General features: G+C 42.3%; 1 protein-coding gene across 1 annotated transcript; it reads left to right on the forward strand.

Annotated features, from left to right (window-relative positions):
• The first annotated feature begins 16,963 nt into the window (after nucleotides 1–16,963).
• Nucleotides 16,964–44,235, forward strand: PTP4A2 (protein tyrosine phosphatase 4A2). Its single transcript, XM_082652009.1, has 6 exons — nucleotides 16,964–17,220; nucleotides 32,638–33,332; nucleotides 35,414–35,506; nucleotides 38,960–39,090; nucleotides 40,376–40,450; nucleotides 41,690–44,235. The coding sequence occupies exons 2-6, from the start codon at nucleotides 33,237–33,239 to the stop codon at nucleotides 41,796–41,798; spliced, it is 504 nt and encodes a 167-aa protein (XP_082508135.1). The 5' UTR covers nucleotides 16,964–17,220; nucleotides 32,638–33,236; the 3' UTR covers nucleotides 41,799–44,235.
• The last annotated feature ends 27,854 nt before the right edge of the window (nucleotides 44,236–72,089 follow it).

The raw sequence follows: 72,089 nt of genomic DNA on the forward strand, positions 1-72,089 counted from the left end.
AAGGATGTCCACTCTCACCACTATTATTCAACATAGTTTTGGAAGTCCTAGCCATGGAAATCAAAGAAGAAATAGAAATAAAAGGAATACAAATTGGAAAAGAAGAAGTAAAATTGTCACTGTTTGCAGATGACATGATACTGTACATAGAGAATCCTAAAGATGCTACCAGAAAACTACTAGAGCTAGTCAATGAATCTGGTAAAGTTACAGGATACAAAATTAATGCACAGAAATCTCTTGCATTCCTATACACTAACAACAAAAGAACAGAAAGAGAAATTAAGGAAACAATCCCATTTACCATTGCAACAAAAAGAATAAAATGCCTAAGAATAAACCTACCTAAGGAGGTAGAAACCTGTACTCAGAAAACTGTAAGACACTGATGAAAGAAATTAAAGATGATACAAACAGATGGAGAGATATACCATGTCCTTGGATTGGAAGAAGCAACATTGTGAAAATGACTATACTACCCAAAGCAATCTACAGATTCAATGCAATCCCTATCAAATTACCAGTGGCATTTTGTACAGAACTAGAACAAAAAATCTTAAAATTTGTATGGAGACACAAAAGACCCCAAATAGCCAAAGCAGTCTTGAGGGAAAAAAACGGAGCTGGAGGAATCAGACTCCCTGACTTCAGACTATACTGCAAAGCTACAGTAATCAAGACAATATGGTACTGGTACAAGAACAGAAATATAGATCAATGGAACAGGATAGAAAGCCCAGAGATAAAGCCACGCACCTATGGTCAACTAATCTATGACAAAGGAGACAAGGATATACAATGGAGAAAAGACAGTCTCTGCAATAAGTGGTGCTGGGAAAACTGGACAGCTACATGTAAAAGAATGAAATTAGAACACTCCCTAACACCGTATACAAAAATAAACTCAAAATGGATTAGAGACCTAAATGTAAGACTGGACATTATAAAACTCTTAGAGGAAAACATAGGAAGAACACTCTTTGCCATAAATCACAGCAAGATCTTTTTTTTTTTTTTTTTGGCTGTGTTGGGTCTTCGTTTCTGTGCGAGGGCTTTCTCTAGTTGCTGCGAGCAGGTGCCACTCTTCATCGCGATGCGCGGGCCTCTCACTGTCGCGGCCTCTCTTGTTGCGGAGCACAGGCTCCAGACGCGCGGGCTCAGTAGTTGTGGCTCACGGGCCTAGTAGCTCTGCGGCATGTGGGATCTTCCCAGACTAGGGCTCGAACCCGTGTCCCCTGCATTAGCAGGCAGATTCTCAACCACTGCGCCACCAGGGAAGCCCAGCAAGATCTTTTTTGATCCACCTCCTAGAGTAATGGAATTAAAAACAAAAATAAATAAATGGGACCAATGAAACTTAAAAGCTTTTGCATAGCAAAGGAAACTACAAACGAAACGAAAAGACAACCCTCAGAATGGGAGAAAATATTTGCAAATGAATCAATGGACAAAGGATTAATCTCCAAAATATATAAACAGCTCATGCAGCTCAATATTAAAAAAACAAACAACCCAATGAAAAAATGGGCAGAAGACCTAAATAGACATTTCTCCAAGGAAGACATACAGATGGTTAAGAAGCACGTGAAATGCTGCTCAACACCACTAATTATTAGAGAAATGCAAATCAAAACTACAATGAGGAATCACCTCACACCAGTTGGAATGGGTATCATCAGAAAATCTATAAACAACAAATGTTGGAGAGGGTGTGGAGAAAAGGGAACCCTCTTGCACTGTTGGTGGGAATGTAAACTGATACAGCCACTATGGAGAACAGTATGGAGGTTCCTTGAAAAACTCAAAATAGAATTACCATATGACCCAGCAATCCCACTACTGGGCATTTACCCAGAGAAAACCATAATTCATAAAGACACATGCACCCCAATGTTCATTACAGCATTATTTACAATAGCGAGGTCATGGAAGCAACCTAAATGCCCATTTACAGACGAATGGATAAAGAAGTTGTGGTACATATATACAATGGAGTATTACTCAACCATAAAAAGGAATGAAATTGGGTCATTTGTAGAGGTGTGGATGGATCTAGAGACTGTCGTACAGAGTGAAGTAAGTCAGAAAGAGAAAACCAAATATCGTATATTAATGCATATATGTGGAACCTAGAAAAATGGTACAGATGAACCGGTTTGCAGGGTAGAAATAGAGACACCTGTAGAGAACAAATGTATGGACCACAAGGGGGGAAAGTGGGCGGGAGTGGCGGTGGGATGAACTGGAAGATTGGGATTGACATGTATACACTAATATGTATAAAATAGATAACTAATAAGAACCTGCTGTATAAAAAAATAAAATAAAATTTAAATGATTAAAAAAAAAGAAAAAAAAGAACCTATCTCTTTCAATTTCTCAGACCTTTTTCTGTGTTTGCTTCCTTCCTAGGTAAGCTTTCTCCTCTTGGTAGCAATATGGCCACTAGCAGCTCTATACTGCAAATACCCCGCCTGTATTCTCATGACTTAGCTTCCTCTGAGGAAAGCAGATTTCTCCTTTCCAATCCTTTCAACTCTTATTGGCTTTGATTGAGTTATAAGCCCATCTTGACCAATCACTGTGGCCAGGGGTTAGTTTCCTCTAATTGGCTAGCCCTGGGTCACATGACCATTCCTAGCGCTCAGGTGGGGCAGCCACATTGAGTGGGGGAAGGACAGTTTCCCAAAGGAAAAATGGGGAGCTCTTAACAGAGATTCCAGAACCTACTCTTTTAAAACAGTGAATTGGATTTGCACCAATAACCTCCGACATATGTTAAAGAATCCTGGTGGAGGGACATCCTGGTGGTTAAGAATCTGCCTGCCAGTGCAGGGGACATGGGTTTGAGCCCTGGTCTGGGAAGATCCTACATGCCGCGGAGTAACTAAGCGCATAAGCCACAGCTACTGAGCCTGTGCTCTAGAGCCTGCGAACCACAACTACTGAGCCCGTGTGCCACTACTGAAGCCCGCGTGCCTACAGCCCGTGCTCTGTAACAAGAGAAGCCACCGCAGTGAGATGCCCGCACAGCACAACGAAAACTAGTCCCTGCTCGCTGCAACTAGGGAAAGCCTGCGTACAGGAACGAAGACCCAATACAGCCAAAATAAATAAATAAAATAAATTTATATATTAAAACAAGAATCCTGGTGGAGGATGAGGAGATGCCATTCATTTTTTTATTCAGTATATGTTTATTGAGGGTTCTATATGTGTGCAACAGTGTACTAGGCTCAGGGGATAAAATAGTGAATGAGATGGACAAGTCCTTGCTGTCATGGAGCTTAAATTCCAGTAGTGTACCAACAAATAAATGTTACTTGAGCACTTACTATGTACAAAACACTGTGTTCCAACTCTACTTCCTTTCCCCTCTCTTCCATATAAAGAGAGAGAAAATGTGGCCTTTCCCTCTAGCAGTCTACAATATACCAAGTCAGATAAAATAGTGATAAATAATAAGAACAAATGGTAAGTGCCCAGAGTTATACAAACAAGAAAATGCTCTGAGACGGGGCTGTGCTGAGGAGGAATACTACTGCTACTAATGGCAATAATAATAATAATGGCTAACACTCATTCAGTGCTTACTGGGTACCAGGCACTGTGCTAAGAGCTTTCTGACCAATATCTCCTTTAACGCCAATAACAACCCTATGAAGAAAGTACCCCATTTTACAGAGGAACGAACCAGGGCTCAGAAAAGTGAAGTCAACTGCCCGAGAGCACACAGCCAGGCGTCAGAGTCAGCGCTTGAACCCAGGTCTCTTTGACTTCAGAGTCCATAACTTTAACTCTCACATAGTTCTGGGCCTGGAGAGACGGGCAGGAGGTTTGGGGCCAGGACAGGTGGGCCTATAGTGTACCTGGCGTGGGGATGGGGGCGCAGAGGGCAAGGAGCCGGGAGGAACAGGCTTTGTTCTTCTGTCTACACAGAGGGCTTTCTCTGCTTCTCCATACACATGGCAGAAAGTGGCCGTCCCCAGCTTTGGGTCCAGTTCCTAACCCTCACTCCCTGGTGCCAGTTACAAACTGGCAGCCCTGTAGGTCAAATATGATGCACAAGATATTCTTAGCGTGTGGCATTAAAAAAAAGAATTAGAGCCCAATATTTGAAAATTGGGAAATTTCACATAAAAATATGGAAAATCAGAATATCTGACAAGCTTGGGCCTATATCCCCATGGCAACCATCTGCCAGAGCAGAGTAGCAGCTGCTGTCATGAGACAAGGGCCGAACTCTCCATTTGCCACCATCGCCTGCTCCCCATTGTCTCTCCTTGGGCTTTTCCGCTAATTGTCATTACTGATGTGACCCTGGGGGGCATTTGGACTACAGTCACTACGTCCCAATTTCAAAGTCCCAGAATACAGAGTTCAGCTCAGCTTGGGTCAAATGTACACCTCTGGTTCAAACACTGTGATGATCACAAGGCAGGCTTTGGTGAGGTCGACATGAGTCTAAGGGCACCTCTTCAGTGAGGTCTGTAGGCAACAGTGGGTCTCAGGAAAAGGGCTGCAGTTGGATAGACACTCCCAGACAAGTCTAGCACAAAGGGGGAAGAAATTAAGGCTGAGAGCCTACTTACAAGACATGTAATAATCTAGGCTTCAGGTCATGATGAAGGTCTGAACTGAACCAGAAACAGTGGGAATGGAGGAGAAAGGAGGAGATTTATAAGATGCCAAGAGCATGGTGATTTGTGGACAGGGCCGAGAGATGGCAAAGAAGACATCTGAGCCTCTGGGTAACAGGGTAAAATGTGGTGTCATTCATCAAGATGGGGAACCCAGGAGGAGGGGCAGGTTTGGGAGGAAGTAAAGAGTTGGGTTTGGGGCATGTTGAGCTGGCTGTGCCTGGGGGTCATGCAAATAGAGCTGCTTAGTGGCATTTGGGGGAAGATCTGTGCTGGAGATATGGTCTGGAAAGTGACCAGCAAAGAGGTGGAAGTTAAAGACCTGGGCACAGATTAAACCTGGGAAGGGGCAAGAAGATAGGAAGGGGAGAGAGCTAAGAGCAGAACCACGAGGAACAACGCTGAGCAGGGAGAGCAGCCAGCAACCAGTGCTGGTCACAGAGGGAGGAGGAGAACCAGGGGGCTGTGGCCTCACAGAAGGCCGGGAGGGAGAGTTTCAAGAAGGGAGTGGTCAGAGTGTTTAGAGAGGGCAAGAAGCAAAGGTCCAGAGACAGTATTTTGGATTTGGCAACTAAGAGGCCATTGATGAGTGTGATGGGAGTGGAGTGGCTGGGCGGAAGGCAAGGCACAGGGGCTGAGAAATGATTGGGCAGGGAGGATGGGAGGCAGGGTGTCAACTCTGCCTAGGACCGGGGTGCAGCGGGAAGGAGTTTGTCCACGGGCAAAGAGTTTGTGTCAGACAAGATTCCATGGGAAGGCCTGGCTACAGGCTAGAGACCCAGGTGTAGCTGATGTCTTATTCTGGGTACAGGAGGGCCTGGGAAGGACTCAGGTGCCGGGTGCTGTCGTGTTTGTGGAGCCTGAATGAAAGCGCACCCTAGGAGCCAGGAGAGAGAAATTGCCCTGAGAGTAGGCCCGGGCTTTGTGGCTGGGTTTTGCTGGGTTTTCCCCTCTGCATCTAGTTTCCTTGATCCACTGATTATCTCAGGCTGGCTTTGCTGAATGACTCAGGAGCTGAAGCAAGCTCTGCTTACTTGGTTTCACAGTTCTGGGGGAGGGGCAGTCGGATGCTTTCCTGATAACTGAGAAACAGTCATTAGATACTGAAAGAAGGACAATTAGGCCTCAGCTTCAGGAAAATAAGAGAGAGACAGGGGAGGGAGGGAGAGAGGGAGAGGGAGAGGGAAAAGAAGAAAGGAAAAAAAAAAAAAAAGAAGGCTCTCTAAGCAGGAAAGAATTTTAGTGCCTGGATCTGGAAGCAAACAGCTGATGCTGGGATCCTTTGCCTCTCTGCCTCCTGCTGTATCTTAATAAAAATAACAATATGTAGCAGTTACTGAGTGCTTTCACCCTAGCCAGGCACTGTTCTAAGGGCCTACAGGCTTTATCTCTGAAGTCTACTACTTTGACTATCCGGTTTGACATGAGGAAGTTGAGAGTTAAGAGAGGTGAAGTCACTTGCCTGGGGCATCCAGCCAGTAACGGGAAGTTCTGAGAAGTGATTGCCAGAAGCCTGTGTTCTTTGCCCTGTGCAGCTCTGCACTTCTGAGGATGTCTCTAGGTGACACAGCAAGGCTGTGGGATTGGCGAGGGGCCTCCCAAATGAAGATCCTCAGCAAATACCTGGAAAACAAGCTTCTCTCCAGCTTGGATTTCTACTGAGAAGGAAGGGACAGGATCCTCTCAGCTTGTTCTGAGGCTCCTTGTCACCTGAGACCCTCTTCCAGGGCTCCCTCCCCCGAGCTTCTAAGCTCAGGGATAAAGGGCCTATTCATCAGGCCTCCCAGAGCTGGTCTGGAAGTGGTCTGGCAGCAGCCAGTGGTTAGTCTCCCCTCCTCGAGCCTGTCTTCCCTGCCCCTCCCTCTGGACTTGACACCTGGTATCTCTTTCTCGTGTCCATGAGCCCAGGGCGCGTGAGGCCCAGGCGGGCATGGTATCTCTTTCTCCCTAAACTGTCCCCAAAGCAGGCACAATTTTGTGTGCTGCCCGCCCCCACTGTCAGTGCACTTTTCCAAGGGTTCCTGTGGAATCCAGGCTCCAGTAAACACCCAAAGAGGAGGAAGTGGGCCAAGCAATGAGCCTGCGATTGCATCAGGGCTGACGCACTCCCTGCCTTTTCCCCCACCTCAGTCTCCAGAGGAGCTCCTTGGGGCCAGGCCCAGCCCAGGAGAGAGGCTCAGGCCAAGGTGAAGAAGGGGATGCTGGGGAGGGATGCAGATTAAATTGCACTCTCCTTGGCTTGAGAAAGAAACAGCCAACAGATTTGAAAGCTGGAGATGATGCAAAGGTGAGTCATTGGAGGAGAGGGTCCGAAGAGGCTGGGAAAGTAACATTTACAGAGTGCCTACCAGGTGCCATGTGACAATAATAACAATACCATCTGACTTAGGGACACATCAGGCACTAGATCAGGAGATTCTGTAATAAGAAGTAACTAGCACTTTATTGTGTGCTGGTGCTATGTGGTTCACCTGTGTTAGCCCATCTAATTCTAGCAACACTTATGAGTTGCATGATTATGATGATTCTTTTACAGGTGAGGAAAGTGAGACTCAGAGGGGTTAAAGGCCAGAATTATCTCTCAGTTGATCATTGAAGAGTCAGGGTTTGGATCCAAGTCTATCTGTTCTTTGATTCATCATTCTATATTAATGAATGTAATTTTTCTCAACAGGAGTAGGGTCGTTATTATTAGCTTTGGTTTATAGATGAGGAAACTGAGGCTCAGGAAAGTGAGTTGACATGCCTGAGGTCACAGTGCAAATCTCAACTCTTGTCACCCTTAATTTGAGGCTCTCATGCTGAATTCTTTGGGCTCAAGAGGAAGGAACTCTTGCTAGAGTGCTGCTAAGAGTCCTTTTCAATGCAGTGTGAGTCACATATTGTTTCTCCCCTCCCTGCAAGGTCACCTCTCTGGGCAGTGATAGAATCGACACCCGCCTCTGTGAAGTCACTTGTCACACTGGCTTGTGGCTGCTGACCCAGCTTTCCCTCTGGACTGCCAGCTCTCTGACGGCCAACCCTGGCTATTCAGTCATCTCTCTGTACTGCTAGTGCCTGGCCCAGAGGAGGGCTTGTTGGAATGAATAAATGGATTGAGTTGAGGAGCTGGGATTTGAACCTAGGCCTTTTGGGCTCCCTCACCCTGATGCAGGCCCCTCTCACCAGTGAGGCCTAGTTACACAAGCTGCAAAGCAAATAGCCAAGGCAGGAGGTCAGCTGATTTGAATCCTTTCCCTCTCCTCCCCTTTCCTTTTCTAGAAGCCAAGGAGAAACATGAAAACTCAAATATGCCCTGAACCAGTCTCAACCCCCAAGTCAAGGAATGTAAAGGTGAGGAGTTGCCATGGTAACAGCAGAGCCAGGTGTGCTGGCGAATACTCAGTTTCTGCAGGGAGGTACTGCCTGGTGCCTGTCTGAGGGTTTACTGCTTCTGGCTACAGGGGAGCTGCATTTCATTTGTTCCTCTTGACGTAACCTTACAGGAGACTTTTGCTTTTCATTGCTTCCATTTTCTTCTAAGTGAAAGGGGAGGAAAAAAAATCCCTTCCCCACCTGCTCAGAGAAACGCTAGAAAAACACCAGCAGTCCCATCAGAGGCTCTGCTGCTGCTGGTCATGAAACCCCATCATCACTTAAATTGCTCTATTTTAAAGGTTTGTGAAAACTGCACCAAATTGATTTTTCCCATATCACTTCTATCTGTTGCTTCTGTGGTTTCTCTTCTTCAGTGCTGCATTTTCTGGGAGCAAGAGAGCAAGTCTATATGGAAACTTGAGGTACTCTGATGTGGTTTGGGAACCAAAAAATAAAAGTGTTTAAGAGAGTACCAATTTTTTTTCTTTCTTTTACTTACTCACATACTTATGTTTTTTTTTTTTTTTTTTTACCCTGGGTCTGTTGAAAAAGATTTGGCTCACAGAGTAAAAACTTAATTTAGCTTCAGGTCATGATCACTGTTGAGCAGAGAATCTTATAATCACAAGGATGGAAAGAGCCTTAGAAGTCACCTGGCTCAGAGGTCCCAGAAGTTTAAAAAGTAAGGAGGAAAATCCAGACATGGTTGCTAGCTTTTAGTTTGGCCAAACAAAAACATTAAAGAAAAACAACTATCATTTACTACAACCACTGCTTCATGAAAGGAAGGACATTTTAATACCAAAAAAGATAGGAAGGGTATACTTTCAGAATGAAAACCTGTCCCTTAAACTGAATAGATTTAGCATAGGAAATTTACCTTTTTATCCTTAATTTTCTGCTATCCCCATCCACTAGCACCAGTCTGAGTGTGGACATTTGAGAAACCACTGATTTAGTTTACTGTTCCTACCAGTAGTTCTTGGAGATGGTGTCTTGGCCTCTGCTCAGATACCTCTGACGGCTGGGGCGCTCATTACCTTCCCTCTTTGGATAATTCAAGCTGTCACTTCTTTTTGATCTCCCCTCTCTTGCCTGCCCTTCTTCAGGTTGGTTATTGTCCCTCATGTATGCTCCCTTATCTCCCCTACAGTTACCACTTTTGCAGCATTTATCTCACAGTGTTGTAATCACTGGTTGATACATCCATCAACAACTAGACTGTCACCTTCCTGAGGGCAGGGTCTACATCTGTTTACTGCTGGACCCTCTGGCCCATCACCCGGCAGAAGCTCATCAATAATTGTTAACTGAAGGAATGAACTTCTACCCACCAGACTAATGATATCATGAAATAATAGTAATAATAATCATGAAAATAACACATTATTTAATGTGTACTATAGCCTGAGCACTTTGTGTGATTTTGATCAGGGTCAGGCTTTTATGTCAGGGCATTTGGAATAAGATGAAAATGATAATCTATGAGGCATGTTGCTTTAAAAGGAACAGTTTCTCTGGGAATTTATCCTACAGAATTCCTCTAAAAGGGCTAAAAAATGTATGTGCAGAAATGTCGATTGTAGTACTGCTTGTATTAGCAAAAAAAGGAAACAATCCAAGTATCTATCATTAGGGAATCTGTTAAATAAATTACAGATCAGCCATACTATGTACACAGCCTTTAAAAGAATGAGGTAGATCTAAATGTATTGACATGGAAAACCGTCCAAGACATATTGTTAAGAGAAACAATCCCAACCCTATTATAAACACGCACACATGTATATGCATATATGAATACACAGAAAAAATATGAATGTACAGAGAAAAATTGGGAGGAACAATATAATACAAATTGTTAATAGTGGTTCTTTCTTTGGGTATGATTATGGGGGACTTTTACTTTATTAAGCATTCATCTCTGTAATTAAAAATTTTTTTTATAGGAAGCATGTCTTAGTTTTTAACAGCGTTATTATTATTATTATTTTTGGCCACACCACGTGGCCTGTGGGATCTTAGTTCCCTGACTAGGGATCGAACCCGGGCCCCGGCAGTGAAAGCACTGACTCCTAAACGCTGGACCGCCAGGGAATTCCCTTAACAGTCTTATTAAAGTATAATTTATATACTATAAAATGCACATATAATTTTTAAGGCTGGGACTGAGGGTTAGAACACAACTAGAAGGAAAAGCTGCTGACATTGAGGCTAACCTAATCTTTTGTCCTTTTGCCTGCCCTTCTGTTCCCTTCCCCACAATGGGTCCGCCCACCCTCCTCAGGCCCTCAATATCTCTGAGTGGCCTGGGAAACTCCTTTTCTTTATCTGGGCCTATGAAAGGAGAGGCTACACTAGGATGACTTCCGAAGTTCTTTCACACATTAATTCCGGTGAATTTGTAGTCCTTCTGCTCTCTCCTACTGAAATTCATTTTTAGAGAGGAGTTGATAAATCTCATTCTCATTACATGAAAATGGCTGGAAAGGCCCAGCTTTTCACTCTTGTGATGTTTGCATTTTAACAAATGAAGAACTGTCATTTTGGCTTTAAGCCAAGAAAGAAACCTTCAATTGTGCAGTTTATGTGTACACAAGTTGAGGATAGGGTAGGGGATATGTTGAGGGTAGCAGGGCAGGGAGCCACTGTGCGGGGGGGGGAAAGTCAGGATTCTGGCCATAGCACCTGACAGAATTAAGACAACTGTGCACCATCAGCGAAGGAATCCTCTCAATTTCACAATGTGACCTTGATTGCCCCATTTAACCTGGTGCTTTGAAGTCTCAGTGTGTAGAAACATTATCACGGTCAGAGAGCATATATTAAACATTTATACACAAGCAGATAATCTATGTCACTCCAAAAGAAGTTGCCATAATGAAAAGAGCTTACACGGTTAAACCAACACCTGTAAGGTAGGTAGATCGTAACCACATTCTCATTCGGGAAGCAGACTGCATAGAGGTTGAGGGTGTGAGGCTCAGAACAAATACTCTCTGGGTTCAAATCCTGCCTCTATCACATACTAGCTGGGTGACCTTGGTCAAGTGGCTTCTCTGTTATTCACCTCAGTTTCCCCGTATGTAAAATGGGTATAATAATTTCCGCCTCCTAGGATTGTTGTGAAATTAAACTCGTTAATAGCTATAAAGGGCTTACAACAACAGTGCCTAGCACATAGTAAGTGCTCAATAAGTGTTAGCTCTGAGCATCATTACCTCCTAATCACTTTGTTCATTGTGTAGGGAAGTTCGCTGCTTCACTTCCAACAGCGCTTGTTTCACTTATTAATAAATTCTTTGGTATTTTCCAACTGTCAAACGGGGAAACTAAGTCTCGAGGTGTCAGGGAAAGCTGTGAACTGAAAGGAGTAGTCAGGGCAGCGCCAGAGGTTAAAGTACTGGCCTGGAGTCCGCTGCTGTTTCTCAGCACCGCCTTGAGCTGATCCCCGCCCTCTGGGGGCCTCAGTTGCCCCATCTTTAGTAAGATAAAATAAGGAGTTGCACCATGTTTCTAAACTTTCGCTCCCTCGCTCGCTCGCTCGCTCTTTGTCAGTTCCTTAAGTCGTTTTCCTTTTGCCTCTCTGGCTGAAATCCAGTAACACCTGACAGCGGTGGAGAGGGGTATCCTAATAGCTGATTGGCCGAGGGAAGGATCCAGAAGGAGGCCGCGGCCTTCCAGTGCACCCAGGCCCAGGCTTGATTCAGCAGCAGTTTTCCAGCTCCTACCGGCACCAGAGGAGGGAACTCCTGACCCGCGGACCCACCCGCGAAGCAAGCCTTGACGTCTCCCGGAATTTACAGCTCCTCTCCCTCCCCGCTGGGCTTCCCCAGGCAGCACGCACCCAGGCTCTTCTTTTGGAGGCTGCCGCCTAGGGCAAACTGCAGGGGTCTGCACAACTCCCCGGGGCTTCCCGCAGAAGCTGATTGACAAGCACGGGGGCGGGGGTGGGGGGTGGGGGGTGGAAGGTTCCTGCAGCCCTTAATGACCGGCGCCCTGCCCCCTCGGCCTCCGCCCCTGTAAAGAGGGCTGTAAAATTCCGGAAGAGAGATTAGAGGCAGGGGATGGGTGGGGCGGTGAATCAGTACATTCCTTCCTCCCCCTGCCTCCCCCTCCCCGGTTATCACTTTGGGGGGGTTGAGTCCTCTCTTGGCCTTCTCCTGACCGGTCCACTGCCAGGGTCCAGACAAGCTAAGCAGTGCTGGGCGGGAACCTCCCAGGGTCAGCTGAACTTTCTGGAGCCCAGATCGCTCATTTTGCAGCTCATGACCCCGTTTGGTTTCGGGTTGGGGAATTTTGGTCGTTGCTGCCAACTGGGTCCTTTGCATATAGAGTAGTTCACAGGCCTGCCTGTGCATTTGTCAGTAGCTCCCATTTATTGGGCAAGCCCTGGCTCTGTCTTTTCTTCCTAAAACTTTGCAGCGTAGGCATACCTTATCTCGCGTTAGCTAGGAAATCGGCAAGCTCAGAGAGGTTAGGTAACTTGCCCAAGGTCAAACAGTGGCAGAGCCAGGAATAATCCCAGCTCTATCAGTTCCATAGATTTCCCATCACACCCTGCAGCTTCCTTTACTTTAGGACTCTGAAAGGCAACACTTATTAGGGGGTACGGAAGTAACATGTATGGACTACCTCCTACCGTGCTGCGTAGTTTAAATATATTGTCTTTTATGATTTATTTTTTCACAACAACCCCCTGAGATAGATGTGATCATCACCGCCATATTACACACTAGGCAACTTTAATAAATTTATTTATTTGGCTGCGTTGGGTCTTTGTTGATGCGCGCGGGCTTTTCTCTAGTTGCGGCAAGTGTCGTTAAGGTACAGGGTCTTCTTATTTGCAGTGGCTTCTCTTGTTGTGGAGCATGGGCTGTAGGCATGTGGGCTTCAGTAGTCGTGGCATGCGGTCTCAGTAGTTGTGGCTCGTGGGCTCTAGAGCGCAGGCTCAGTAGTTGTGGTGCACGGGCTTAGTGGCTCCACGGCATGTGGGATCTTCCCGGCCCAGGGCTCGAACCCGTGTCCCCTGCATTGGCAGGCAGACTCTTAACCACTGTGCCACCAGGGAAGTCCCACCAGGCAACTTTAGAAGTTGGGAATTTGAGGGGCAGAGCTGGGGTTCCTGTAGAGTCATAGTACAAAACCACAGTTAATGTCCGTGTAGTGCTTGACAGTTTACAAAATACGTTCAAGATCTTCATTTCAGGAACTTCCCTGGTGGCGCAGTGGTTAAGAATCCGCCTGCCAATGCAGGGGACACAGGTTCGAGCCCTGGTCCGGGAAGATCCCACATGCCACGGAGAAACTAAGCCGGTGCACCACAACTACTGAGCCTGTGCTCTAGAGCCTGCAAGCCACAACTACTGAGCCTGAGTGCTGCAACTACTGAAGCCCGTGTGCCTAGAGCCCATGCTCCACAAGAGAAGCCACTACAATGAGAATCCACAGCAAGAGAAGCCACCGCAATGAGAAGCCCGCGCACTGCAACGAAAAGTAGCCCGCGCTCTCTGCAACTAGAGAAAGCCCACGCACAGCAACGAAGACCCAACGCAGCCAAAAATAAATAAGGTTTAATAAATAAATAAATAAATAAATAAATAAATCCTTTTTTTTTTTTAATTTAAAAATCTTCATTTCAGAGCTACCCCATTTCACAGATGAGGATAGAGGTTCAGTCCTGAAGTTAAGCCGTCTGTCCAAGGTCACAAAACTAACAGTGATAACAAGAGCCTGCAGTTTTGAAATAAACTCTGTAGAGCCAGTAGTAGCAAAGCTCATTCCATTTACTCATTCCACAGTGCCAAGTACTGTTCTAATAATTGTAATAATAGCTAACATTTATTGAACACTTACTATGTGTCCTGTATGGTGCTACCTGAGTTATGTACACTAACTCCTGTAATGCTCAAAACCATGTCATGAGGTAAGTACTGTTTCCTTTTCCATCTTACGGATAGAAAAATTAATACTAGATGAAATAACTTCCCGAAGTTACACAACAATATAATGGCAATGCAAGGATGCCTGATGAAACAGTCTAGGGTCCCAGGGTAGCAACAAGGCACCTTGGTTGTGTCCCCACTTCTGTCTAAAACCATTTCCCTGAGGGTCTCGGTTTCTTTGCCACACCACCGTTACTTCTTTCTCTAACCCCTGTGTGTGGCAGGCCCACACAGCTCCCGCTCTCAAGGAGCTAATGCTCCATAAAACCAGTCAAGAAGGCCGCCAGCTTTGCCTCACAGGGGCGCTGGAAGGATTAATAAGCTAATGGCACTTGGAATGCTTCAGCAAAGGCGCTGGATAAACTCAGGGCACTTATGTGTAAAACTCACTGCCAAGGGTGGTTCACGCTGTAATAAGGTGCCTGCAGCCCAGTTCCTGATCTGTTTGAGGTGTGCAGTTTTCCTTGGGAAACCATTTGGATGAGGTCATTCACGTCAGGGGTTAGAGCATTTCCCTGCTGTCCTGGGAGTGCGGGGAGTTAGTGGTGCCATGGTCTCAGGGCTTTTGCTCCCAGAGGGGGGCGTTTCCAATATCTCAGAAGGGATTCCAGCTTACTATGATGTACACCAGTTATTGATTGGAGTCAGAGACTAACCTCATGCTTATGTGGGCTTCAGAGGCAGACACCTGGGCTGAATCCTGCTTCTGTCACTTCGTCTCTCTGAGCCTCCAGTCCCTTTTATTTTAATGTTTTTGGCCGCACCATGCAGCTTGCAGGATCTTAGTTCCTGACCAGGGATTGAACCCAGGCCCTTGGCAGTGAAGGCACAGAGTCCTAACCACTGGACTGCCAGGGAGTTCCCTCCAACCCTCTTAAAATGAGGATGGTAACAACTTCCTCACAGGGTTATTTTGAAGCATAAACTTGATAATATATTTAAAAACATCTGCCCAGGGCTTAGAATAGATGCTTAATAAATGGTACCTGTTATGATAGCTATTTTTGTTATCCTTATGTTGTGTGTGTGTGTGTGTGTGTGTGTGTGTGCGCGTGTGTTTTCAGCCATGCCGCAGGGCATGTGGGATCTTAGTTCCCCAACCAGGGATCGAACCCGTGGCCCCTGCAGTGAAAGCACGGACTCCTAACCACTGGACTGCCAGTGAAGTCCCATGTTGTTATTATACTATTTACTGACATTTTAGGGCTGGGCTAAATCCATTTCTCAACAATCTACTACACTGCCCCAAGTAAGACAGTCTAAATAGGGGAGAACGTGAAATAGGCATTTATAATACACGTGATACATGCTATGATAGGGGATTGCATAAGGTGTTTTGAAACTTTAGCAGACGAATCAATAACCAGGAGACTCAACCAAAGTTTTGCAGAGCAGGTAGTTCTCTGTCTCAAGCCTGTGCTTCGAGGAAGTGGAAAACGCTGCCTGCTGGAGGCAGGTAGAACGTAAGAGCAGCAGCTGAGCCTGTGCTCCTCACCCAAAGGGCCTTGATTCTGATCTGCAGCCCCTCTTGCTTCAAGGCCTCTCAGCTCCTACACAGCTCTGCCACCCAGCCTTGCCCTGGAATAACTACCCCCTCCCGGGCCACCTGCTAGAGGTGAACATCCTGGGTTCTGTGCTGTGGCGTGATGTGGCTGAGTCATAAGACCTTTCTTTTCACCGCTAAGCTCTAATGGAGGCCTTCTGGTCAGGAGCAAAGCTCCAGGTCTACCTTGTGGGGAAGGCTCAATGATGACTACTGACCATTGCTTCTCCCCACAGGGCCAAGCGAACATGTGTGTGGTGGTGCTGGGGGGCAGGTGAAAGGCAGCCCAAGGGGCAGGAGTCCCTTCTAGATAGGTGCCAAGTCTGAGCAGGTGAGGCTTCCCAGAGTGGCGAGGGAGGACAGAGCCCCTGCCCCCCTCCTCCAACTCTCATGGGTAAGCCTCCCTCCTTCCTCTCAAGCCAGCCCCTAGTGTCTTTCCTGCTGCCATGTGGCAGTGGCCCAGACCAATCTCCCAACTCACCTGTGACCACATTTTCCAAACCAAAACTCAGAACGCATGGTCTGACAAAGAAAGAATTTCTGGCCACCTTCTAAATACAAGAGAGAACACTGAGATCTCTTGGATAATCCCTGTCGTTAAATTCAGGGTCTCCTTTTTATCAGGAATTTTTCATACGTAATGAAAACAGCCCCATGAGGTAGCGGATAACTATTTCCATTTAATAGTTGAAAATACGCAGAGAGAGGAAATAACTTGCCCAAGATACTACATCCCGGAAGTTTGAATTTTGATCTGCTGCTCGCTGTTCCTAGGTCTGGGTGTGTGTGTGTGTGTGGCGCGCGGTCGGGGAGTAAGGGTAGGGGGACACAGAAATATCCTTCGCTATTGCAGACGCACACGCCATTTATCTGGGGCCTCGGGAAAGGGCAGCCAAGAACTGAGCTGCCCGGGTTCTCACTTCTGGGCTGGAAATCCCCGAGCAAAGGGCTCGGTCGCCGCCTTGTCCCATCAGGATCCGGCCTCAGGCCTCACGGCCCGGCCGCGGGAAAAGGCCCTTCGACCTTGACGGTCACCCCACGGCCTCGGGCTCTGGCCCAGTCCAGGTGCGGATGGGCGGGCCGCGGCGTGGGTGAAGGACACCCAGGCCAGGTTCTGCCCCCCCCCCTCCCCGGTCACATGGACGCGCCTTCCGCAGCCAGGAGTGCTGAGCGGAACGAACCACGAGGAGGAGCGGGGGAGGCGCCGAGGGCAGTGGGTCAGCGCCCCGCGGGGCAGGTGGGCGGGCCCCACCGCCCCGAGCCGGCCCGCCAGCCAGTCAGCGGGCGCGGGGGGCGGGCCGGAGGGCGCGCGCGCCGCGCCCCGCAGCGCCCCCTGAGGGGCGGCGGCGGGAGCTGGTTCCGGCTGCGCGCGCAGCGGTGGTGGCGGCGGCGCGATCGGCCGGGCTGTAACCGTCGTCCGTCCGGTAGCGGCTGGAGCGGCAGCGGCGGCCGGGCACGGCGCGAGGCGACGCCACAGGGCAGCGGCGGCAGCGGGGACAGCGGCGGCAGCCGGAGACGCAGCGGCGGCCGCAGCAGCAGCAGCAGCAGCAAGACGGACTCGTGGACACGCGCCGCCGCCGCCGGGCCGGGCCGGGTGTCGCGCGCCGAGGCTGGGGGGGAGCCGTCGCCGCCACCGCTACCGCCGCCGCCGCCGCCGCCGAGGTGACTGAGGAGAGAGGCGCCTCCTCGCTCCCGCCGCCGCCGGACTTCAATGCCCAGTCCCCAGCTCGCCAGCGTGAGTGCGCTGCTCCCGGGCGGCCCCCGCTCTGGCTCCCGGGGCCTCGGGGCAGGGGAGGGCGGGAGGCGCCGCAGCCATTAGTGCAGGCCCGAGACACGTCCCCGGAAGGAGGGCCGGGCCGGGGCCGGGGGCGGGGGGAGCGCCGCCGGGAAGCGTGGAGAGCGAGGGTGGGTGAGCAGGGTGGGGGGATCGCGCGTGTGGGAGGGGGAGGGACTAGTGTTGTGTGCAAGAATGTTGAGTGGGGGGGGCGATGTGCGTGCGTGAGGGCGAGAGTGTGAGTTGGGGACAGGGCTAGTGTGCATGTGGGGGGAGAGAGAGCATGGGGGAAGAAAGTGTGGATGGGGGGAGTTGGGGGCAGTCTGTGTGTGTGTGTGTGTGTGTGTGTAGAGGAGAGTGAGGGGGAGTGAGAGTGGAGGGCGGTAGGGGGGACAGTGTCAGGAGGGTGGGAGGAGAGCGAGTGTGGCCGAGTGTAGGGGAGAGTGAGGGGGAGCGTGTGGGAACGAGTGAGTGTGGGGAGTAGGAGTGTGCATGGGAGAGTGGGGTAAATGGGGAGAGTAAGTGGGGGAGGGAGAGTTTCTCGTGCCCGAGGTAGAGTGGTGGGGGGGGAGAACCTGAGTGCAGAGTGAGAGAGGTTGGGGAGAAGGTGAACGGCAGATGAGGGAGTGTGGAAGTGTGTGTGCCTGCGACTGTTCAGTCTGTGAGCCGGCTTCCTGGAGGCTCTCCCTGATTGTTCTCTACGGCCATAGTGAACCCGGGTGTCCTGGGTTAGGGAGTTCTTTCCTGGAGCATCTTGTCCCTGGGTCCTTGGGTTCAAGTATGAGGAGAGGGTACAGAAGTCTGTTCCAGTGGCACTACCATCTTCTGGCTCTGTGACCCCCCCCCCCATTATTTCATGACATGGACATGAATTTCCAAATTTTTCAAGCATATGATTGGCATTCCACCCTAGTCTGGGGTTCTGAGAGCTAACTAAAACAAATTTGTGTATTGCACAGACTCTTGTAAAGTATTGCTAGTTTTTCAGGTGAGAGGTATTCTATTGTTAGGTAAATTGAAGAAATGTTTTTTAGGTTTTAGCTCTTTCCTACCCTTCTGGAGAGAAGATTTTAAGAAGTAGTAATAATGATAATAATAATGGTGTAATATGTTGATGATAAAGAAGAACCATAGGCTAGCTTATTATTTTCTGGAATTTTTCAAGAAATGTATAAAGTATCTAGCAGTTCTAGCATCATTGTAGGCATTCAGCAAATGCTTGTCTTTATGGAGTCACCAAACTGTAGCCATTGCTGGATTAAATATGGTGGTTACTGGCTCCCTTCCTCTGTATTACAGAGTAGTTTCAGACAGGAAGTGAGTGAAATTATGCCTTATTCAAGGTGCAAAAGGAAATTAAGGCTTCAGAATGACACATTATTTTTTTTAATACATTTATTTATTTTTGGCTGCATTCTTCGTTGCTGCACGCGGGCTTTTCTCTAGTTGCGGGGTGTGGGCTACTCTTTGTTGCGGTGCGTGGGCTTCTCATTGCAGTGGTTTCTCTTGTTGTGGAGCATGGGCTCTAGGTGCGTGGGCTTCAGTAGTTGCAGCACGCGGGCTCAGTAGTTGTGGCTCGTGGTCTCTAGAGCGCAGGCTCAGTAGTTGTGGCGCATGGACTTAGTTGCTCTGAGGCGCGTGGAATCTTCCTAGACCAGGGCTCGAACTTATGGTCCCTGCATTGGGAGGCGGATTCTTAACCACTGCGCCACCAGGGAAGCCCAAAGTAGAGGTTCTTGGTGAAGAGTACCTTGATACGGATTTTATACTGTAATGGTGGGAAGTCTCTTAGAAGTTGGGAGTCTTTTCAATACAAGCAAAGAGTAGCGTGGTCCTTTTGGTACTAGACGCGATAGAATTACAAGCAAAAACATTGGTGTGTAATTAGAAGTCAGAAATTATATTTTTCTTACAGTGTCCTTTTCTGCATCACTAGCATGCTCTCTGCTTTCAGAAACAGTAAATAGTATTGATACTGTTTGGTGGGGGACCAGATTAATTAGTATTAAGTTCCTCCTATGTACCAGGTGTTTTTATACTCTCATTCAGTTCTCACAGCTACTATTAAAAGGTGGTAGGTGTCCTCATTTGCATTCATTTGGCACACGTTGAGTGGTTTCTATTTGCCAGACGTTAGGGATACAGTGATGAGCCCTCATTGACTTACAGTGATGAGATGAGAAGATATAGAGACTCAAAGAGGTGAAGTAACTTGTCCCAGCTGGATTAAAAACCCAGGTCAGTCTGACTCCAAAGTCTTTGATTTTTCCACTATACCGTCAACTACCCTCGCTAGGTTGTCTCTCTTTGAGGTTTCTCATCCACACAGTGACCTAGCAGCTTGTACAGATGAGAGATGTTGAAGGTAATTCAGAAGACTGAATGGCTGGAGGCAAGGAGATCATTTAGGAAATGCTGACTTGAGGCTCTTTGGGGCCTAAGTTAGGCTAGGCTTTTATGTGGGTGGAGATTCTGCCTTGGAACTCTCTTGGGGCCTTAGGGTGCTTTGAGACAAGAGTCTTATGAGGCACCTGGGATATGTCTGGGAGAGGAAAGTCTGATTAAAGAAACCCAGCAGCCTTTTAAATGTTTTTTTTTTTATTTTGGGGGAAAGAAGAAGAGTGTATTAATGGGGATAAGAGTCAACCAGAAGTTGTCACTTCTTTGTGAAAGTCTTTCTCTTCAGCTTTGTGGGATTTTTACCTCAGGAGATTTTGAAGATCAAGTGAGAAAATATATATGAAAGCACTTTGTTAATTATAAATTGAACTACAGACTCAAAGTATTATTATCACTAAGACTTCTACTAATGCAACAGTTTCTTATATTTAGTAGCTGGAAAAGGCTACTAGCATTTTAGACCACCTATATAAATGAAAAATTTTTTAAAACTGCTGAACCTGGTATATTCTGACTCAGAACAGCAAAAGTCAGACCACTCCCTCCATGAGTCAGGCAAGTGATATTTAATTTGAACGAACCAAATTTATAGGCAGAAACCATTTACAACATCATTGAACTTTGGTGGCACTAGGGAAGAGTAAATGTTTGAATGTTTTTGCATGTAGTTTCTTAAAAAGTCTGAAAGCCCCATATTTATGTTTTACTTGAAAAGACATTTGTGTGAACAAGGAAAAACATTTATTTTTCTTAAGATGCAACTTTTTATTCACTTTGTCTTTTAAAGATGACATTTCTATATGAGGTAGTTACTGAACACTTTATGGTTTTGAGACCTGAAGTTGAAATTGAATGGAGATTTATTTTATAGGGTTTGACTGTACTGTTCCTTTTTTGTTGGAATGTCGGATTGGTAATCAGTGAAGCCTCTAGAAAAAGCATTTACAAATAAGATGCAGATGAGCAGTACATAAATTTTTAGCTGTTGCTCTTGGAAGAGTGAAACAAGTTAGAGGGAAGCCTAAGTTAGGTTGATTTCTTTAAGTGATATCTCATTAGCTATACTACTTGTAGAAGTTGGTGATCTTTACAAATTTTGAGCAACTGGAAATCAGGACCCATAGTTTTAACATAGAAGACTTAGTTATGTTTATTGAATTAGGGTAGTAGTTAGAGATTTTGAGGTCTTGGAGTACTTATGAAGTCCAACATTATGCTTTAGGATTCAACATTACCATCTTAAGAATCTTCTGTGTGCTAAATCACGAATCATATCATTTTAAATTCATAATAACCCTGGGAGTGAGTAAGTGGCATTCTTCCAATTTTACAGATAAGAAAATTGGTTTAGGGATCAGTTGCTGAATCCTAGTTAAAGAGTATCAGTAAATAGATGGCAGTGGATTAAAAAAATTTTTTCCCTTTGGGGCTTAAAGTACTTAAGTCTCTAGCCATTTTTTTTTTTCCTCCCCAGTTAACTGTAGTCATTTTACAGGGGATTATGTAGGAATTAGTAGATGTTAAAGAAATCGCCTTTTTTTTGCTTGAAATTTAGTTTTTAGTTAGTTTTCTTTTTTTTTTTTTAAAGGATACCTCAGTTACTTTTTTTGCTCTTTGGGGGATGTTGCTGCTTTGAGATTTTTTTCAAGGTACTAGTTGGGTTAGATAGAAACTGATGATTATTCTCGAAGTTTGTAAAGCAAGAGTCCTTGATGTTACAGTTTCAATAATTTTGTATCTTGCGTTTGTTAAATGAACAGTGGATGCCACCGATTAAAATTACTTGGGAAATGGTGATTTGAATCTGCTAATCTGGAGTATTAGAAGAGTCTTCTATCCATTTTCAACTTCAGAACTAGTATATATATACAGAGGTGTCTGATAGCTTTCTCTGGTTATTCTTCATTGTACTGACTGAACCACATTCTCTAGCTCCTTTGACTTCCTGGCCACTCTGTTGAGACTTGAAACCTTACAGGATTGCTTGGCGTAGAGCTCAAGTGGATATTGTATCTGAATCTTTTGCTCCATGGAGTTGTAGGGGTCTAGGCTAAACCAGAAACTGTCACTACTCTGACACCTCCATGAGAGAAGCTGTACAGTACTGCAGGCTCTGTCCACTTTCCACAGTTACCCTGTGGAGTTACTAGGACCCAGATGAGAAAATAACCTTTCTCCTGCACGTGTTGAGGTGGTTTTCCCCGATCAATCAGTATAGACTTACAGGGCATAAACTCTGCCAGAAAAATGGCTACAAGGGGTTGACAGATTATACCAACAGTTTTTATGTGATTTGAATACAAATGTTTTTTGTTTGCCTACACTGATTTCTTACCTGCGGATTCTGTAACACAGCATCCACTCCATTTTAAGTGATCTAGAAACTAAATTTCATCATTTAAATATAAATTTACATTTTACAACATTCTTTTTTAAACTGTAGAGAATTTTTAGATTAAGCTTTTCTGTGACCCTTTCTTTGCTAGTTGAGCCTGTTTTGAAAAAATATTTTGACCGTTAGAACCCTCTTTCCTTTTAGAGAATTTAATTCCTTTCATGTATTTTTGGGTTGAAATTTCATTCTTCTCAGAAAATGTTAATTCTTTTGGCATAAAATGCGCACATGATATATTTGCTTTAGCAGATCAGATAAATTACTTTATATTTTTATTTCCCCAGTGGTCAAAAATGTTGGCTCTTAACTAATGTATTGTTTGACAAGGATTCAAATTCACAATCAAGTCTGCCTTTTTCTAGTCTTTTCGTTTTGAGATTCACTAGGTTGTACCACCACAGTCTTTGTAGATTGGATTTATATACATATGTTGATATTTACTATTTTTAATAGCAAAACAAATTGGTGTGTTTCCTTCTTTCCATTATTGGTGAAAAGCCTGTCATGAGGGAACAGAGTGACTGGTTAGTACAGAAGGATATGAGTCATCAGCAGGATTTGTCAGCAAATTGAGAAGGATATGATGGAGAAACAATAGATGTAGTGACATTCTTCATTCTGCATGTGTGGTTACAAACAAGTTTCCTTTTGGTGATTGGTTTAAATTATTCAAATAATTTAGATCTTTCTGGATGAAGAGCACATCAAATTTAAGTCATAGCCTAAACTCTGAATTGTTTTTCAGGTGAGATGAGATATTCATTTGGAGGTCATCACCAAGCAGAATTTAGTTAAACTTGTATCTATTTACTAGGAAAAAGAATTCAGCAATCAGGTAGGTTTTAGTAAGCTGAGAGGCTATTTTTGTGAAGCTTGCTGGTAATTATGGAGCAGCTCAGTAGATCAGAAGATGCTCACCAATATGGCAATACTTGTTTTCTCTCAGTGAGCAAAGAGTTACTACTACTCTACTTTTAAGATTCCTAAGAGCTTTTATTGGATTTGAATTGGTCTAAAATTCTCAGCATGGTCAAGGCCTCCTCAGAGCTATCTAACCGAAGACTTAGCTCCTTTCTCGAGTCATGCTACCATGGCCTGTCTCTATTTCTATTAGTCTTGTCATAAAAATTTTACCTTTCCTCAGAAGTCTTAATTAATCCTACTCCATTCTACTCATGCTTATTTTGTGTCTTCAAAGTATGTAGCATTAATAATGAAATTTTAATGCTCATCATCAAATATTTTTCACCCATATTGATTCTTTTAGGTTCTTGATCCTGGATGGTGATTATATGGTATGCAAAGAGAGCTCCACAAATGCTTGTTTTAAGATTAGATGGGCTGAGTTTTAGTATCATTCAGAGCTGGTATATTGTCCTGCATCTCAGTAAGCATTTTGAGGAAGAGGACATGAAAGATTAAAGTTTGTATTCTTTTTTCCCCCACTTATATATTTATTTATTGCTGTGTTGGGTCTTCGTTTCTGTGCGAGGGCTTTCTCTGGTTGCGGCAAGCGGGGGCCAGTCTTCATCGCGGTGCGCGGGCCTCTCACTATGGCGGCATCTCTTGTTGCGGAGCACAGGCTCCAGACGTGCAGGCTCAGTAGTTGTGGCTCACGGACCTAGTTGCTCCGCGGCATGTGGGATCTTTCCAGACTAGGGCTCGAACCCTTGTCCCCTGCGTTGGCAGGCAGATTCTCAACCACTGCGCCACCAGGGAAGCCCCTAAATTTTGCATTCTTTAAGTGAGAAGAGAAGGAAAGTGAATCCATGTTGAACTAAGCTGGTGACCAAAGAATAATCACCCCTTGACATGGAATTATAGAGGTATTTCACCATTTTTACTTCACATTCATATGTAATGTGAAACAACTGCTTTCACTGTATGGTTTCTAAAGACTTTTGAATGTTGTATTTTATGAGAATAAACATCAAGTCATTACTGGGCAATTCAGTTAGTGGGTAGACAGCATATTTTAAAAGGCCACCAGCCTCTCCAAATTGAATTATTTGGGTTCTTGTCTGTTTATCTTGTACTAATACTCAGTGCACAGAGAGATGGCTGTGAAGTATAATGTGATTTTTAAGAAACAAGTTTAGGAGAGGAAGTGAAGTGTAACTTACTTAGGGGAAACTTGGACCAAAATGCCCTAACAGCAGAAAAATTTCTGGGGCTCAAACAAAAGAATTTATGCTGACAAGGTGTAATTTGGAATGTTTTTATTCCATATCCTGTACATAGAGAGCTTCCTTCCCCTCTTTTGGTGGTGGATACTTGAACAGGACCTTTAAATATGCTCAATATGTTAGACAAAATGGGGAAATGAAAGAGTTAAGCTGACCCATAAACTGCTAAGTTCTGAAACATACATTTTAAATAATGCTAACAATAGCTTGGAAGTTTTTGCTTTGCATGCTGCTCCTGTGCTGTAGGTTATTTTGAAAGGTGATTCAAATAACCTTTTCCCAAGTATCTATTTTGCAACCTCAGGGAACTTGCAGCTGTTACAGTCATTCTAACTGTCCTGATATAGCTCACAAAACATTTCAAAGTGGTTTTGACAGGGTGAATTCGGGTGTCCTTTTGGATTTTTACTACTGAGTTTGCTTTATTACAATTGAAATTCAGAATCTCAAATACATTTCCTTATTAATGAAATAATTCAGTGGTTCTTGAGTTAGTGTACGTATAGTGATGTTGGAAACTAAAGTAAAATGATTGAGACTGAAATTGTTCTCCAGGAAAATTATTTATCCTTTTGAGATTAAAGAAAGAAGGATGGAGGGAAAGAAGAAAACAAATATTAGGATTTAATTTTATGGGAATGCAGCTGAATTTGAGATAGTTCTCTATAGTATGAAGGAGGTTACCACAGTTTTTTAGGAAAAGAAGGTGCTTAAACTTTATAATAAAGAGGCCTGGGAGTCTTGAAATGTACATAAACTGAAGTCTTTAAACAAAAAGCACGTGGAGAGGGTAGTCCTGATGATACCTTTCCTTGGAAATGGAAATATGAATGAATAGAATCAATTTAATAGAGCTATTTAACTTAATTTTTAAAAGATTCACTGAAAACAATAATATAATGTTCCATACTAGAATGGTGTTAGGATTTTTAATGTTTTTACTGGTATTGAAATAATTTTTTAGAAAAAGTGAAAATTGGCCATAGTGCTGTTATCTTCATTTAAATTTTATTTCTGAAAGGAAAAATAACATTTGGACAAAGAGTTTCAGCTGGAGAGTTGCTAATCTTTAGAGGAACAATGGAGTACAAAATTGAAAAGTAAATATTTTGAAGTATGGCGTGAAAATATTTAATGCAATTTTTGTCTTACAGTTATTTGAAGAGGTAGGAATTACCAGAAAATGACAACTACTTCTAATTGCCAGGGTACATACAAATTTGAAAACCACTCCCTTTTCATTTGAGTGGGAACAGAGCCCACGGGACTTCAGAAAATAACTGTCACTGTTCTCAGAAGCAGGTGTGATCTGTTGGTTAATTGCTTTCCTTTCCTTTCTGAGTGGCAGGCCATGTATGTCCTGTTGGTTCTGAAGTGTTCAGATATTTTCCCACTATCAAGGTCATGCTTTCTTTTTATAGAACTGATTATTGATTTGTGTACTGGAACTTGATTCTCAAGTTCCCTCCTTAAATGAGGAAGTAGAAAAGTGGGAATAACCAAGGGAGTAACTCTGAAACTTTTTTTAGCAGTAAGAAGTGTGTTGCTATTTTTAGCTTGTTTACAGATATTTTGGATCATAATTTCTGTAGAATTTAATGATACCTCTTTCCTTATCAATTCCCCGGGACTGTAGTCAGTAGGGGACGGGAACTAACATTAATTTGAATGGTCTAAGTTCAAGGAGCCAGGTGTATTCACTTTTAGTTTGATAAATGCAACAATAGAGAGGATGAACAAAGATAAGTAGTACAGAGAGTAGAGCTCTTATTTCGACAGGGCTCTGATGAGTTGGGAGTAGGTATGAAAGTGAAAATTTCCAATTTAAGATCAGTTAACCAGGAGATGAGGTTTTTTTTTTTTAATTGAAATTTAGTTGGTGCAATATGTTAGTTTCAGGTGTACAACATAGTGATTAGGCATTTAAGTACATTGTGAAATGATCATGTCTATAAGTCTAGTAACCATCTGTCACCGTAAAAACTTATTACAATATTATCAACTATATACCTTATGCTGTATATTACATCCCTATGACTTATTTTATAATGGGAAGTTTGTACCTTTCAATCCCCTTCACCTGCTTCGCCCAGTCCCTCACCCAGAAGATGAATGGCTTTTTGTTTTTTTAAAAATAAATTTATTTATTTATGGCTGCCTTGGGTCTTCGTTGCTGCCTGTCGATATTCTCTAGTTGTGGCGAGCGGAGGCTACTCTTCGTTGTGGTGCGGGGGCTTCTCATTGCGGTGGCTTCTCGTTGTGGAGCAGGGCCTCTAGGCGCGCGGGCTTCAGCAGTTGTGGCACATTGGCTCAGTAGTTGTGGCTCACGGGCTCTAGAACGCAGGCTCAGCAGTTGTGGTGCACGGGCTTAGTTGCTCCGCGGCATGTGGGATCTTCCCGGCTTGAACCCGTGTCCCCTGCATTGGCAGGCGGACTCTTTTTTTTTTTCTTTTTTTAAAAAATAAATTTATTTATTTATTTATTTTTGGCTGTGTTGGGTCTTCGTTTCTGTGCGAGGGCTTTCTCTAGTTGTGGCAAGCGGGGGCCAGTCTTCATCGCGGTGCGCGGGCCTCTGACTATCGCGGCCTCTGTTGTTGAGGAGCACAGGCTCCAGACGCGCAGGCTCAGTAGTTGTGGCTCACGGGCCTAGTTGCTCCGTGGCATGTGGGATCTTCCCAGACCAAGGCTCGAACCCATGTCCCCAGCATTAGCAGGCAGATTCTCAACCACTGCGCCACCAGGGAAGCCCCAGCAGGCGGACTCTTAACCACTGTGCCACCATAGAAGCCCCAGAAGATGAGTGTTTAATTAGCAATGTTGAGTTTTCTTTAGTTTACAAGTCTTAATCTCAAATGGTCAAAATGCAGTAGATACAGTAGTACTTTAAAGAGGAATTTCCTTGCTTTTCTTTCTTGATGGTTGTGAAGATTTTATGGTCTGTTGTCTGAATAGTCTGTGAATATTCGGTCAGCCTTCTGTGAGTTATTAACAGTTACTCAGGGCCTTGAGTTTTTTTCCCCCACAGACCCCATATCCAGTCTGTGGACAAATCTTTTTGGGTTCCACCTCAAGGTACATCTTGAAACTGATTCATATCCTCTCTACTGCTACTGCTTTGGCCCAAGCTACCATTATCTGTCTCCTAGATTATAGTATCAAGTTCCTACCGGATTTCCCTGCTTCCACCCTTACTACTCATAATCTGTCTCCATATAGCATCTAGAGTGATCCTTTTAAACATTGGTTGTCACTCTTGCTTGAAACCTCTTATTTTTCTCTGAGTAAAAGCCAAATACTTCTGTTGGCCTGTAAGCCTCTCTTTTTATTTCTCTGACCCTATTCATTCCCTTGCCTTATCTGCTCCAGTAGCACTGGCCCCCTTGCTGTTCCTAGAACACTCCAAGCATGGCCCCACCTCATAACCTTTGCAAGAGCTAATCCCTCTGCCTAGAATGCTTCCTCAAATATCTATTTGGCTCAAAACCCCAGGACTAGGATAAAAGGTCACTTTTTTCATTGAGGCGTTTCCTGCTAGCCTTATTTAAAAGTGGAATCCCCTCTCCCTTCTGACACTGCAGATTCCCCTGCTTTGCATTTTTCTCCATAGCAGTTGCATGTTTTATTTGTCTTTTTCTTCCTGCTAAAATATAAGATCCATCCTGACAGGAATTTTTGTTTGTTTACTGCTCTTGCTGCCCATATAAGAATATATGGTATATATTATGTATCCAATAAATATTTGCATTTATACATTCTTAACTGGCCAAATTGCAGTGTCTAGTCCTTCATGAGAATGAATTCTTTACTGTTGACAGATTATTCATACTTAAGGGAAATGCAGGTGTCTTCAATGAGGTGAAATTAATTTGTCTTAGGAAAAAATTGTTGCAAGGTGTTAGTCTTGTATACCATATTATGCTTTCATGTTGTCTGCTTGTAGAAACCACGCTGACTCAAATTTGCATGACTTCCTGTAGAATTTCTGGCAAGAAAAGTAAACAGTAAATGTATACTTACTTGTTCCTCAGACCTTTGCTTTTAGATTTTATTTTCTAAGATCTAGAGTTCTTTTGTACATTTACTTATAATGTACTGTTTTTAATTTGGTGAATACTGGCATAACCTATCAAATTAGAGGGGTTTTGCATCATCACTTTAATTTGTAAATAGAAGTGATTTCAGTGGAAAGCTTGTTGTGAGTGGCTTGACAGGATTTTTAAAAGGATGCCCAGTAAGTGTGGGTTACATTAAATGGGGCTGATTTTGTAAAGTTCGTTCATGCCCTTGAATTCTCTATATTTATATTTGAACTTAGAATTACAGTTGCCAAAGCAGGATCTGAATTTTACTCCATAATTTAGTATCTTTAACAAAGAAGAAAGCTGTCTTTCTGGAAATGTGTAGGTACAGGCTTGCCAGGGACAGAAGGACTAGCCCTTTTGAGGCTCTTTGTAATCCAGTGGTTATAGCACTGTTAAGGATGTAATTAAATTGTAAATCATTGTAGGTTCTTTATCACCCTAGAATTAAAAATTAAGGGGACTTCTCTGGCTGTCCAGTGGTTAAGACTCTGCATTTCCAATGCCGGGGGTGTGGGTTCGATCCCTGGTTGGGGAACTAAGATCCTGCATGCCACATGGTGCAGCCAAAAAAAAAAAAAAAAAAGATTAAAAAAAATTAAAGAAATTAAGGTAATAAGTGTACATGGGGAAAAAACAGTAACTGTTTAGAAGGTATATATTGTAAATCATGCTCCTGGCCTGAGTGAAAACATACTAAGTACTCACAAATATTTCTATATATACTGTTTATATTATCATGTACCTTGCTTTTTTCACTTATTAGTATCTCTTAGCCATCTTCCCGTATCAGTTTATATAGGTGTTTTATTCTTTTTAACCTCTCCATGGTTTTCCGTTTTAACATTGTGCCATGATTAAGTGATGGGTATTGTATTATTACATGCATTTTGGCTTTTGGTTCTCATCTAGGTAGATGTTAGCAGTTGAGCATTGACAGTGGATATTTAAACTTGTAACATACCCCTCTTCAGAGTTTTAAGTAGTCTCTGTTGTGTTATTGACTTAGTCTTACTGGCAGTGCACTGTCTTAGCTTGGTAGACCTCTGCTTGCTTGTTCTTCTTCCAGCCCCCTTTCTTTATTCTTCTTTATCTTTTCCTCTTCCCTCTTTAATTTAAAAGGATTTCTCTGTCACAGACCATCGTTTTCTAATTCTTCAGTGAAGTCATATTCTTTTGTTAAAAATGGAAATGTTGCCTAGGAAATGGAAATTCCCCAATTCAACATTTTAAAAGTTAGATTCTATAAAAGATAAAGGGTGGAGAGAATATTTGGATACGTATTTGAATTTGATCACTGTTATGTGTCAAGTACCAGCCTCTTCCATCATCTGGTAAATTAAAGTAAAAATCAATTTTTACTTGAGTAGGTAGAGCAGAATCAATGCCAGAGAGAAAACTTCAGAAAAAAGTTTTCCAGTAAGGTATACAGGTGCTGAGTTTATGCTAAAATGTATGGCTCTGTAACTGTTGAGTACTTTCCAGCTGTGGTAGGTTGTTTATGATTTTTTTATACAGACTGTTTGCTTTGCATTCTTATGGGTGTCACAGAAACTAACATTAGTTTATCTGAATTGACAGGTGCAAGAACATTTAACTGTTAATGTGTAGTTGAACTCCTGGGGGAGGGGGAAGGAACAGAAGCTTGCTTTTATCATGCATCTGTTAACACTGATAGAACATAGTGTTTCATTTGGCAGAAATTCCTTTGCTGGAGATCTCAGTATGGTATTAAGAATTGAAAATCTGGGAATTCCCTGGTGGTCCAGTGGTTAGGACTCTGTGCTTTCACTGCCGGGGTCTGTGTTCGATCCGTGGTCAGGGAACTAAGATACTGTAAGCTGTGCAGCCAAAAAAGAAAAAAGGAATTGAAAATTTAATAATAAGTTATCCTTCTCCCTGGTAGTGGTCCTTCCAAACTGAGCTTGGAGGAATAAGATGGGATAAAGGTTGTTCTGTTTTCTGAGAAGACAAACACTGATGACTGGGTAGAAAACTTAATGCTAGAGCTGTAACCTTTTAAGCCTGGCTGTCACTACAATGCTGGTCTTTCAGTGCCTTTCTCAGCTGACACACATATTAGCTGCCATAACAGCATTAAACCGAAGGGATTCAAACAGGTTAGAATTTCCTTGTGTTTTGCTCTGCATTGCACGCAAACCATTGTTCTTTGAGTAGTTATTTTAATAGTCTTTTCTCCCCTTATTATAAGGTCACAGAGTTGCAAATGAACATCCAACCAAATATTTGAAGAAAAGTTACACTGTCATGAATAAGATTATGACTTGAAAAATATGTGGATACCTCCATTAGTCAAAATTGGAGGGAAAATAAGACCTGGGTTCTTGTCCTTGATCTGCTGCTAATTAGCAGTGTGGTCTTAAGTTTTTGTAATCTCTCTGGATCCCAAACAGCAACTTTTTTTTTTAAAGGTCAGTGTATTTGATCTCTTAAGTTTCTGCCAGCTTTAAAATTCCTTGACTGTACAAGGAGTACTCTGTGAAATGTGTGATCTAAAGTGGCTGCGTTTTAGGGTTACAGTTAGAATTATGAGTTAGATTATGAGTTAGGAAGGGTGATGGTGTGTATTATGTTTTTGTTAGTTTGAATGTAGAAGTTTTGTGTGTTTACTGTAGTGGATAACTCATTATGCTGAGGTATTGAAGTTCTTACAATGCCATTTTGAATTTCTTGTGTCTCTCATATTTTAGGAATGTTTTAGTTTTGAGCTTGTGTCTATGGTAATATAATCAGAAGTATATAATTTACAAAATAAAATGCCATTAAGAATATCATAAAAAGAAGACTTGAAGATAGAAGATTAGGCTTGAAAGTTTGAGGCTTAGGTTTGTTCTTACCTCTTGCAGTTTCTTCCTGCAGGTGCCTCTGCAGTCATTATCTTTCATTTGTCTGGTTACAGTCATCTTTTTTAGAGTTCTAAATAAGCATTTATTGGTGGCTTAGGGAAGAGGCAAGTAGAAGGACTTAGACCTCGTCCCTATTTCCAGAGGAACTTATGATTATGTTGACACTCTGACTGAGCCAGCTATACAGATTACTGTGTTTCAAAAATTCTGCCACTTCTCTTCTTGCCTTGTTTTGGTAGGAATAATATTTGCGCAGGAGACTGCTGTGTGAATCATTAACCTTTGGATGCTTTTGTACTCTTGAGGTAGTGATGTGAGAAATAATAAAAAGATAAATTGGACTAGAAATGAGAGAATGGGATTTATATATTAGCTGAGTCAGCTGGAATTGTGGTACCTTGGGAAAAAATACAGGACTTTTCAGAAGAGTCTGAATTTGGGCCTAGCTAATTCATTCACCTTAGACAAGTCACTTTTCTGATCCTCTTTCCTCATTCATCATAGGTAGTTAAAAACTACTTAGAGTTGTGAGGAAAAGAAGATAACTGGTATCATATGAACTTTATGAACTGATATCATAAATGGGGCCAATGCATATATTTTGGATTGAAAGAATTAAATCCTCAAAGTGGAATTTTGGTAAATAGCCTTCATTTACAAATATAATTTTAACCAAAGATAGTTAACATCAAAGCAGACAAATAAGGAGATCATTTGATGTGAACTTTATAAAAAAGTCCATGGAGTGAAGTTTTAAGTATCTTTTAATCATTTAAAAATGATTTAAAATGATTTTAAAAATTCATTTTAAAATGACGAGTTAGAAATAATCTTATTAGTATAGAACTTTATTGAGCCTCGTTTTGAAAAAAGGAAGACATATTTAACTTTTTTTTTTGGCTGCACCATGCGGCATGTGGGATCTTAATTTCCTTACCAGGGATCAAACCTGCCCCCCCGGCAGTGGGAGCACGGTGTCTTTTATTTATTTTTTTTAGTATTTATTTTATTTTATTTATTTATTGGGTTGCGCTGGGTCTTAGTTGTGGCAGGCAGTCTCCTTTGTTGCGGCACATGGGCTCCTTCGTTGCGGCAGGCAGGCTCCTTAGCTGTGGCTTGAGGGCTCCTTAGTCGTGGCATGCACACTCTTAGTTGCAGCATGCTTGTGGGATCTAGTTCCCTGACCAGGGATGGAACCCAGGCCCCCTGCATTGAGAGCTCGGAGTCGTAACCACTGGATAGCCAGGGAAGTCCCAAGACATACTTAACTTAAATCTCTGACTTTTAATACTCTTGGTATGTACTTCTGTCCTATTCTTGGTAGATGGCAGTAGTTTAGAAGTGGCGCCATTTCAGATGTCTTTGGGCTCATAAAGAATGTATTCTTGACTTTTGGGCATTGTGTTTGCTGTCAACCTCCAGTTCATTTTCTTTATGATTGTCTCCTCCAGGTTTTTCGTTGGAATATACGTTGCACATTTATGGCGATTCTGAGCGTGAGGGCAGACTTCTGCCAGGCTCAGCACAGCGTTTCCGCTGACAAGTGAGCTTGGAGGTTCTATGTGCCATAATTAACATTGCCTTGAAGACTCTGGACACCGAGACTGGCCTCAGAAATAGTTGGCTTTTTTTTTTTTTTTTATTGCAAGCATATATCTTTTAATGACTCCAGTAAAATTAAGCATCAAGTAAACAAAAGTGAAAAGCGACCTACTCTTTTAACTTGTCTCACTAGTGCCTAAATGTAGTAAAGGCTGCTTAAGTTTCGTATGTAGTTGGATTTTTTTGGAGTCCGAAGGTATCCATCAGCAGACATTGAGGCCCAAATTGAATTTGGATTCAAGTGGATTCTAAATACTTCTGCTTATCTTGAAGGGAGAAGCTTCTTAAAGAATAAACAAGTTGAATAGAGAAAACACTGATCGATAATAGGCATTTTAGTGGTCTTTTTAATGTTTTCTGCTGTGAAACATTTCAAGATTTATTGATTTTTTTTTTCATTTTCCCCATCACACTCACACACGCACGCTCACACTTTTTATTTGCCATAATGAACCGTCCAGCCCCTGTGGAGATCTCCTATGAGAACATGCGTTTTCTGATAACCCACAACCCTACCAACGCTACCCTCAACAAGTTCACAGAGGTAAGATTGTAGCATGGTCTACGTTTTGGATTGATTTATAGGTAAAATCCTGTTAAAAATTAACACCACTCTAAAGAAATCTTATACCACAAAGCCATTTATTTCTGTGATTGGAGTATGGATGATAGTGATCCTGTGGATCTTACCAGTCTTTGTTTGAATTAGTTAAAACAGATTTTTAAAAGAACATTTATGGAATTTGAGGAGATCTTAGAGATTGTCTAGTACTGTGTTTTTTCCTTTGAACATTATTAGCAGTTCTTTTGTTACAGTTTCAATAATAAAGCTAATTAACATTTATTGAATACTTAGTACGTACCCAGCATTACAATAAGCAGTTTTATGCATTATATCATTTACTCCTCACAGTAACCCTATGAGGTATAGGTACCATTATTTCCCTTACAGATGAGGAAACTGAGGTTCAGAGTGGTTTAGTAATTTGCCTGAAGGCAAATTACACAGTATGTGGTAGAACTATCTCTGACACTAAAACCCATTTCTTCCTAAAATGCCCTAACCACTTTTGATGAAAAGCTACCCTAGAACTACTTAGCAGTAGGAACCACATTATTCAAGGGTCCAGAAATTTAGGGGAAGGAAAGGTATTATAGGTAGCATTTTTATGTCAGATCCTGCATTTTTTCTATTGGTAGTAGTAGAGAAACATTTTGTACTTTATTCAACAGGCATTTGAATGTAAGCTTTTTAATCATTCTCAGATTGTTCAGTCTCAATGATTTCTGTTGATGTATTTGTGGAGTAGACTTAGAGAGCTAGATGAACTCCTAGGGATTCTAAATCTACCTCTCTCACTTTACAAATGGCAAAACTGAGTTCAGAAGAGGTTTTGACTTGCTGAAGGTCACAAATATTTACCATAAAAAATTTCTACTGGAAACTTTCAATGAACAGCTACTGTGGAGTTCACTTTAATGGGATTTTATTTGTATTTTGAAATTTTTAAAAATTTCTGACTCATTATATAACATTAGCAACTCTCCTGAGTCTGTTTTATGAGAAGGCGTTTCTGTGAATAATAAAGTCCTTTAGCAATTAAAATAACTTTCTCTTTAGATAACCAGATGATGGACACTTCTTGTAGGATATCACTGTTATGCTTATTTATATTTTTAATTCTCTGAGCTTCTTAACTTTGTGTACACAGTGTACAAGTTAATTCCAGGCCGGTATGCCCTCAGGTTGTTCAGTCACCTTTAAGCCTGGCTGAATTACATGATACTATTTTCAGCCTGTGGATTCCTTGGTCATAGACTCCTGCAGCTATAAAAAGATGTCGGTGGCCTCTTGAAGTTAGTTAGTGACTGGATTAGGCATTACTGTAGGAAAACTTCTAAAGGAGCAAGACTTCTGGCTGTAATTGTGTGTTACTTGACTTTGTAATATAATACCACTATTTAATCTGAATTTCAAAATTGCTTTTGTTTCTTTAAATTATAAAAAGCAATATGTACTTAGTACATAAAAATGAGAAGTTACAGATAAGCAAAAGACAATTTAAAAATACTGTTAATACCTGGTGTCTAGATGTTTTTTCTGTATTTATGTATATATTTATAAATATACATATAGATAGGATCACACTGTGTATTTTAGAAAAATTTCCCCCAACCTCCTTAGTATTATTTTTATAGCTGTCATAGTATTCTGTATGGATGTGCTATACTTTTTTAACCATTCACCTGTTTTTGGACCATTAATGTTTCTGTCTTTATACCATCCCAAACAACCTGTGCTAAACATGCTGGTACCTAAATCTTTGTGTATATCTTTAATTATTTCTTTAGTATAAATTCCCAGAAGTAGAATTTCTAGGTCAAAGTGTGTGTGTGTTTTTAAAGTTTTTGCATTAATGCTACCAAATTGCCCCTTACAAAGGTGGGCCTTATTGATGCTTCCACTTTGAATGCAAGAATGTCTATTGTATATGTTGTTACAACGAGAATGATTTTGATCTTTGTCTGAGAATGAGGTCTCGTTTCAGTTTATAAGAGTATATTTTTAAAGCTTTCATTGCAGATTCTAAAAACAAGTTTCCTTATATTTGTTTTTCTTTAAAGGAACTTAAGAAGTATGGAGTGACAACTTTGGTTCGAGTTTGTGATGCTACATATGATAAAGCACCAGTTGAAAAAGAAGGAATCCACGTTCTAGTGAGTGTGTAGTATTTTAATTTTTCACTACAAACAACTTGTACCTTTCAAACATAGATATTTTTAAAACTTGGCACTCATAGTTTGCTTTTTAAACTTACAGGAGATACAGTAATCATAGCAATCTGTTAAAATTTCTTTGGATTGGCAGTTTTGTTCATTTATGCCCTTGAAGTCCACAGATGCAGAGTATTTTCAACAAAAAAGGCAAAATTTAGTGCACACTTATTTCAAGAAAATGGAAATTTCATTTTTTTTCTCTAGGAAATTACTGTGACATTTAGCTTTTGTTTCAAGGCTACTGGTTTGAATCTAACTGAAAGTAGTTTCCATCAGACATTCTTTTTTTTTTTTTTTTCGTGGTACGTGGGCCTCTCACTGTTGTGGCCTCTCCCATTGCGGAGCACAGGCTCCGGACGCGCAGGCTCAGCAGCCATGGCTCACGGGCCCAGCCGCTCCACGGCATGTGGGATCTTCCTGGACTGGGGCACGAACCCGTGTCCCCTGCATTGGCAGGCGGACTGTCAACCACTGCGCCACCAGGGAAGCCCCTATGTGCCTATTTTTTATTGAGAGTTAGTTCTGTAGTCTTTACTGCATTGGTTGGTAGTTGAGAAGGCAGCTGATGCAAAGAAAATAAATGTCCTGTTGGTAAGGCAGTTGTCTCACATCTGATACATAAAGTTTCCTCACTTCCACATTGGTGAAAACACAAAAATCAAATAGCCAAACATTATGTTTTTTAAAATGTATTTTAATAGTATGGCATGGTAATAATACTTTGCTTGCATTCCTATTTCTAAATGACTTTAAGATCCCCTGGCTGGAAATCACTGGGGATAAGTATAAACGTGTATAAAATGTAGCCCTGTGTTTAAAAAAATAAAAACAGAATTTTAAGTTCTGAAATTAAACCAAATACAAGTTCCTTTTCCTGTATTGTATGTTCTTTAGAGAGTAGATGAGAAATCAGTTTGTCTTGACAGTTGGCAGGGTGAGAAAATGAACTGCAGATTGACCGTAGTCTGTTTGAATCAGTAATGTTGGTAAACACCTTTATGAAATAGAAATGAACTAAAGAACTTGAAGTAGTTTGTAGAAGATAGTGGTAGATCTGGGATTTATTCCAGGCCTTTAAATCTAGGCTTTTGTTTTGTTTTAAAGAGCTGTGATCAGATAAAATTAAAGGTCTAACTAAAGCTGGAAAAAAACCAAGGATATTTAGAATTAAGCTTGGAATTTCTTTTTTTTCCTAGGCAGAATTTTTTTTTAAATTTTTTAAATAAACTTTATTTTTTAGAGCAATTTTAGGTTCACAGCACAACTGAACAGAAGGTACAGAGATTTCCCATATATGCCCTGATCCTACCCATGCATAGCTTCCCCCATAATCAACATCCCCCGCCAGAGTGGTACACTTGTTACAACTGATGAACCTACACTGATACATCATCATCACCCAAAGTCTATAATTTACATTAGAGTTTGCTCTTGTATGTTCTAGGGGTTTTGACTAATACATAATGACATGTATCCAGCACTATAGTATCATACAGAGTCGTTTCATGACCCTAGAAATCTTCTGTGCTCCACCTATTCATCCCTCCCTTCTCCCTAATGCCTAGGCAGAAATTTTAGTTTAAGTTGGATTGCTAATTTACTTTTGCTAGGTGAAGAGGGTTTGGAACACCTTATAAGAGGATATTCCCAAAGTGAGACCTTTCAACCCTTTGACCAATGTTCTTGTAAATCAGAAGCACATTGGAAAAGACTAATGGTCGTTTCAGCCATGTCAGTTTGAAGTTCAGATGCTTCTAAATTACTGCTTTAGTGATTTTTTTGGATAGAAACTGCTTGTATGAGTAAGTAAAGCATGTTTCATATTATTGTTTCTTAACTAGATGCATTTTAGGGAGTCTTAGAGGAAGTAAGCTCTTGACTAAGGTACTTACTAGTTTTACTGCTATTTACAGTTAAACTTTGTAGTGACATTTATAATGATAACATTGACAGCCCTTTAATTATGGGGCGTAGTTGACAAACATAATGTGCTGTCATGGCTAATGGGCTCCATGAAGTGTTCTAGTGGTGCCAGTAATGAGTGCACAGTCAATTTAGTGCTCTGTCACTTTTCCCTTTTTCCTTCTCTAATATTTTAAAGTGTCCTTATCCAGTCTCATTAGAATAGTATTGTTAAAAAAAAAATTCCCAGTGTCTTTGCATTTCTGTCCTTGAAGTTAGATGGGACAGAGGGTATGATGCAATATGTGAATGTCCCTTCCCCCCTTTCTTCAAAATGACTTGTGTTGGTTTCTCAGGACCTTGTGCGAGGTAACAAGGAAGATAAATCCCTGCCTGTATTGTGAATGCACATGGGGTTGGTCTTAATTGAAAAACAACCCAAATCAATGAATATAAAAAGAGAAGGGAATACTTGAGAAAATGGTTTTCATTTCCTCAGGATCATATCATGTGGCACTATACTTGTAAAATGGGGTGTGTATAATTTAGGCTGAGCTTTAAAAATATTTGCTGCTTGACTTTTAAAAAAATACATATGTAAGCACAAAGATAGTAGTATGTTTCTATTATGATCTGTTGGAAATTACTTATCAGAGTCTTTAAAGAAAAGACATCATAACTTAGAGCTATTTGGGGATAATCCTCAAAAATATTTATATTCGTAGAGACCAATGAGATACCAGTTGGTATACTTTGCCAAAATGGACTTCTAAATCTTATTGACAGGTGGTGTGTCCTCTCTTACTTTGTCTTGGTTTTAATTTTAGTTTTCTCTATTATGTCTAATTACTGTTCTATTCAGATAAAATATTTGAAGAATGCTAACCTCTTATCACTCTTGTGATAAGACATATTTCCAAAGAAAAAGTTTGATGCTTATGTTGCTGGTTATGTATGCTTCATTGAGAAGGCTAAGTTGGCACACTTGAATTTTGATCTTGGATCATTTTTCAGAAGTGATCAGAATTGTGTGGTTAAGTATAGGTACATGGGGCTTCCCTGGTGGTACAGTGGTTGAGAATCTGCCTGCCAGTGCAGGGGACACAGATTCGAGCCCTGGTCTGGGAAGATCCCACATGCCGTGGAGCAACTAAGCCCGTGTGCCACAACTACTGAGCCTGCGCACCACAGCTACTTAAGCCCGTGAGCCTAGAGCCCATGCACTGCAACGGAGGAGGCCACGGCAACGAGAAGCCCACGCACTGCAACAAAGAGTAGCTCCCCCTTGCCGCACCTAGAGAGAGCCCGTGCGCAGCAACAAAGACCCAATGCAGCAATACATACATACATACATACATTTATTAAAAAAAAAATCGGTACATGTAGAACAGTTAGTGCAATTAGGCCTGCCCTGTGTATGCAGCTGTTGTGCATTAGGATGTTAATTCTGGAGAAAATATCAATTTAATGTAAAAGACCTTTTCCTCCCAGGATTGGCCTTTTGACGATGGAGCGCCACCCCCTAATCAGATAGTTGACGATTGGCTAAACCTACTAAAAACCAAATTTCGTGAAGAGCCAGGTTGCTGTGTTGCAGTGCATTGTGTTGCAGGACTGGGAAGGTAAGTTCTTCCCCTTTTGTCTGTGAATTCATTATCAAAAATTTCACTTTGATAGAAACTGCATTTATTACGCTAAATATTAAGTTGCCTGAAAGGAAAGGAAACGAGAGCAAAAGCTGGTGTAATGATTTCTCAGAATAACTTTTTATGTTTCATTGTCTGAGTCTGGGTTTAGTGGGTGGTGGTTCATAAGTTGTTTTGGAACTGGTTTAATGTAATTATCTTTGAGCCAAAAATACAGTCTTAATTCAGTTTCTCCATTTCCAGTAATCAAAGTTTTAGGTGTTTGAAATGGGCAACAAAGTTAAAATAATTTTAGATTTGAAGAATCTGTACATGATTAATTTTAGATTGAGATGAATGGAAGTTAATAGATGAAGAGCAGATGGTTGAACCTTAAATTCTTGAAAGGAAATGTATGGAGAATGAAAGTTGACTTTGATTTTAAAATCTTTTTCCTTGAGCACTGCATGGAATGGTGTTGCGACACTCATCAACAGTAGATTAAATGTCAATTTATAATGTGCATTTTGACTCCAAACATTAATGCAAGCTGCTGTTGCCTCAAGGTGGTGGTGACTCAGGCTGTTACCTCTGCTCAACCCTTTCGTTCGCTATTTTCCTTTTTTGCAGTTTAGTGTTGTACAGTTCTTCAGGGTCAGACGTCTCTAGTCCTTATCCTGATTTGGGGCAGTTTTTTAAACTAATAGCTATCCTAGTTAGGTAGTCAGTCCAAAGTTAGTGCCTTATAATGGGCTTATTAAAAACATCATTTCCTTTGTTATATTAATATATATATAGAAAGCAACTCCTAATTACGAATTCTCTGCCACTCTCCCAGCTCATGGAAAGGATTTTGTTGAGGAAGTCTAGCACCTCTTTAGTACTTGATGAAGAGATGATATTAAAATTGATTTGTAACAAAAATTTTGAGACACTCAAGATAATCCGTTTGGTCATTTACTATGATAATGGTTAAAGATCAGTGGATTTTTGGTGACATAAAATGATGTGAAAATTTGAGATATAATGTGATGATGTTTTAAAGAGTAAAGATCTTGTAATAAAGGTTTAGAATTTTGTACTTTACTAAAAATAGAAAATACCATAGAAGCTGTAATGATTTAGATATTTTTACTATGTAGAAAAATATCAGATATTTTAGTGTACAGGAACAATGAAAGCTCAAGCTTTACATAATTTTGGTAATAAGTAATCCTGGGTTTTAAAAAATCCTTTAATTCCAAAGACCTGTGGTTATTTACAAATGAGTTTATCTCTGCAGGGCACCTGTGCTGGTCGCACTTGCTTTGATTGAATGTGGAATGAAGTACGAAGATGCAGTTCAGTTTATAAGACAGTGAGTATGAAGTTTTATGTTCAGAAACACATAAAGCAGGACTTCCCTGGTGGTCCAGTGGCTAAGACTCTGAGCTCCCAATGCAGGGGGCCCGGGTTTGATCCCTGGTCAGGGAACTAGATCCCACATTGCCATAACTAAGAGTTCTCATGCCTCAACTAAAGATCCTGCATGCCTCAGCAAAGATCCTGCGTGCCACAACTAAGACCCGGCACAGCCAAATAAATAACTAATTAATTTTAAAAAAACACACAAAGCAAAATCATACAAGAGAAAGAAATTATAAAAAGTACCCATTCATAGTACAGGGTAATTTGCTGTCTTTGGCTTAAAATATTATTTGAAGATATCAAAAATGGCAAGTGATAAAGAGACTCACAATAACACTACTGGCTCCCAGATTTAAAGATTTTCTAATTTAGGTGGCAAATTTGGGCATTGTAGAATATGTCCAGTATATGACTTGAACATCTAGGAGTCTTTAAAATGAATAGCTAGGTAGCTGAGTCTCAGTGATGTGGTGCCTCTTTTAATGGCTGTCCAAAATGCCTTCCAAATGTAACTCTCTGTGACAAAGAGGAAAGGAAGAAACTATAGAGGAGCAGTTAATCACCTAGGATTCTTAAGTGACCTGTTCAGTCACAGAATCAGGATGGTAGTGCCCAGACAGAATCTTGACAGCAGTCTGGAATAACAGGCCATGCTATTTTTTTTGTCCAGAATTCTTTGGCAGTTATTGTCTTGCCCTTTCCCTTTCTAACCTTTTCTTAAAAAGAAAAGAGAAAGAAAGAAATAAAAAAATGACTTTGTGACAAAGGGCATGAAATGTATGGTAGCTCTAGGAAGATAACATGTTTCAAGGAATGCCATCTGTGTCTGCTGCTTCAAATAAATACTTCCTCATTTATCCTAAATACTTGCTGCCATTTCTAATATGAAGAATATATTAATTGGGAAGAGTATAGTCAGATGTCTCTGGATTAACCATTCTGATCTTTATTAAACGATTAATAGACTCTAATGAGAGTTAGCAAAGAAAATTTGTCTATTCTTTTAGGAAGGCACACAGAAAGTTCATGTTTCAGTTCAGCCCTTTCACTTAAGAAGTGAGGTTGTATGGGAAATATGCTGGTTTTCAGCTGTGTAGAGTTAGAAAGGCCATAGGCCATAAATACACTTTTCAGTGAATCAGGCAGCTCTTTTTTTACATGATAAAGTGTGCCATTCTTGTATTTTCAGAAAAAGAAGGGGAGCATTCAATTCCAAACAGCTGCTTTACCTGGAGAAATACCGACCTAAGATGCGATTACGCTTCAGAGATACCAATGGGCATTGCTGCGTTCAGTAGAAAGAAATGTATACGAAGGCTGACTTGATCGTGGCATTTAGAGGGAACTCTTGGTACCTGGAAATGTGAATCTGGAATCTTAACTGTGTCATCAAAGTAGTGATGGATTCAGTACTCCTCAACCACTCTCCTAATGATTGGAAAAAAACAAACAAACAAGAATATATCCCTCTATAACGTGAATAAAATGTTTAAGAAAAGAAAAAGAGAAAGAAAAAAAAGGATTAATTTAGTGAAGGATGATTTTGCTCCTAGTGTTGGAGTTTGAATTTCTGCCAGGATTGAATTATTTCAAAATCTCCTGTCTTTTTAAACTTTCTCAAAATAGGTCTCTAAGGAAAACCAGCAGAACATTAGCCTCTGCAGAACCATCTGTTTGGGGAGCACACTCTTCCATTATGCTTGGCACATAGATCTCCCTTTTGTGGATTTCTTTCTTTCTTGGGGGGGGGGGAGGCACGGTGTATTTTTCCCTTCTTCTCACTTTCGTCTATCCCTCTTTTTTCCCCTGATACAAGTTGTAGGTGAAATAGGAGAAGCCCATGTTGCTGTAGATGTGCGTGCAGTCTGGCAGCCTTAAGCCCACCTGGGCACTTTTAGGAAAAAAAACAAAACAAAAAAACACCAAAAAAAAGAAAAAACAAAAAAAGGCAGTGGCGTATATAGTATATGATCCAGGTGTTTTTTAGTCTTTACTGATGATGGGGTATTCATGTTAGTTTCTTTTCTTGAAAACCCTATTCAACATTAGGCAAAGTAGCCAGGAGCCTTTTTTGTTTTGATAAATTTGTGGGGAAATGGCATTTTAAGAGGAGTCTCTCAAAGAACTTAGCTGAGAGTCGAATTCATCTCTTTTCCAACCAATGAAGCTAAGTGGATGTCCCAGAGATTGTTGTTTTCGGAAGGGGAGTACTCCAGGCCGTCACTAAAGATATGTCCAGGCAGAGCATTAGCACACTTTCTACACCTTGTAGAATTGTGGGCTGTAGCATTACTCTGATTTTCTGTCTAATGATGTCAGAGAATGCTGTTAGTGTAAAGTTTTTATTTTAGGACTTATTTGTACTCTGAATTTTCAGGAACAGTCAAAGGAGTAGCAGCAAAGACACAATATTTTAGACTTGAGAAATGCCTGTAATGGGTATTTCCCAAACTGCCCCCTATATGTACAGTTCAGTTTAACCACTGATTGCCTTGTTATTTTCTTACTAGGTTCTTTGTGAGATTAAAAAAAAATTTTTTTGCTGGTTCAAAACCAACAATGCCTAGTGAGTATGTGTCCACAGGCCATAATAGGGTAGAAGAGAGACATAGAGCAGCTCATTGTGTAGCAAAGGGACTGTGTGGCTAGTGCAGTGGTGTAGTATCATTTCTGCAGATTCTTTGCTGGGTTCAATGTACTGATCTAGAAAAGCTATTTTGCTGCTCCTTTGCAGTTGTGACCAGGCTGCATTGACAAAGCAAGTTGGAGGATACCATCAGGGGCTCTTGTACTCTCCAGCTGAATATTACATAATTAATAGTGCTCTGCTTCTAAGGATTTGAATAAAGTCTTACGGTCATCTTGTCCTGTTGGAATTTGCTGTGCAGAGCCATAAACTTCCCATTTTGTTAGGATCAGCTAGGCCAGTAGGAATGGACCAGGACCTTGTTTCACACTGATGATACCTCAGATGTTGGCTGGCTATGTGAACTGCCTATTTCCTATGCCGAGTTGTTTTGATTTTTAAATAAATAAAAATCTGTAGATTCTCTTCTCCCCCATCCCAGAAAACAAAACAAAATAATGCTTTTTGAAATTGTTTCTAGGATTTTAAAGTGAAAAATGATGGTACTATCCAAAATTCTTTATTTCAGAACCTGACAGTAGATTCCTTTAACATAGGCTCAAGATCAAAACAGCATACCCTCTAAGCTCAGATAGACAGTTGACTCCAAGGGTTTTGATCAATACCAGAACAAACCTTTTTCCTTTGACATGCTCTGAGTTTTGTTGTTTGGAGGGAGGGAAGGAGGGAGGGGGAGAGAGAGAGAAAGGGAGAGTGAGCGTGTGAGAGTGTGTGTGTGTGTGTGTGTGTGTGTGTGTGTGAGAGAGAGAGAGCGCGAGAGAGCGAGAGAGAGCAGTATCCACCAGTAACAGTGCCTGCCTGAGTTGGGAAAATTACATTCCTGGTTCTGTATGAGGAGAAGGGTATATAAAACAACATGAAACATTAGCCCTCATTTTGTTTTAAATTACAGACTAATGTTAATTGTTCTCAGAACTGGATTTTCTTCAAAATTAAACATTTTTTTCTTTTGGATTTAATGAAGTATTGCTAGCTGAAGCCAGTTTGACATGGTGAGGGAGATGTCAGACTGATGAAAGGTGTGCAGCCTGATTTAAAACCAAACCCTGAGCCCTTTTAAAGAACAATAAAACATATTTTACATGCTCTTTGTCTGTGCATTTGTTCTCCACCCTCAGGTTGAGTTGTCTCCTTAGAAAACTTGGTATTCTCAAGGCCTGTTTTGGATCCCGCTAATAATTACTTCGGAGGTGAAATAATTAGAGGTTGGGAAGTTCGAAGATTTCATGCCTCCCAGGTGTTCAGTAAGGGCAGACTTAACAGTAGTTGGGATACATCTGGTTCATTTTCTGGTTCAGTTCTTGGACACAACACTGCAGGAATTCAGCATCTTGTCTCTTTTCAAAGGTTGTGTTTATACCATAGGGTTTTTTTTTTTTTTAAATTATTTTATTTTTGGCTGCGTTGGGTCTTCGTTGCTGCGCGCGGGCTTTCTCTAGTTGTGTCGAGCAGGTTCTGCTCTTCGTTGCGGTGCGTGGGCTTCTCATTGCAGTGTCTTCTCTTGTTGCAGAGCACGGGCTCTAGGTGTGCAGGCTTTGGTAGTTGTGGCATGCGGGCTCTAGAGTGCAGGCTCAGTAGTTGTGGCACATGGTCTTAGTTGCTCTGCAGCACATGGGATCTTCCCAGAACAGCGCTCGAACCCGTGTCGCCTGCATTGGCAGGCGGATTCTTAACCACTGTGCCACCACGGAAGTCCTATACCATAGGGTTATTTATTTATTTATTTACAGCTGTGTTGGGTCTTCGTTGCTGTGCATGGGCTTTCTCTAGTTGCGGCGAGCGGGGGCTACTCTTCATTGCGGTGCGGGGGCTTCTCGTTGCAGTGGCTTCTCATTGTGGAGCAGGGGTTCTAGGCATGTGGGCTTCAGTAGTTGTGGTGGGCGGGCTTAGTAGTTGCGGCTCGTGGGTTCTAGAGCGCAGGATCAGTAGTTGTGGCTCGTGGGTTCTAGAGCACAGGCTCAGTAGTTGTGGCACACAGGCTTAGTTGCTCCGCGGCATGTGGGATCTTCTCGGACCAGGGCTCAAACCCGTGTCCCCTGCATTGGCAGTTGGATTCTTAACCACTGTGCCACCAGGAAAGTCCTACCGTAGGTTTTTTGTTTTTTTTTTTGCGGTACGTGGGCCTCTCACTGTTGTGGCCTCTCCTGTCGCGGAGCGCAGGCTCAGCAGCCATGGCTCACGGGCCCAGCCGCTCTGCGGCACGTGGGATTTTCCCGGGCCAGGGCACGAACCTGTGTCCCCTGCATCGGCATGCGGACTCCCAACCACTGCGCCACCAGGGAAGCCCACCATAGGGTTTTGATGAAGCACTGAAACTTTACTTGAACACTTTGAAGAACAGTGAGAAAGGAGGAAGTTTATATATCGGATTTGGGGGTGGGAAATTTCCCTTTAAGCCATGGGTAAAACATCATCCAGATAACACATTCATGTGGTGAGGTACGAAGAATGAAAAGGTAAGACACAGATCCCACTTTGGAGGAAGGACCTCAGTCCAGAAGAGGAGCCAGATATGTAGACTTAAACAGAGTGAGTGGTTACAGAACTATGTGACTTATAATTCACTGATACTCTCACCTCATGTCCTTCATTATGCAGCTTAGATTCTGTGGTCCAGTGTTAGAGTTACTATTGGCTACATAGTAAATTGCTTTGCCCCAACTGTTGCTTCATTATACTTGTCTGGTTGAACTCCATTTTAGGTTAAGTTCAGTATGCCGCCTTCTCTGCACTTACGCAACTGAACTTGCTGGAACAGTTTCTGTGTTTTTTTTTTTTTTTTTTTTGCGGTACGTGGGCCTCTCACTGTTGTGGCCTCTCCCGTTGCGGCTCCGGACGCGCAGGCTCAGCAGCCATGGCTCATGGGCCTAGCCGCTACGGGGCATGTGGGATCTTCCCGGACTGGGGCACGAACCCGTGTCCCCTGCATCGGCAGGCGGACTCTCAACCACTGCGCTAGCAGGGAAGCCCAGTTTCTGTGTTTAAAGTCATGATCTCAAGTAGACCTTAGTACCATCTGACAATCCTACTGTGTTTCTCTATCCCATTTACTCTTTTTGTCCCCTTGAAAACTCTTACATTTTAACATCTTTCTCATCCTCACTCTCCGCTTAAGACTTTAAAAAAAAAACCTTAGAAAATAGAAACAAGGAAATTCCACAGGCTTCTACCATCACATCTTTGTTAGAAGTACTTTGAGTCACTTTTTAAAATTTATTTTTGGCTGAGTTGGGTCTTCATTGCTACTCGCTGGCGTTCTCTAGTTGAGGGGAACGGGGGCTACTCTTTGTTGTGGTGTGCAGGCTTCTCATTGGATGGCTTCTCGTTGCGGAGCATGGGCTCTAGGCACGTGGGCTTCAGTAGTTGTGGCACACGGGCTCAGTAGTTGTGGCACATGGGCTTGGTTGCTCTGTGGCATGTGGGATCTTCCCAGACCAGGGCTCGAATCTATGTCCCCTGCATTGGCAGGTGGATTCTTAACCACTGCGCCACCAGGGAAGTCCCTGAATCAGTTTCTTAATAACCAGTAGGGCCTTGACTAGAAGGGATTATACAAATATCATGTTAAGTGCTGTGATTATAGCACCTATAGGAAGAGTGATGATTTACTTGGTATTTGAGCACCTGCCACATACTACACACTATTCTAAGCACTTAGGATATGGTGGCAAATAAGACAGATGTTGCCCTTACAGGGTTTAAATTCTAGTGGAGAAGATAGAGAATAAATAGGTACACATAAGTAATACACTTTCAGATAGTGGTTCGTACTGTGAAGCTAGGAAGAAAGTAAAATAGGTAAGGGGCTAGTGACTGGGGTTATGTGTGGAGTTAGGTGGGATGGTCAGGGAAGATCTCTGAGGAAGGTGAAGGAGGCTACTATGTGCAAATGCTATGTGAAGGCAGTGGAAGTACTTTCCAAGCAGTGTAGGTGAAATCTATATTTTGGCTGAGCCGCGCAGCATGCGGGATCTTAGTTCTACTAGGGAGCGAACCCTCTCCCCCTGCAGTGGAAGCGTGGAGTTTTAACCACTGGACCGCCAGGGAGGTCCCATGAAGGTGAAATTCAGGCAGAGACCAAATTGTGTGGACTTTGGGAGGCTGGGAAGATGGGAGTCATATCGTAGAGGGTATTGCATATCATAACAAGAAATTTGAAAGTTTATTTACTGTTTTTAATCAGGAGGAAACATCAGACTCAACTATGTGGTTTATTCAAAGTGTCCATGTCCAGGCATCACTAAGGTCATTCTGAATCAGTCTTGAGTTGGGAATCTATTCTGGGCAATGGGGAGCCTCTGGAGGTTGGTAAACAAAGAATTGCACGGTCAGATCTATACTTAAAAAGCTTATTCAAGAAATCCTTAAATTAGAGACCATACCTTTTATGTAAACTCAGTGGCTGATTTATACTATGCATGCAATAAATAACAGTTGAATGAATGAGAATGTATTGAAGAGAGTAGAAGCTGAGAGACCATTTATGTGTAGTAGGTTGATGGCTTGCAATAGGCCAGGAGAGGTGTTTTTAGTGTTGGGGCATCCGTCTCCTTTGCTAATTTGGTGTTGGGGCAGTCAGGAAGTTGGAGGCACAAGGAGATATTACTAGCCAATTTCTGCTGAGTATGACTGGACTCAGAATTTCACTTGCATTATCTCATTTAATCTTCATAGGCTTCTGCTCTTTGCTAACTGCTTGACTGTACTGCTAGAGTAGAACGGCGAGATGTTTATGTTCAGCATGTTGCTGTGGGTTTTTGTACTCAGTACCTATTAATTGAGCTGCATCTTTATGTTAAATGTTGGGGGCGGGGGAGAGAGGTGCACATGTGTCTGTGTACAGCAGTTCTGTCTAGCCACTGGCTTCAACTTGTGCAAACTGTGTGTAATGGGCCCCACCACTAACAAACCAGGACATTTGAGCAGAGTGGTTTATAGTTTATAATTGGCTTCCTATTACTGTTGGCTGATTCTCCTGCACAGAGAGTATTACTCCAGGATTGGTATTTGATTTAAGAAATTTTCAAATTGATTTTATCTTCAGTGCATTAATGCGTGGCCTAAATTCTTGCAGAGCCATTAGATAACCAGCCTGGACATGCTTTAGCAATTATAACTGGATCTGAGCTGGCAGTGCTACAGCTTTTATTCAGCATAGATAAATCACTTTTCTGAAAACTCTTTTCTGCTTAAGCCCTGTGACTTATTTTTTAGGACACCTCAAGTTTAGGCCCCTTGAAATTGGAATATATTCCCCAAATCATGCTAAGACACACAAACAGGAATTTGTTAACACAAGTAGAGTTAATCTCTATCTTCCTGTCAGAACAGAACACAAATATTCAAGGAATGGTGTGGAAATCAGCGTAATTTTCAAGCGTGCACAATAGTAATGCCTTTTAAAATCTGGAAATATGAAATGTGACTCCAGTAATGAAAATGCTATAAACGTAACTGAGTACATGGAAAACTGGAGGATGTTCTGCAATTTCATGAGGATTAGCATAGGTAAATGTTTTTCGTGAAACATTTTTTTTCAGCTCTAGAAGTGCAGAATAGATCACAGCTGCATGAAAATACCAATCATCTTCTAATGCTTTTATGCAAATGATTATATTTGACTTTCACTTAGAGTTGCCATTAACACCTGGAACCCTAAGATTGATAACAGGTAAAATTTTAATGAATACATAAATTAGAGATTTGAATCATGTTTAGATTAATTTATAGCACCTTTATTCATTACTGCAAATCCTCTTGAAATCTAAAAATCACAGGATGAGACAGAAAATAGAGAAGAGGAGACAGCCTTTGAACTTATCAATTTTTTTTAGTGGTGAAAAAGGATGACTTGGAAATACTAAACCCTGCAAGTGTTTTTGTTCTGCCCTTTGCAATAATTTGCCCAGATGCTAGGCCTGCGTATCCTGCAGAAGACTTTTATTTTCTCATGCCCTGAGATAACACTGGTCTTCTTTTTTTTTTTTTAATGATTTTTCTTCCTATGCACACTCCTTGCTTTAAAAAATATTTTTTTAAAAAAAATGAAAGTCAAAATTGTCTTGTTTTAGACGTTTTGGGAAATACAGAGGATGTGAAGAAAAAAAACCTCATTGTCCTGACATCCAGGGACAACCATTATTATATGGTATGTCTTTTCCCCTCCTTACCCCCATGTATAATTGTATTTATATAATTATGTATCTTCCTTTTCCACTTACAAAGCCAAAATAGTATTTACATTTATTGAAAGTTTACCATGTGCCAGGCACTGTGCTTAGTGTTTTAAGTGTATTATCTATTGAGTGGTAGATAATATTACTTTCACTTTACAGGTTAGAACATGGAAGCTCAGAAAGGGTAAGTACCTTGCCCAGTATCACACATTTAGTAAGTGGCAGAGCTAGAATTCTAACCTGAAATGTCTAACTCAGAAACCCTGATTATATCACTGCGCTATACTCCCCTTGCATTCAGTAAGTGGAAGCTGTTACTATTAACTGAAACCAAGTTTTCCCCTGAGGGCACTGTTTTCTCTGCAACTTCAAGGAACAAAAACTGCTCATTCTCCCATGACCCATGTACTACAAAGGCCAGTGGGAGATGAGGGGTCAGCTCTCTGTGGCCACGTCCAGACCATTGTTCTTCTGCCCTTGGGTAATACCAGCTTGAGACAGTTATCTTCAAGCTGTTACAACCACTACCCCTCATTGTTGCTCTCCTCTGCTGCTCTCCCCATCACTCAATGCATGGAGTTCCTTGGACCTTGAAGGCCCACCCTTGTCATTCTCTCGTCCTTGGCAGATTCAGTGCCTCCTCCAGCCGCTCGGCATCGAAGGCCTTTACTGCCTTAAATCCAATGGCCCATTCCCATAGGAGTGAGACTGTTGCCTCTGATGTAGTCAGGAGGTTAAACAATGTCTGGGGGGAAATCAATTGTGTGTACATGTGTGTATATCTACACATGTACATATATACATATACACATATGTTTACTATACATTTTACTGTATAAAGGATGTGTAACGTACAATTTTAAAGTAATAAAATATGCATTACTCTTTATTGTAAATTCCATATAGCCAATTAATTCTCACAGAATGCTTTTGTTGATTTTTGCCAAACTGTTATATCCTAGCCAAACTATGGTTGCAATTGACAAACCCACCATAAATGATGGTCGATATTTTCCCTTTTGTTAAAGACACAAAAGTAGAACAGTGAAGACTTATGTTAGAACTTCACTCATTCATCAATGATGTGACTTCTTTGTGGAATTGGAAAATAGTTTCTGAATGCTGGAGGACTATTTCTTCAATTTTTTTGGTGCTGCTTACAATGTAATGGCTACAGACAGGATGCACTTTTAAGTTTAATATGCATTCCTAACATTTTCTCCATTAATTTCTTTTTTTAAAATTTATTTACTTATTTATTTTTATTTTTGGTTGCATTGGGTCTTCATTGCTGTGCACGGGCTTTCTCTAGTTGCCGCGAGAGGGGGCCGTTCTTCCTTGCGGTGCGTAGGTTTCTCATTGTGGTGGCCTCTCCTGTTGCAGAGCACGGGCTCTAGGCGCGCGGGCTTCAGCAGTTGTGGCACGTGGGCTCAGTAGTTGCAGCTTGCAGGCTCTAGAGCGCAGGCTCAGTAGTTGTTGTGCACAGGCTTAGTTGCTCCACGGCATGTGGGATCTTCCCAGACCAGGGCGCGAACCTGTGTCCCCTGCATTTGCAGGCAGATTCTTAACCACTGTGCCACCAGTGAAGCCCTCCATTAATTTCTTTTTTTTTTTTTTCTATGGTACGCGAGCCTCTCCCTGCTGTGGTCTCTCCCGTTGTGGAGCACAGGCTCCGGCCGCACAGGCCCAGCGGCCATGGCTCACGGGCCCAGCCGCTCCGTGGCACGTGGGATCCTCCCGGACGGGGGCATGAACCCGTGTCCCCTGCATCGGCAGGCGGACTCTCAACCACTGCACCACCAGGGAAGCCCGAGGGAACTGCTCTTCGTTGTGGTGCATGGGCTTCTCATTGCAGTGGCTTCTCTTGTGGAGCATGGGCTCTAGGCGCACAGGCTTCAGTAGTTGTGGCACGCGGGCTCAGTAGTTGCGGCTCGCGGGCTTTACAGCACAGGCTCAGTAGTTGTGGCGCATGGGCTTAGTTGCTCTGTGGCATTTAGGATCTTCCCGGGCCAGAGCTCAAACCCGTGTCCCCTGCATTGGCAGGCAGATTCTTAACTACTGCGCCACCAGGGAAGCCCTATATATATTCTTAGGATTACAATTTCCTACCCATAAAAAAAAAAGAAATAAAAGAAAGTAATGCACAATAAAATGTATTTAAAATTTTTAAACACTTAGGCGTGATTACCCTAGAAGTGACTGCAATAGATGTTTGCATCTACACGTAGAATCACCCTGGAGGCCACGGCTATAAATGTAGACTGATGGCTATGTGTTGCACTTCAAAAACTATGAGCATTGCTATTGGTGACAAGCTCTTTCAAAAGCAATTCTCTATACAGATCAAATCCCTTGATTTTCATTTGAGTTGCACTCCTGGGAAGTATTTTTAAAAACCATGCTTGTATGTAAAATGGATATAGATTCTAGGCTCAGATATTTTTATAGGTTTTTCATCTTTATAAATGTGCAGTGGGGCATTTGAAAGTGGATCACGGGACCATTCTGTATTATGTGGGATATCCTAAATTTTCCAGATGTCTAGAACCCCTGGCCCCTTCCTCTAAACGTCATCATTCTGTAATGGGTATTTCCTCACTGAGAACCACTGAAGCTATTCCAACCATCTCCTTTTCCAGACCAGTTTACTGGGGCTTAGAGAGGGAATTTAAAATAGACATGTATTACTTTGACTGCTTGTTCACCCCATCCACACCTTCAGCCATGTGATCATGGTGGGAGATGTCTTGCCTAGTAAGCAGGATTCCACCTCGGCCACGTTTATCCACTTTATTCTTTTCTTTGCCTATACACCATCTTTTTTCCCTAACCTTCTCCCTCCTTCCCTAACACCCAACCCGTTAGCAAGTCCTGCTGGTGTGCCTTCAATATGTGCCTTCTACTGGTGCCCTGCTACAACCTATTCTCATAGCAGCCAAAGGAGCTTTTGAACAAAACTCACATCAAGCCAGTCCTCTGCTTCAACTGCCCCAGAGCCTTCCCAAGACACTGGGAATAAAATGCAACTTCCTCTCCCTGCCCTGCAAGGCCCTACATGGTCTGGCCTCATCTCCTTCCATTATCCTGACTATGCTCCAGCCACCTGGCCTCACAGACCTGCCCCAGTGTCTTTACACATGCTGTTCCCTCTAACTTCTCTTCTGCCAGATCTTTGGAGAGCTGACCCCTTATCCTTCATGTCTATTCAAATATCACTACCTTAGAAACCATCCTTGGCCACCTTATCTAAGATAACCCCATGCCCCATCACTCCCTATCCCCTTTCTCTCAGTTTTGCTCTTTGAAGCACTTACCACGATTTGAAGTGGGAGTGTTTATTTGTTGGCTCGTTTATTGCCTGCCTCCTCACTAGATTGTAAGCTCCACTGGGGCAGAGACTTCATTAGTCTCATTCTCTGAGGGATCCTGGGGCCTAGCACAGTGTCTGCAAGTGCTGATCAATAATTTTTTTTTTTTTTTTTGCTGTACGCGGGCCTCTCACTGTTGTGGCCTCTCCTGTTGTGGAGCACAGGCTCCGGACGCGCAGGCTCAGTGGCCATGGCTCACGGGCCCAGCCGCTCCGCGGCATGTGGGATCTTCCCGGACCGGGGCACGAACCGGTGTCTCCCGCATCGGCAGGCGGACTCTCAACCACTGCGCCACCAGGGAAGCCCTGATCAGTAATTTTTGAATAAGTGAACAAAGGCCTAACACACAACTCAGAACGGACCAATCAGAATCCTTCTCCATGAATTTTGCAACTTGACTCAGAGAGAAGTTCCTTTTTGTTTGTTTTTTTTGATACCTGGGCCTTAGAATATAAAGCTCAGAGAGTACTGGCTGCTGAATGTTCTGCCTTTCAGGCCAAAGAACTGGAGAGAGAGAAGAATGATGTAGGCATATGGAGAGCCAGAGAAAAGAGAGAGAGAAAGATGGAGAGAGTATATTTGCAGCAGTGGCTGGTGGGCATCAGATGTCCCTGGGGTCCAGTTGCTAACCTGGTCTCTGTGTGTTTGTGAATGTGCCCACGTGTATGTCCTGTTTGTAAAAATCAATTTCATTGAGGCGTAATTTACATGCAGCAAAAATCACTGATTTTAAGTATGCAATTTGATGAACTTTAATGCTGTGTACAGTCGTGTAATTACCACCACAATCAAGATATAGAACATTTCCTTCAACCCAAAAAGCATAACCTCTGGAACTTGAGTTCCACATGATACTCCATGATTCTTTTTGTAAAAAACAGTTTTGTTGAGGTTTTATATACAATAAGCTGCACATATTTAAAGTGTGTAATTTGATAAGTTTTGACATATGTATACACCCGTGAAACCATCAGTATAATCAAGATAGTGAACATCTCCATCACCCCTGAAAGTTTCCTCCTGCTTCTTTGTAATCCTTCCCTCTCATCCCCCTTTACCCCAACCCGAGCAACCACTAATCTGCTTTGTGTCACTATAGATCAGCCTGCATTTTCTAGAGATTTTTATAAATGAAATCATGCACTCCTTTTTGGTCTGGCTTTTTTCATTCAGCAATTTGTTTTTTAGATTCATCCATGTTGTTGCAAGTATCAGTAGTTAATTCATTTTTATTGCTGAGTAGTATTCCGTTGGATTGATATGCCACAATTTGTTGGATATTTGGGTTGTTGCCAGTTTGGGATTATTACAAATAAAGTTGCTATGAACATTCCTGTACAGGTCTTCATATGGACATAATATTTCTTTTTCTCTTGGACAAATACCTAGGAGTGGAATGGCTGGATCCTGTTACCCTTACGTTATTCTTTTTTTTTTCTTAAACTTGGATGCATTTGCGAAGTGTCCATTAACAGCATTTTAATTTTTTTTAATTTTTTAATTTTTAATTTTATTTTTTTGGCCACGCGTCTTGCGGATCTTAGCTCCCCAACCAGGGATCGAACCCGGGCCCCCAGCAGTGGAAGCGCAGAGTGCTAACCAATGGACCGCCAGGGAATTCCCTCCGTTGTGTTATTCTTAATAATATGTTTCACTTTTTGGCTGAAACTAATCAATTTAGGATTGGTCAAGGCCCCTCATCAGGATGGGGACTCAGTTCCCTCCCTCTCAAGGGTCTCAAGGCTGCCTCTGGTCCTATGTGAGCCGTGGTGCAGTGGCAGGCTGAGGGGCACCTTATCTTCCTGAGCACGTCTCGATGGAGAAGCGATGCTGGCTTACATAAGCACACTGACCTCTTGCCTCTTGCCAGAATCTAAAATCATGAAATCTTTTGCAAGTGTGCTGCCTCCGGACTGGAATGTTAAGTGCCAGTGGAGTTGTCTGGCTTAACAGTCTGGTCAAAATATGTCTGCGGATGGACAAGGTCAGTGATTGACTCCGTGGAAGGAGAGCCTTAGATGAAAAGACAGTCTGAAGAACAGGGAGCCATAGAGATGAGCTGAGAATGAGGCTTATGCATGTAGAGCAACTTAGAGACGGCGTCACGCGGGCAGCATGCTTTCACATTTGAGTTTATTTCTGAAAAAGGAATGCATTCAGATGGTTTAAAATTCAAGAGCTAGGGTAGGTACACAGCACTGTGAAAAGTCTTTCTCTTACCCATATCTCCACTTCCTCTTCCTGGAGGCAACCACAACTCCTCCCACCCCAGTTCCTTGTTTTTCCTTCCAGAGATTTGCATACACTAAAATTTGCATATACCAGTACATATGTGTATATCTTGTGTGTGTAGCACTTTTATACAGTGCTAGCAGGCTAAGCACATCGTTGTACCTTTGATTTTTTTCACTTTACACATCTTAGAGCTTGTCTGCAATATAGTGGAAAGAGCCTGCTCATTTTTTAAAAGATATATTTACGTAGAATACCATTATGCTGATTTAACCCGTTGAGGCAGCATTTGACCACTGATGTTGGTATGACAACGGATGACAGGGTGAATAATTTTAGTTTGCACAGTAAATAATGTCAAAGTTACAGGTGGGTTCTCTTGGCCTGCTGGACTGTGATATCATCTCAGTGAAAGCAGACTGAGGGGAAAGTAACATTTCTAAGCACTTGATATGCCAAAGGGTTCATAAAGCAGTGGTTCTTTAACTTTGGTGTCTTGGAGAATTACCAGGGGAGCTAATTAAAAGTGAGGCTAAGCTGGCTTCTCCCTCCTCCACTGCCCCAGAAATTCTGATTCATTGGAACCAGTGGAGGGGGCGGGGGGAGCACAGGTTCCCATAAAGGTGGTCCTCAGACTCAGCTTTGAGGAGAACCGAGTTCTGCGGAGGGAAAAGAGCTTTCCACTGAAGGAGTCACTAAAGAGTTCATTAATTCAAATTATTAAAATAATTTCATTCCCATATTTTTAAGCCTGAGAAGAATTCATGAACAAGAAAATGATTTTTTCAAACGTTTCAGAAGGCTATGCAGTCTCCCCACCCCTGCCTCCCTGTTCTGTCTTCTTAGAGACAACAGTTTCTTGCCAGTCATTATTTTGCAGGGACATAAAGTCCCTACCACACTGCAGGGAGCACCATTGTGACTGAGGAATTACGCCTTGCTCCTAGTTAGAGGCAGTGCAATGGGCTGAGAAGAGCAACAAACTTGGATTTGGGAGTCCTGGGTCAAATGTCTTAAGTATCAGCGACTTGGGCTTCCCTGGTGGCGCAGTGGTCAAGAATCCGCCTGCCAATGCAGGGGACACAGGTTCAAGCCCTGGTCCAGGAAGATCCCACATGCCGCGAAGCAACTAAGCCCGTGCACCACAACTACTGAACCTACGCTCTAGAGCCTGTGAGCCACAACTACTGAGCCCAAGTGCTGCAACTACTGAAGCCTGCGTGCCTAGAGCCCGTACTCTGCAACAAGAGAAGCCACCGCAATGAGAAGCCCGCGCACCACAACGAAGAGTAGTCCCCACTCACCGCAACTAGAGAAAGCCCACGCGCAGCAACGAAAACCCAACACAATTAAAAAAAAAAAAAACAGCAGCTCCCTGTGGACCAGGCACCGAGCTCAGGATTTTACATGCATTATCTCAGTTAATCTTACAATGACCCATTTTACAGAGAGCAAAACTGAAGCCGAGAGGTTTCATTATTGCCTGGGGTGGGAGTGGGGGTCTCACAGAGCTAAGGTAATGAAACTAGAAGTTTGAATTCAGGTCTAAAACCCTTGCTCTGAAACACTCTGTCTGGAGGACCAACCTCTTGGTCACTGGGCATTTGGGGAAAAGCTCTTCGCCACCCTCACTTATCCAGCCTCCATAACGCTTGATGGAAACCACAGATTCATTGTCTTTCCCACCTTGGGAGCTCTGTGAGGACGTGTCTGCATCTTGTTTTTCACTGTAGACGCAACACCTGCCATCTGGGCAGACAGCAGGCACCCAAAAAAGGACTGCTGTGATGGGGTTTGGGTAGAAAATCCAGGAAGGGTGAATTCCCATAACTGTTGCAATTCTTCAGCCCACTAATTTGTTTTAGAATTGTTTTAATTTTCAATAAGTGTTTCCCAATTATAGACTGATATGTGCTCAATACAGATCAGAAAATAATTTTTAAAAATCTAAATATACATAATTACACCACTAGGAAAAAACCCTTTTTTTTATACAGCAGGTTCTTATTAGTCATCAATTTTATACACATCAGTGTATACATGTCAATCCCAATCTCCCAATTCATCACACCACCACCACCCCCCCACCCCCCAGCGGCTTTCCCCCTTTGGTGTCCATACGTTTGTTCTCTACATCTGTGTCTCAATTTCTGCCCTGCAAACCGGTTCATCTGTACCATTTTTCCAGGTTCCACATATATGCATTAATATACGTGTTTTTCTCTTTCTGATTTACTTCACTCTGTATGAGTCTCTAGATCCATCCATGTCTCAAAAAATGACTCAATTTCGTTCCTTTTTATGGCTGAGTAATATTCCATTGTATGTATGTACCACATCTTCTTTATCCATTCATCTGTCGATGGGCATTTAGGTTGCTTCCATGACCTGGCTATTGTAAATAGTGCTGTAATGAACATTGGGGTGCATGTGTCTTTTTGAATTATGGTTTTCTCTGGGTACATGCCCAGTAGTGGGATTGCTGGATCATATGGTAATTCTATTTCTAGTTTTTTAAGGAACCTCTGTACTGTTCTCCATAGTGGCTGTATCAATTTACATTCCCACCAACAGTGCAAGAGGGTTCCCTTTTCTCCACACCCTCTCCAGCATTTGTTGTTTGTAGATTTTCTGATGATGCCCATTGTAACTGGTGTGAGGTGATACCTCATTGTAGTTTTGATTTGCATTTCTCTAATAATTAGTGATGTTGACCAGCTTTTCATGTGCTTCTTGGCCATCTGTATGTCTTCTTTGGAGAAATGTCTACTTAGGTCTTCTGCCCATTTTTGGATTTTTTTCTGCCCATTTTTGACCTTTCTCTCATCTTGTCTGCCTACTATACACACACACACATATATAATATATTATGTATAACATATATATATTATGTATATATATAAAATGTAGGCAGGCAAGATCATTACATATAATATATGATATAATGTACCCATATAAAATGTGTGTATTGCTGTATATATATCCCTGTCCATCTCGCTCCCATTTCCCCCTGTTAAACAGGCTGAATAATCTCCACTTACAGGGCTCCAAGGAGGTCCTTGGGGAATTTTTGCTAGCACAGTGCCAGGCACACACTGACTGACTTTTTCTACATGAAAGTAAAAAGATGGCAGTATTTCAGGGAATTAGGGGGGCTGGACCTGTCTTGTGTTTTACCACAGGAGCCTCCAGCCCTACCTGTTACTCTGCAGTGCTGACTGCAGGGTCACCAACAGCCTCCTGGTTACAGCAGGATCCTCAGGAGCCCTCACTCCGGAAAAGACACTGTTTCCAAAGGACCCACGTGTCCGATCCCTGCGGCCTTTGCAATTCTCACTGTAGACAAACGTCTTGACCTCCTGTTTGTCTATAGTCTCCCTTGCGTTTGGTTGATGTGGGTCAGTCTTCTGGAGATAGAACACTTCTGGGGCGCGGATTTACTGTCATTTCTCTCAGCTCCAGGAGCATCCCCAGCTGTGGAGCTGCAGTAGATTACATTTCTGTTTAAACCATTCACTGTCCATCCTGGGGGAGGGTTATACTACATCTCTGCCCTATTGAATTCAGGAGTGGCCATAAGATTTGATTTGGTCAATAAAACGTGGGTGTCAATGGCCGTGTCACTTCTAAGCAGATGTTTTCAGCTAGCTTGTGGTCTGCTATCTTTTTCTTTTCTCTCTACCATGAATCCAGCAATGTCCCTGAGAGGGGCTGTTCCTTCAGCCTGGAGTGACAATAATACAGAGTAGGGACAAGCTGACCTATGATGACATGTAACATGAGTGAGAAATAATTATTTGTCAGAGAAAAAACCACCTGTCTCTGAGATCTTGAGATCATTTGTTACTATAGCATAATCTAGCCCATCCTGCATCTCTGTTACAGTGGCCTTGGGCATCTTACTTGACTTCTTAGAGCTTGAGTAGCCTCATCTGTAAAATTGGGATAATTGTGCTTACTTCACTTACAGGGTTTTTTTGGGGGGATTTTCATAAACAATGGATTAAAAGCGCTTAGCCTAGTTCCTGGATCTCAGTAGCTGCCTGTGAAATGCTAGGTGAATCTCAACCTGATTGGCAGTTGGAGAGAGGCCAGACACAGACGACTGATGAAGGGAGGCCTTCCATTAAAAAGCCGGATAAACACCGATGTCCACAGTAGCACTATTCACAATCTCCAAAAGGTGAAAACAAGCCAAATGTCCATCAGTGGATGAATGGATAAACAAAATGTGGTGTAGACATACAATGGAATATTATCTGGCCCGAAAAAAGAAGGACATTCTGACACATGCCGCAACATGGATGAACCTTGAAGACATTATTCTAAGTGAAGTAAGCCAGACACAAAAGGACAAATAATATAGGATTCTCCTCATATGAGGTGCCTCGAGTAGTCAAATTCATAGAGACGGAAAGTAAAGTGGAGGTTGCCAAGGGTTGGTTGGAGTGGGGATGGGCAGATTTAATGGGTATAGAGTTTGAGTTTGGGAAGATGGAAGTTCTGGAGATGGAAGGTGGTGGTGATAGCTGCACACAGTGTGAATGTACTTAATGCCACTTACCTGTACGCTTAAAAATGGTTAAAACGATAAACTCTATGTTGTGTATATTTTATCACAATTTTATTTATTTTTAAAAATTGGATCATTTGTCTTTTTATTATTGAGTTGTAGAGTTCCTTATATATTCTACTACAAGTCCCTTATCAGATATATGATTTGCAAATACCTTCTCCCATTCTGTGTACTATCTTTTCTACCTGAACTCTTTTTTTCAGTCAATATTTTTTTAATTGAAGTATAGTTGATTTACAATGTTGCGTTAATTTCTACTGTATCGCAGAGTGATTCAGTTACACATATATATACATTCTTTTTAAAATATTCTTTTCCATTGTGGTTTATCACAGGATATTGAATATAGTTCCCTGTGCTATACAGTAGGACCTTATTGTTTATTCATTCTATAAATAAAAGCTTACATCTGCTAACCCCAACTTCCTACTCCATCCCTCCCCCACACCCCTCCCCCTTGGCAACCACCAGTCTGTTCTCTATGTCTCTGATTCTGTTTCATATTTTAGATTCCACATATAAGTATTTTACTACAATTTTTAAAAGCTGGATGAAGCTTCCTTTTCCTTTAAAATAAACCGCCCTTCAGGCGTCCCTGGTGGCGCAGTGGTTGAGAGTCCGCCTGCCGATGCAGGGGACACGGGTTCGTGCCCTGGTATGGGAAGATTCCACGTGCCGCGGAGCGGCTGGGCCCGTGAGCCATGGCCGCTGAACCTGCGCATCCGGAGCATGTGCTCCGCAATGGGAGAGGACACAACAGTGAGAGGCCCGCGTACTGCAAAAAATAAACAAACAAAAAAACCCCTTCATTCCTTTTTTTACTCTGCTTTATGTTGGGCCGACCTCATTTGGAGTCCTTTCTTGTTCTAGACCACAAATTTTTATCTTTTCCTTTATTATTCTTTTTATTACACACATCACACATGGTCATTATTAAAACAATTAAAATGCAGATAAGCAGAAAGAAAAGAAATGTACCCGTGTACTCACCCTGCAGTAATAACCACTGTTTATGGTTTGGTATATCTCATTCCAAACATTTTTCTAAGCACTTATACATATAATTATACATACATCTATATACCTTTATACAAACTTCATTTAAACATAAAATCAGGTCATATTATATATACTGATATAAAATCCTGTTTTTTTCCCTACAAAATAATAAATAACATGAACAGTTTTCCACATTAACAAGTATAGATCTGCATTGTAATTTTAAAGGGCCTCACAGACACCACCTGTATATATGGAAGTAACATCTTTATTTAACCAACTCCCCATTGATCGACATTTAGGTTGTTTCCATTTTTTGGTTGTTGTTGTTATTATAAGCAAACTTGTGGCAAATATAATAATAATGGTACAACTTTTTTCCTATGTACCAGGTTCTATGCTAAACTCTTCACAAGCATTATTTAATTTAATCCTCACAAGAATGCTATAAAGTAATACAGTTATAATCTCTGTTTTATAGGTGAGGAAACTGCAATTCACAAAGGTTATTTGTCAACATCATCCAGCAAGTGACTGACAACACTGGGATTTGAATGGAGCTCTGCCTGGTACTACAGCCCATCCTCTCTCCTTTAAATTGCGCTGTGTCCCAACTCCTGAAATAGGGCTCCTTAAATTCCCTTTCCTGCAGCCACAGAGTGGGAGGGATTTGTGGGCAAGGGGCCTGGAAGGTCCCTCATATAACCCTTTTGAAACCTAAATACCAAGTCTTCCCTGGGGAATGTCCAGGAGGTCTGAGATCTGGGTCATCTCTGTAAGGGAGTAGGCCCAGCACTATCTGATGTCACGTGCTCTCGACCTGCAGGTTTGCCTGTTGTCGGCTCAGCCCCAAGAGAAGCACACTGGGCCCACAAAGCTTTCTTTCCAGCTGAGGCTTAGAGGTTGCCAATCCAACCTGGAGTCTTGTGCTTCTTTGCCAAACAACGCAGGTGCTCCGTGGGTCCAGGCCCATGGCTTCGTTGAGTACACATCCCTGGGAGCAGCAGCCACTAAGAGGTGATTCTTTGTCCACTACACAGTTGGGGAACTGCTCGTCTCAGTACAGAACCTGCTTCGCCCTGCTTATACCTTTTAAAAAGCATGTTGTTAGGTTCATACAAATTTAGAATTGTTATACCTTCCTGGTAAATTGGATTTTTATCATTATGAAATGACCACCCCTCTCCATTATGAGATGTTTTGGGCTTTAAAGTCTATTTTATTCTGTAACGAATCTAGCCATGTCAGCTTTCTTTTGTTTAGTATTTGTATAACATGCTTTTTCTACCTTTCCACTGTCAACCTTTTTTGTATATTTATTCTTTAGGTATATTTCTTATAGACAATATATAGTTGGATTTTTATTATCTACTCTGGCAATCTTTGCCTTTCAAATGAAATATTTATTTTTTAAACCTCAAGATAATCTTACCATTATTTACAGTCAATATTCGTTTAGACGTTTTACTTGGGATCATTTTTTGTCTGCCTGTAACACAACATTTAGAATGTCTTTAGCGTATTTGATCTTCTAGTGGCAAACTGTTTCAGTTTTGTTTGTCTGAAAATGTCACCTTTATGGTTGGTTTTCTCCTCAATGCCTAACATGTTGGAAGAAAACAAATGTCAATTCAGAATTCTACACCCAGCAAAAATATCCTTCAGGAATGAAGACAAAATAAAGACATATCATCATTCCACTGAACTCTTAGTTCTTTCCACCTGCTCTTCCCTACCAATCCCAAGAATTTGGGCAGAGACCACAAAGATATTGAGCTTCTCTAAGACTCATCTTCTTTTTACTTCATCTCATATCTTGATTTCCCGTTAAGTCCTGTAAACTGTATTACAATCTAACCACTTCTTACTTCCTCCACTTCTACTTCCTTAGCTTAAACTACTGTCATCTCTCACCCAAACTGTAGCAATAGCTTCCTAATTGGTCTCTCTGCTTCCTCTCTTACCACCCACATGATGTTGACACAACATCCTTTTATAATGCAAAGGAGATATTGTTATTTTCTGCTCAGAACCCTCCGATGTCTTCCCATCACATTTAGCATCAAATGCAAACTCTGTGCATAGTGTCCATGATGTAGCTTCTCCCTACCTCTCTCACTTCATTTCCTACCACACTCCTCCTTGTTCACTGAGCTCCAGCCACACTGGACTCCTGCTGTTCCTCACTCATGCCCAGTTTGCTTCTATCTCAGGATCCTCCCAGGTGCTCCTGCTTCTGCCTGGAGTGTTCCCCCCAGAGGGAGCCCGCCTCCCTCCCTCACTTCATTCCCACCTCTGCTCAAATGTTAACTCATCAGCGAGGGTTTCCCTGAACTCCCTAAAATAAAATTCTCTCATTCTCTATCCTCTACTCTGCTTTAATTTTCTTCCTAACAATGATAACTTCCTGACCTTATGTCATATGCACTAGAGTATAAACTCAAGGAGGACAATAACTTTATTTTATTCATTGTATTCGTCCCTCGTGTCTCAAATAGTCCCTGGCAGGGAGGAGGTTTTCAATAAATATCTGCTGAATAAATGGATCTGCACAGTTGTCTATGTTATAATGAGAATGCATATTAAAATATTTTAATGCAAATATAGCCCAAGTATCTAACCTCATCAGCTTGTTACTACAAAGTTGGGTTTAATTGCCTGATTGCCTTTTCATATTCAACCTGTAATGACTTCAGTCCCGTTCATGGGATGGCAAATCCTCAGTCTTTCCTCAAAGGTCCCCGCAGTTATTTCTGGGGGTCCCCGCAGAAGGGCTCACAGGAGTGATGTACTAGAGTTGGCATGTATAGCCTCCCAAGAGTTGATTGTTAAATATTCAGGAATTCTGTAAGTTGATTGTCATACCATGGTAGCTTGAAATTGGTCAGAGTGGAAGTACTTACACACTGGCAATCAGAGAATGCTATAAATCATGGTGGTGTTTTAAATAAAAAAAAAATTGTAGAGTCAGTTTACCAGTAGGAGGTTCTACAAACTAATTAGTAAACTACTGTCTCCAAGTGGTATCAGCTGTCCTCCAGCTGAGGCCCTCCCCCCACCCGCCCCCATGGAAGGCTCTTGGAGAACCCTGCCTAGTGCCTCGGCCCATCCAGACAAGGCCAACGCACCTGCTAAGGCTATATCATATACTCTCAGGGAGCCAAGAGTCAAATTTAGGACTGCTTATCCAGTAGATACAGAAATGGAGGGGAGCTTTGAAGATACAGGGTTTCTCCAAAGCCTCCCTCAGTGTCTCCTCTCACCAGCTGACTTTGAAAGCTCTTAGACTTTGTGTTTTCTTTTAATCAAAGCTCCATAGTGGTGGTGACAAGGCATGGCTTGATGACTTTATCTCCACCCCCCACGCACCCACCCCCTGCCCCCTTGGAAGACTCTGCTAGTTGTGTTTTCCAAACCCATTCCTCATTCTTCCTTACTGTAGCTGTGATGACCGAGCAGCAGAATGACAGAGCAGGAGACAGAAGAAGCCACCATAAGGTCACTGGAGACAAAATAAAATCCCTTGACTCGCTTAAGCCACTGTTAGCTGGCTTACCTACTACCTGACCAATTCCTAACTGAAACACTTCTCTATAATATCCATCACCTTCCCCAAGCCAGCTAAGTAAAAACATATTTTCCATGCAAGTACAAGAGCCCTAGGCATCCTCCCCACAACTTGATGACTGCCTCTAGGCCTCTATGTAGACTCTGGACCTGCCCTCGTGGTTCCATATATGTCCCTTCTGCCACGTGCTGCACTACCCCTCCCCACTGACCCACCCAAGCAGGAGGTACGCAGAAGATATTTCTCCTGAACCTGCTCCCTCCATAGGTCAAGGCCTTCACGTTGAGGAAATAGCAGAGTGTGGGCTTTTAGGCTTGTGTTTGAGCCCTGATACTTACAACTGTCCTGAGGAAAGTTATTCATTTTATTCTCAGTTTTCTCATCTGTGTAAGGAGGTCAATACTCCCAGCCTCCTAGGGTTGATTGCTGTAAGGATTAAATGAGAAAATGCCCAGAGTAAGTGCTCAGTGGGTATTAGCTCTTACAGACAGGGCTGTAATGAACTTTATGGTCCACACATATCACACCTAATAATTTCCTTAGGATAAATTCCTAGAAGAGGAATTTCTGGGTTACGGTTTCTGCTCATTTTGGATTTTGACCATACTGAAAATTGTTCTCCAAAAGGGTTTATACCAATCTGAGAATCTCCCATTTCTCCAGATCTTCATTAGTACAATGTATTATCATTTTCCTTACCTTTGCTGATTTTGTAAGGCAAAAAGAGCGTCTCACTTTTTTCTTATTAATTTTTAAGTTGGATGTATTTTTTTTTTGTGGTACACGGGCCTCTCACTGTTGTGGCCTCTCCCATTGCGCAGCACAGGCTCCGGACGCGCAGGCTCAGCGGCCATGGCTCACGGGCCCAGCCGCTCCGCGGCATGTGGGATCTTCCCGGACTGGGGCACGAACCCGTGTCCCCTGCATTGGCAGGTGGACTCTCAACCACTGCGCCACCAGGGAAGCCCTGGATGTATTTTTTTTTTTTTTTTTTGCAGTACGCGGGCCTCTCACCGTTGTGGCCTCTGCCATTGCGGAGCACAGGCTCCAGACGGGCAGGCTCAGCGGCAGTGGCTCACGGGCCCAGCCACTCCGTGGCATGTGGGATCTTCCCGGACCGGGGCACGAACCCGTGTCCTCGGCATCAGCAGGTGGACTCTCAACCACTGCGCCACCAGGGAAGCCCTGGATGTATTTTTAATGGCTCACAATGTTGATCACTTTCTCATGTTTGTTGGTCATTTGAATTTCTTTTGCAAATGTCCGGTTCTCACACTTTGCCTGCTTTTCTGTTGGGTCATAGGAGGTGAGGGAGATGGAGGGAGGAGCTGAAGTTGGTTTGGGTGATGCGGTGGCAGAGGAAATTACAATTAGTAGATGGACATGAGAGAAGTTTAAGTGGTTTGAGTTTACATGGTGGTTTTGGTGATGGTCTGGATGTGGGTAGAGCAGGAGAGGAGAGAAGGCAGTTAACAATGACATCCAGGTTTCTGGTTTCAACTATTGGTTAGGTGGTGGTGGCTTTTTCTGCGATGGGGAAGATTGGGGGTGAAGATGATGTTTTTCCTTTTGGTCATTTGAGTTTGAGGTGCCCTGTGGAACATCAAAGGCTAGGAAACAGTTGGATTTGTAGGTCTGGAGCTCTGAAGACAGATGTGAGTGGGAGAGTCCTTGCTCTGCTCCTGGAGACCGTGAGGCAAGAGGACCTGCTAGAGAAACAGGAGACGTGCCAACACTGAAGAGATGGACAGAGAAAGATGACTGGGAAGGAGGGATGGGAAAATAAGTGGAAAACCAGGGGTATGAGGGGCCATGGAAGCCAAGGGAAGAGGATGCTTCAAGAAGGAGAAGGTGGTGAACAGTGTCAAAGGAGTTGAATAAGACAAACTGAGACAGGCCTGTTCAGCTTTCCAGACGAGCAAGAGCAGTTTAATGGCGTGACAGTGGCAGAAGTTGGGCTACAGTGGGTTGAGGGATGGAGGGTGAGGAAGCAGATGCCGAGTGCCAAGTGTCTGTGGGTTTGGAACCACTAAGGAAGCAAGAGTAAAAGTGCTGGCTAGAGTGGCCCTGCCTATTTCCCCGCACCTTCACCAATACTGGATTTGACCATTTTCTACTCTTCACTTACCTGATAAGGTAAAACTTCCTTCTCATTATTTTTATTTTCATTTATTTCATTGTCAGTGCAGTTGATTGGTTGTTTTCCTGAGAAAAGTCTCCTCTCCCCAGGTTGCTAGACTCAACAAATAAAAATACGGGATGCCCCGTTAAACATGAATTCCAGATAAACAAGAAATACTTTTTAAGTATGTCCCAAAGACTGTGTGGGGGCATACTTACCCTGTAATTTTGACTGGCAAAGTTCCCCCCACCCCAAGGTTATAAAAAATAATCACCTGCCCATGTTGCTAGCACATTATCATTTCAATTAGATTTTTTAAGCCATCTCACGTTTATTTTATGAGATAGTATTCTAACAACTTTTCCTCAAGTGGTTAGGAAATTGTTCCAGCACTACTTATTGAACAAACTCTCATTGATTTAGAAAACCATCTTTGTCATATCAATTTTTTCTTTCCTTTTTTTTTTTTGCCTGCGAGGCACGCAGGATCTTAGCTCCCCGACCAGGGATCAAACCCATGCCCCCTGCAGTGGAAGCGCAGAGTCCTAACCACTGGACCACCAGGGAAGTCCCTCATATCAAATTCTTTTACGCACTTTGGTCTCATCTTTCTATTCTGTTTCATTGTCATTTGTCCGCTGTGTTGTACTAATCATTTAAAAAACTTTTCTTCTGTATTTCAGGATGCTTTGACATCCTGGGGTCTTACTAATCCTGAAGAGACTGCCCCTCCCAGGGCTAGCTAATTCCTAGAGATGGTAAACAAGTTGTCTCCAAGTATGCATACACAAGGCAGCCAATCCCAAACCCATAGCTATTGATCCAACCACCTCTATCTCCCTCTCAAACACCAGGCCAACATTCCCCTGCCCTAAATCACCCCGGGGCAACACACAACTAGGGACCACTCTCAGAGCTGCTGAAATTACTCAAACTATTCAATCCTAAACCTGTTTAGCGGTTTACCCTGCCTCACCCATTTCTTCCTGTGAAAATCGCAGTAAACCTCTGGCTGGTGGTTTCCCCTTACTCCTTCCTCCTGACCTACACTGATTGTTTCCTTACCTGGCCCAGCATGGCAGGGCATGCCCGTTCCTCTTGGGAACTGTAAATAGCAAACTCTTCTTTCAAAGGCAGCTGTGTTTGCGTCTGTCACCTTACCATACCCAATTAATACAAAATCCCAGGCACGTTTTAAAACCTCTGTGCCAGTGCCATATTTTTTTTAATTTCTAAAACGTTGTAATATTTTAATGGATGGGCAAAAGTGTCTCTTATTTTTCAGACTTTTCCTGAATATTATTATTATTTAAAATTTATTTATTTATTTTTGGCTGCATTGGGTCTTCATTGCTGCGCACGGGCTTTCTTTAGTTGCGGTAAGCGGGGACTACTCTTCATTGCGGTGCATGGGCTTCTCATTGCGGTGGCTTCTCTTGTTGCGGAGCACGGGCTCCAGGCACGCGGGCTTCAGTAGTTGTGGCGCGCGGGCTCAGTAGTTGTGGCTTGTGGGCTCTAGAGTGCAGGCTCAGTAGTTGTGGCTCACGGGCTTAGTTGCTCCGCAGCATGTGGGATCTTCCCGGACCAGGGCTCAAACGTGTGTCCCCTGCATTGGCGGGTGGATTCTTAACCAATGCGCCACCAGGGAAACCCCTGAATATTATTATAGCTTTATTCTTCAAATTACCTTTAGAACTGTTCTGTTAAATTCTAAGATAAGGCATTTGGGGATTTTGAGTTGGAATGTGTGAATTTTTACATTAATTTGAGAAAAATAGGTGGATTTTAAACCTTGTGTTTCTATTTAAGACAAGGTAGACGTGTGCCACAACTACTGAAGCCTGTGCGCCTAGAGCCCGTGCTCCGCAACAAGAGAAGCCACCGCAATGAGAAGCCCGCGCACTGCAACGAAGAGTAGCCCCTGCTCGCCACAACTAGAGAAAGCCTGCACGCAACAACAGAGACCCAATGCAGCTAAAAAAAAAAAAAAAAAAAAAAAGACAAGGTAGAGGTTTCCAAGTTCTCTTCCATGCCCCTCAATAGACTTTTTCCCCGGTAAAATTTATTTCTAGTTGTTTTCTGAAGGTTTATTTCTAGTTATTTTCTATCTTTACTGATATTATGAATGGAACTCTTCCCTATTATAATTTCTAACTGCTTTTTATTGTTTGATGGGAATGCTGTTGATTCTTGTATATTTGTTTTGTAATTGGCCATGTTGCTGGACTCAATAGTTTTTTAAAATTTATTTTATTGAAGTGTAGTTTTTTAAAAATTTTATTGATGTATAGTTGATTTACTATGTTGTTTTGTGTTAATTTCTGCTGTATAGCGAAGTGTTTCAGTTATACATATGTATATTCTTATTCATATTCTTTTCCATTATGGTTTATCACAGGATATTGAATATTGTTCCCCTCGCTATACAGTAGGACCTTGTTGCTTATCCATCCTATATATAATAGTCTGCATCTGCTAATCCCAAACTCCCAATCCTAACCCCCTTCTACCTTGGCAACCACAAGTCTGTTCTCTATATCTGTGAGTCTGCTTTTGTTTCGTAGATATGTTCATTTGAATCGTATTTTAGATTCCACAATACGATTAGATATCATGCCATATGATATCTAATCGTATTTTAGATATCATATGGCATTTGTCTTTCTCTTTCTGACTTCTCTAGGCTGGACTCAATTTTTATAAATTTATTTATTTTTGGCTACATTGGGTCTTCATTGCTTCGTGTGGGCTTTCTCTAGTTGTGGCGAGCGGGGGCTACTCTTCATTGCGGTGCACGGGCTTCTCATTGCGGTGGCTTCTCTTGTGCGGAGCACGGGCTCTAATCACGCGGGCTCAGCAGTTGTGGCTCTCTAGGCTGGACTCAATATTTTTAATGGATTTTGGCCGGAATTCCAGATATATAATCATATTAACTTTAAATAATGATTATTTTTCCTCCTCCTTTTTAATATTTATACCTCTTTTCATGTGTTTCCCTAATCAAATTGACTAGGACTTTCAGAACTCTGTTAATTAAGAGTTGTGGTAGGGATCTTTGATTTTTCTTTACCTAATGGAATTATTTCTAGAGTTTCATTGTGAAGCACGATGCTTAAAGTTGGTTTGAGACATTTGAAAAAATAATCATTTCAAGGTATCATTTCCATTTTACTAAGACTTAAAATAGTTATGGATACAAAATTTATCAAATGCATTTTCATTATCTTTTAATAATATATCATTTTCTTTTTCTACTTATTAATAAGCTAAATTATATTAATAGATTTTCTAATATTGATCTTTTTATTTTTGTAAAGAATAGCTGGAGGGCTTCCCTGGTGGCGCAGTGGTTGAGAGTCCACCTGCCGATGTAGGGGACACGGGTTCGTGCCCCGGTGCGGGAGGATCCCACATGCCGCGGAGCGGCTGGGCCCGTGAGCCATGGCCGCTGAGCCTGCGCGTCCGGAGCCTGTGCTCCGCAACGGGAGAGGCCACAACAGTGAGAGGCCCGTGTACAGCAAAAAAAAAAAAAAAAAAAAAAAAAAAAAAAAGAATACCCAAAAGAAGTCATGATATATTTTTCTTTTAAACCAATATTTTAGTCTATTTTCTAGAATAAATTATATTAATAGACTTATTAATATTGAACTATCTTAACGTTCCTATAGTAAATACCTCTTGATCATGGCATATTTCTATCCTAATATACTATTAGGTCCTCTTTGCTAATATTTTTAAAAGAGTATAAACTCAATCTATAAACTCAGTTACACAAGAAACATCACATTTCTCATTCTGCCACAATTTTATTCAGAAGTGTTGCATCAATATGTGTAAGTGAAGTTGGTCTATTCTGCTCCTTTTCTGCACTGTCCTTAAGTTTAGAGCACAGGGTTTTTGTAAAGAAAACCAGGAATATTTCCTTCTTTCTCTCTGGCCTGGTACAGTTGTCCCTATTAATTGACAAAACTGCCTGATTTGTAGGCTGGATTATTCCCACGTGATACCTGAGGAGACTGAGGTTCAGACTTGCCATCATTAAGCCTGGTGTCAAGGTCTCTGAGAGGCAAACCATATCAATGAAAGACAATGTAGCATGGTGGATAAGAGTTTGGGCTGGAGGGCTAGGCTAACTAGTCAGGTGACCTTGGGCATCCTGCCCCCAACTCCCCACCCCTGAGTTCTTAAGAGAATTTAACAAGATGATTGCGTATAGAACTGAGGACAATGCCTGGTGCATGGTAAATACTAAACAGATAAGAGTTGGAAAACAGAATGGAACAAAACAAAACCCAGAAGGCTATTTGATGAACCAGGAATCAGGCCCTGGTTCAAGGGAGAAGAACTGTCCCAAGGATGACTCCTGCTGAGCTGAGGAAAACCCTCAGAAACTATCTCTGCTCATAGCAGCACCCCCTCTCTGGTACGCACATCCCACATGCCTTCCAAATTCAGCACCCCTTGCCAGCAAGGAGCTGCAGGGACCATTGCAACAGTCAGCCTGGAGACCCCAGATTCTCCAAAACCAGGGCCCTACGTGTAGGTCCATCGTCGCCCGGGATTGCATTCAAACGAAGACTGTTGAGTCAATTGCCATTTTTACTGATGTGTCCTGAATAATGTAAAAGGGGTTCGATGAAGAAATCTCATACCTGAAGTGGCCTTCTCTCGCTCACACCTCCCAGTTGCCTTGAAGATTCAGCCCTTCACTCTCAACTCCCACCCTAGCTGGGTGAGCATCTTCTTTCTCCTTCCAGTCCTCCCACCCCCATTCCCTTCCTTCTCCACCCTGTGCCCACTCATGGCGCCCAGCCCCCTACAGGACCTTCGCCAGCAAGGTATTTTGTCTTGGGCTCTGATCGCTCCTCCCACAAGAAGCAGCTGTCCCTGGAATTTGTTGATGCTATTCTTTGGTGCCCTTGAGGATGATTTTTGTCTGCAGAGAAGACTATTAAGAAGGTTTATTTTTGGTTTTAAAAATGGAGTCAGTTGGGCTTCCCTGGTGGCGCAATGGTTGAGAGTCCGCCTGCCGATGCAGGGGACGCAGGTTCGTGCCCCGGTCTGGGAAGATCCCACATACCGCGGAGCGGCTGGGTCCGTGAGCCACGGCTGCTGGGCCTGCGCATCCGGCGCCTGTGCTCCGCAACGGGAGAGGCCACAACAGTGAGAGGCCCGCGTACCGCAAAAAAAAAAAAAAAAAAAAAATGGAGTCAGTTTATTAAAGTTACAAATTCACAAACTTTGGTTCTTAGGCTTATAAATCTTATTATTCTATTTATAAGCCTAATACGTTTTAAGAATAAGTTTTAAGGAGACTGAATGATGTTTGGTCCCATTTACAAGCTCAGTTAATTGAACACCTTCACCACTGTAAAACTGCACTGATAAATTTAAATAGATTTGACTTTTTTTTAAGTATTTAAATTTTCTCACTTAACAAACAAAACCTTCCTAAGTGCAAAATAATTCTTATCAATCTAGCAAAGTAAACTAATAAATATGGTGAGCCTAAAACTCACTTAGGTATTCCAATGTCATGCATTACATTAGTAAGATTTCTACTGACAACCATACGTCTTAATCAATTACTCCATTACACATTTATGTTAGAGTTACACAGTTAATTGTCATTCTAATAGACCAGATACTCTTAAACATTACAAATACGTAAAATACCAAATATGAATAGATTTCTTCTTATCACAGCATTATTAATGCTATGGTTTTAGTTCTCTTAGACCTTTCTACACTTAATTTTAAATAATAATAGCTAACGCTTACATAGCATTTTCTGTGTGCCAGATTCTGTTCTAAGGGCTTTTCATATATTATGTATTAGCTCGTTTAATTCTCACAATTCTTGACCACAAACTTCAAGTGGGCCCTGAAGGCTGCCTGGCA

Source organism: Grampus griseus (genome assembly GCF_964374135.1).
Source record: "Grampus griseus genome assembly, chromosome: 1".
Lineage (NCBI taxonomy): Eukaryota > Metazoa > Chordata > Mammalia > Artiodactyla > Delphinidae > Grampus > Grampus griseus.

What these genes read in the sequence shown, in the direction of transcription:
- PTP4A2 (XM_082652009.1), top strand. Translation starts at nt 33,237, where the DNA reads ATGAACCGTCCAGCCCCTGTGGAGATCTCCTATGAGAACATGCGTTTT. An exon ending in CCCTCAACAAGTTCACAGAG is followed by an intron (nt 33,333 to 35,413) that starts GTAAGATTGTAG and finishes TTTTCTTTAAAG; the next exon opens with GAACTTAAGAAGTATGGAGT. An exon ending in TGTGTTGCAGGACTGGGAAG is followed by an intron (nt 39,091 to 40,375) that starts GTAAGTTCTTCC and finishes TTATCTCTGCAG; the next exon opens with GGCACCTGTGCTGGTCGCAC.